General features: G+C 55.4%; 2 protein-coding genes and 1 long non-coding RNA gene across 9 annotated transcripts; 2 read left to right on the plus strand and 1 right to left on the minus strand.

Moving 5' to 3' along the window:
• Positions 1–533: 533 nt before the first annotated feature.
• AGPAT2 (1-acylglycerol-3-phosphate O-acyltransferase 2) lies at positions 534–8,923 on the plus strand. Its single transcript, XM_071453988.1, has 6 exons — positions 534–795; positions 4,269–4,402; positions 4,834–5,009; positions 5,150–5,245; positions 6,717–6,789; positions 7,246–8,923. The coding sequence occupies exons 1-6, from the start codon at positions 608–610 to the stop codon at positions 7,395–7,397; spliced, it is 819 nt and encodes a 272-aa protein (XP_071310089.1). The 5' UTR covers positions 534–607; the 3' UTR covers positions 7,398–8,923.
• Positions 8,924–9,400: 477 nt separating this feature from the next.
• EGFL7 (EGF like domain multiple 7) lies at positions 9,401–25,127 on the minus strand. 7 transcript variants are annotated; one of them, XM_071453986.1, is made up of 10 exons: positions 24,997–25,127; positions 21,973–22,041; positions 16,971–17,141; positions 15,335–15,451; positions 14,656–14,768; positions 13,942–14,037; positions 12,600–12,764; positions 11,761–11,825; positions 11,324–11,480; positions 9,401–9,688 (listed from the first exon to the last, which is right to left on the minus strand). In XM_071453986.1, exons 3-10 carry the CDS (start codon positions 17,048–17,050, stop codon positions 9,666–9,668), a joined length of 816 nt encoding a protein of 271 aa, XP_071310087.1. In that variant the 5' UTR covers positions 17,051–17,141; positions 21,973–22,041; positions 24,997–25,127; the 3' UTR covers positions 9,401–9,665. The 7 variants fall into 7 exon arrangements, with proteins under 7 accessions (XP_071310087.1, XP_071310088.1, XP_071310081.1 ...); XM_071453980.1 differs by lacking the exon at positions 9,401–9,688 and adding an exon at positions 21,415–21,574 and having other exon boundaries at positions 9,703–11,480; XM_071453987.1 differs by lacking the exon at positions 15,335–15,451.
• On the plus strand, positions 19,383–25,003 carry LOC139603293 (uncharacterized). The gene is made up of 3 exons (XR_011683642.1): positions 19,383–19,503; positions 23,278–23,415; positions 24,686–25,003. It is a non-coding gene; the product is annotated as an uncharacterized lncRNA (long non-coding RNA).
• Positions 25,128–68,805: the final 43,678 nt, after the last annotated feature.

The raw sequence follows: 68,805 nt of genomic DNA on the forward strand, positions 1-68,805 counted from the left end.
GCATCAAGCACCAGCAGAGAAGGTGGGCAAGGGTCTAGGAGGTTTGTGACTCTCACATACTGGCCTGAGGGACATAAACTCCCTCACAGTATGGAGGACCCCAAAGCCTTTCCATGGCACCACGCAGGCAGTGAAAATCCCTCACAGGACTCCAAGAGAGTCCCAAAGGCCCACAGGGCTCCATGAGAGTCCCAAACTTCCACAACCGTCAATGCGAGGATCAAACCCCCCACAGGGCTGCATGAGGAGAGCAAACCCCCCACAGGGCTTCATGAGGGAACAAAACACCCCCAGAAATCCATGGGGAGGTCTCAAAACTCCCCATGGTTCCATGAGGATCCCAAACTTCCTCCATGCGGGGACCAAACCCCCCACAGGGGTCCGTGAGGGAACCAAGCGCCCTCCTCCCCTCGCCATGGCCACGGCGGCCCGCCCAGCAGCCTGAGGAATGCCCGCTCCACAGAGAACATTCCCCGCTCGCTCGCCCGTCCCGCCCCGCCGAGGGAGCGGCGGGGCGGGCAGGGCCGCCCACATAAGGCGGGCTCAGCGCGGGCTGCCCGGGGAGGAGGAGGCGGCAGCAGTAGCGGCTGGTCCGGGTGGAGCCGTCATGGAGATGGGGTGGCTGCTATGGGGCACGGCCGTGCTGCTGCTGCTCCACGTCCTCATGGAGCTCAGCCCCACCGTCAACTTCACGCTGCGCATCGGCTTCTACTGCGTGCTGTGCCTGCTGGCCTCGGCGCTGGCGGCCGTAGCCTGCCTGCTGGTCAACGGCGGCCGCACCGTCAAGAACATGAGGTGAGGGGGGAACGCGGGAACAGGGGCTGGGGACAGCGGTGTCACCGCCCCGCCGCTGCCCGGAGCCCCTGGGGTGGCGGCGGCCCCTGTCACATCGGTGGCAGCGCAGCCTCGGGAGTCCCCTCTAGGCTCAGGGCGGCTGTCCTGGCCTGTGGCAGAGCCCTCGGCAAGGAGCGTTTGGGGATGAAGCGCCTGGAAGGTGGCGGTGGTGGCTTTTTTAGGGAAAGCTGCAGGAGAGCAGTGTTTGTTGAGAGTGGCAGAGCACTGGGGCAGGCTGTCCGGGGAGTGTGAGGAATCTACCTGTCTGGAGACATTCCAAACACACCCGTGTCACTGGGTGACCCTGCCGTGGCAGATGGAGCCAGTCTCTAGAAGGTTCCTTTTGATCCTGACAGCTGGGTGGTTGTGTTTGGGGTGCTTCCTGCCCCAGCAGCAGAGGCTGGCAGGCTGTGTGCCATGTGCTGCCGGGGCACAGCTCTCCTGCAGCTGTTGTCTGGCCCTGTGTCCCCTGACAGGACACCTGTGACAAGGGCCCAGGGGCTGCTGTCATCCAGCGCCTCCTCTCCATGCCAAGGTGCATCATACGGGCAGAGCTGGCACTTCTGCTGGCAGCACAGGACATCTCATTTCCTGGTTTTGCTCTCCCCTAGGCAGCTTTTTACCTCTGCTGAGCATGTCATGTGGATGCAGTGGAAAGGAGAGCCTTAACATCCTTTAGGATCAAAGGTTGGCAGCATCTGAGCAGGTGGAGCTGGACTTTGCTTTGCAGTGTGGCTTTCACACGTAGGACTCAGGGCAGAGGGAGCTGATGTGCTGCCTTGAGGGCTGTGCCCTGCCGGTCCCAGCTGGTGCCATGGCCCCAGGCAGTCTGCTCTGTGATCTCCAGCCTGGCTCTCTCTCCAGCTTTGGTTGCCTTGGCTCACTCAGGAGCAGCTTTCCAATGCTCAGCTAGCTCTGCAGCTGGGAGAATTTATGATGTCAGTGATGGAGATGCTATCCTTTTATTTCCCCCCAAAAATAAACCCTCTAAACTTTATGTAAACTTCAATGAATTATTTGGGAACAAGAACTTGCATTGGATAACTCCTCCTGTTGAAACCCAGGGCTGAATTTTGGCCAGAGCCACCCTTTTCCTGTAACTTAAGCCTGTTGTTTCCTTGTAGTGGCACTGGCTGAAGAACCTGGTGATGTATTTCAGCCCCTGGGAGGTCCGTGGCTGAGGTGAACCAGTGAGTTCCTTATTTCTCCAACATCCCAGGCTATTTATTCCAGCTTGGGAGAGGGGGCTGGAGCAGACCGTGTGCTGGTGGACAGACAGTGATAATGGTGTTGTTGCCTGGTGCAGAACACCCCGTTCTTGCTGTGCTGCTGGCTCCAGTGTTGAGCTGGTGTGACTTGGAAGAGGTTACCCAGGGTGTGTGATAGAGATAGAACTGTTTATCTGTGGTAAAACATCTTGCACGAGCTTCCAATCTGGTAAGCAGATTTCAGTAGTCCTTGAAAATCAGAGTATCCCAAACAAGCCTCTGTGACTGGCTGTGGAGCAGAGCACGTGAATCTGGGGGCTGCTGGCTTTCATACTCAGACTGTTAGGGATGCACTGAAAAGTCCCATTCCCTGTCATTTTTATGCTCCTTGTCTCTGGCAATAAGTGCACTGGTTTTACAGCTCTCTGCAGCTGTGGCTGCAACATGTCTGAGTCGATGATTCCGGCAGAGAAGTCACTTGTGGGGTTGTGGGGGCTCAGATCCATCCTTTAACCCTGTGGGTCATGTGGCCAGCCCAGCAGGTCACCCCTGCTCTTTTCCTGCTCTGAGCTCTGCCCCTTTGCCTCTTTCAGTGGCTCACACCACATCTTGTGCAAGGAAAGTCTGTCCCCGGGCTGGCAGGAGGAAGCTGGATGGTTGCTCTTGAGTAATGTGTAACCAGCCTCTCCCAGCAGCCAGTGAGCTCTGTGACTTCCAGAGCGGTGACCTCTTTTTTGGTTGGCAGTCAGAAGGGAGGAGAAGTGTGATTTAGGTCACCCTGGTGGCCTGGCATCCCCCCTGACCTCTCTGGTTCGTGTCACCCTGCCTCGTCTCACCTGTAACCCCATCTCTTCACCTGGACTGCACCCCTGTGACCTTGGAGCAGACTGCACCCTGTAACCTTGGAGCGGGCTGTGGAGCTCTGCATTCCTCCCTGTGTCCTTTCCCTGGGTGTGGCTCTTTGCACCGAGCTGACATGAGGACTGATAGCAGTGTGTCACCTCGGGCCATTGGCCTGGCCTGAACCCCAGTGTTACAGCCAGCTCGGGTGGTCTGCATGGGGGCACACCCACGGAGATGTGAGCCCTGCTGTGAGTAGGAGCAAGCTGGGAAAAGTGCTGTGGCTCAAGAGTTTATGGAGACTTTTGGAGAGCAGATGTTGGGAGCTGCTGTCGAGCCAGGATGAGATGCTGTCCAGGTGCTCACCTCCCACCTGAGTGACAAGGATGCTTCTCAGCACAATGGTGCTGCACAGTTCCCAAACTGGACCCTGTGGTGGGGACAAAGCTGGCTGTTCCTCAATTTCCTGCTGCAGGAAGTAAAGCTCCATCCCCTGTCTGCCAGGGAGAAGGTGGCTCTGAGGCAGGACATCCAGGTGCTTGGTGGAGGTCAGGTCAGCTTGAATCAGCTCTAGGGGAGAGCAGAGCCGTGCTGGTGGCTGTTCTTGGGAGCCTTGTTCACGTGCAGGCTCCTCTGCCACCTGTCCTGAAAAATGGCTGTTCCCTTGCCCAAAATAGCCCCTGTGTTCTGCCAGCTTCTGCCTGTGTCCTTTGGCCTAGCTGGAGAGTCCCCAAGTGTCCCTGGTCAGGGGGTGGCAGAGATGGGCCCTGCTCCTGTGGGCTGACAAGGAAACGTGCTCCAGTGCTGGCATGGCTGGAGTGTTCCAGCTGGGAAAAGCTGGGAGCTCTGTCAGACCTGTAGATCCACTGGGGAAGGGCAAAAGCTTCAGCATGGGTTTGCTTGAGGGCACCCAGCCTCTGCCAAGCCACGTGGGGAGCATCCTGTTTGCTGCCTGCTTCCTTGCCTGGTGCAGGGAAGGGTTTCTCACCTTCATTCCCCTCCTTCCTCGGGCACCCCGGGTTTGTTTCTATCACTGAGCCCCATCTTCCAGCACTGCAAGGAGCAGACCTGGCAGAGCCTTCCTTGGGTGTCGTGTGTGCTGGGGAGTGGGAGAATTGTTTGACAACTTGTGGGGCCCTGCTGCTTGCAGGAGGGAGAGCCTGGTAGCACCAGGGCAGCCCAGAACCATGGCACTGAACAGAGCAAGTGAACAGCACTTCTGCAGCATGTGGGACCATGCAGGACAGACACCTGGGTGGACCACAGCACAAATAAGACTGGAGGTTCTCTGTCCTAGAGCTCTTCTTGTCTCCTTCCACCCCCACTGGGTATTGCAGCCCTTGGCCTCTCTGCTCTGCTGCTGACTGCTTTTTTTTCCTTCTGCAGGATCATCAAAGCTGTTGTCAAGACCTTCAAGTATTTCTTTGGCGTGAGGTTTGAGGTGAAGGGACTGGAGAACTTCAAGGTAGAGGGCCCTGCTGTCATTTTGTCCAACCATCAGAGCGTCCTCGACATGATGGGTGAGGAGCTGGTGGGAGGGAAGAGAACCTTACTCCTGCTCACCTCTGGGAGAAGTCCTGCTTGTACCCCCTGGACAAACAGCCCCTGGTGCAGCTTCCCCATCAGTGCTGGTTGTGGGAAGGGTCTCCTGTCACTCTGAGCAATCCCACACCTGTGCAGCCCCCCTGGTTCTGCTGTCCTTGAGGTGCTGGCCCAGCACATGTGCCAGTGGCCCTGCTGGACTCCCTGCTGCTGGGGAATCAGCTGCCTCTGGGGGTGTCCTGCTGTCACCTGCAGCCACCCTGCCTCACTAACTCTGCTGTGTGCCAAGCCTCCTGCTCTCAGAGGCTGGGAGAGAAGCAAGGCACCAGCCTGTCCCTGGTGCCCCTGTCCTTGTCCTGTCCTTGTCCCAGGGGTGACTGCTGGGTCTTGCCCTCTGCCATCCCACTAGGGCTGATGGAGGTCCTGCCCGACAACTGTGTCCAGGTGGGCAAGAAGGAGCTGATGTACATGGGCAGCGTGGGGCTCATCATGTACCTCGGTGGCGTCATCTTCATCAACAGGAAGAGCACCAGCAGTGCCAAGATGGTCATGTCAGAGGTGGCCAAGACTATGGTGGCTGAGAATGTGAGTGTCACTGTGGAGCTGGGTGGGGTGGCACAGGGGCATTGTGGCTGGTGCTCCTGGCTCAGCTTGGCAGAACTGGTTGGTGTCTCCCACCAGAGCAAGTGGATTTCTGGAGCAGAGCCTTCTCTCTCCATGTGCAGGTGAAGGTGTGGGTATATCCAGAGGGCACGAGGAACTGCACTGGGGATTTGCTGCCATTCAAGAAAGGAGCATTTCACCTCGCTGTCCAGGCACAGGTAACAGTGCTTTGGCCCTGCATGGGAACCCTGAGTGCTTTTGCAGTGGCACTGCACACTGATCATGCAGTGTGTGGTTTGTTTGCTCTCAGATGAGCTGGTAACACCTACTCAGGAAAACCACTGGTGTCAGAAGTGCTGCCCTGCAGCAGCCAGAAAAGGGCCTTTTCTGTCCCCTCTGGGAACGAGCGTGAGTGGCTGTAGACAGTGGAGAACTGCCCTGTCCTCTCTCCTGCCTGCCTCAGTCCTGGTGTCCCCTCTGGAGGGAGGAGTGTGAGGGGCAGCACACTTGATCCCTGTTTCCAGGCTTTCCTGGCAGCATGGCAGGGCAGTGCCAGTGCCCAGGGGTTCCTGGGGGCATGGCTGCAGCCCAGAGCTCGCTGCTGGCAGGGAGCCCAGTGGGTTCTTTCCTGGGGGAGCCCAAAGCTGACGATTCATTTCTCAATCCCCCAGGTCACAGTCATATAGTGATGATTCAGGATTGTTAATTCTTGTGCTTTAGAGCAACATCTGGGCTCGCTCTGTGTGAAAATAGCTGCTGCCTCCCTGGCAGCCATATGGCAGTTCTTGATATGTCTTTTCTCTCCAAAATGACAGCATCCATGAGCAGTTAGTGGGGGATCAGGCCAGAGCTGTCTCAGGAGCAGGGTGTTTGCCTGGGCACAGTGCTGGGGCAGTGTGCCAGAGACTGGGATGACTCGAGGCCTCAGGGGAAACTGGTTTCCCCCAGGAAAGGTGTTACAGCAGGGATTTTGGGAAAGGGAAGAGATGCCAGCTCTCTGGCTGGGTTCTTTTGGCCAAGCCCAGGGTGTAGCCTGTGTTGTACCGTCCCCATTCCTGCCTGGGTGATGCAGCCAAGGCAGAGCCTGGCAGCTGCTGGAGGAAAGGATGACATGGAACTGGTTCCTGCCTCTGCTACACCCCCCTGAGTCACCAACTGTAGATCCTGGCTGTGTTACCAGCACTGGAGCAACAGCTCTGCCTGCCCTCCTGGCCCTGTGTCTGTCTGAAGCTTCCCCAAGAGCAATTGATAACAACTGGTGACTCCTTTCCTTAGAAACTGAGAGCAGAGCAGCCACCCTGCCCCAGACACATGCCTGTACAGCAGGCAAGGCCTGTCAGAACAGGCAGCCTGCAGTGTTTGATTGCAGGACAGAAAATACCTGGGGTTTGGAGCCTCACTTGGGTCGAGGAGCCCTAAAAGCCAGTGCTGAGCTGAGGCTGGAGTGGAACTTGGCCCTGGTTCCTTGAGTATCCCTGTGCCTTGAGTCTTTGGGGAGTGGTTTTGATTCCATTTGACTGCTGATTGTTCTACCCTTTGGAAGTGGGTGTTGCTTGTGGGGCTGTGTGTGCCCTGTGTGTCTGAGAGCCAGGCCAGGTCAGCTCTGCAGCGTGGGGTTTGCTGCCTGTCTCTGGCCTGCCTTGAGCTACTGAAGTGCCAGTAACTCCTCTTTTTCTTCCCTTCCCCAAGGTCCCAGTGATCCCTGTGGTGTATTCCTCCTTCACCAGCTTCTATAACCCAAAGACAAAACTGTTTACATCAGGTAACAAAGAGTCACTTGGAGACAGGGTTGCTGTTGTCCTGTGTGGAGATCTGGCTCACAGGGGTGTGGGAGGGAAGCAGAGCTGGGGTGAACAGGAGGAACCCTGCTGGGAGATGTTTGGAGGCAGTTCAAAGCACTTGGCACCAGAGCCTGGGCTGGGTTAACTCAGGAAGGGCTGTAATTAAATACACTGAGGGATGTTTTCATTAAAAATTGGTTGCTACCTCCTGCTCTGGGCAGGGTCTGGCTGGGATGGCAGTTTGGGGCACAGGGGGATTATTCTGGGTGGCACAGCTCTTGGAGCTGGCATCTAACTCTGCCTGTGCTCCAGGGGTGGATGCCTGAAGCCCTGGGAGGGTTGAGGACTGTGCTGGGGCTGTCCAGGGTGGGGAACAGGGCAGAGAACAGAGCTCCTGTGGTGTGTGGGTTTCTCACAGGCTCCTCTCTTGTCCCCAGGCAAAATCAAGGTTGAGGTTCTGCCTCCAATAGAGACCAAAGGGCTGACGTCAGACGATGTCACCGAGCTCTCTGACAGATGCTTCAGCACCATGAGGGAGACCCTCTTCAGGCTGTCAGGCCATCCAGGCCAGGCAAAGGACTCATCCTAGAGCCTTCTCCAGTGGTGTCACCGTGCAGTGGTGGCTGAAGGGACTTGTCTGTTCTTGCCAAATACTGAAGGATCTTCTTCTCCTCTGCAGTGATTTCTAACTCTTGGGAGCACCACAGACTGGCACACACAGGGTGTCAAGCCAGCACTAAGGTTCCCCTCTGAGTGGATTTCTCTTATGGGTTCATTTTCTCACTTCACAATATCTCCTTTTTCTGAATTTCTCAGGCATCAAACTTGTGCTACCAAAGGGCTCAATGACTAGAGAGGTGAGTTCCCCCAGCTCTTGCAGCTAGCTTGGGGTGACAGCAAAAACCTGCCTGGAGCCTGAGCTCTGCCTCATGTGACTGTCCCTGCACCTGTGTTCCTGCAGGCTCAGCTGGTGAGGTGGCCCTGTGATGTCCCAGGTGGAAACCACCAGGCAGCAGTTTGTATCAGCACAACCTTGGTGCTCAAACAGGGCTGAGAACTGGGGTGAAAATCCAGATTTTGGCTTTTCAGCAGTGCTAGGAGTGTGGTGTCCTCCCTGGACAGCCCAGAGCACTCCCACCCACCAGTGGGACACACAGGCCTGTCCCCTTGAGGTGCGCTTGTGTCACAACAGCATCACGTTGGGAAACTGCTGCCAGCTCCCTGCCCTGGTGGTGGCTCAGCCTGGTCACATCCCTGCAATGCCCCTCATGGAGGCAAAGGGCTCTGTCGTGCTCGGTTTGTCACTTGTCATGGTCAGCGCTGGCCGAAAGATGGTGCCTGTCCCGCGTCTCTGCTGGGGGAGATGTGCGGGGCGGAGCTGCTGCTCTCCAGGGCCTGTAAAACCCCTGCAGAGCCGCGGGGTGGGTGAGCTGCAGCTGGCACGGGGCTGGGAAGGCTTCAGCTCCCCCTTTGGGGGATATAAACCGCTTTTCCAGTCAGATAAAACGGGTTCCCCTGTGCCTTAGGGTGATGTACCAACAGAGCTTCTGGATGCCTCACCGGGAGCTGTGGAATGTTGATGCCCCTGGAGGCTGGGTCAGGTCCATGGTTCTTTAGCTTTAGCTCTCCTGTTCATGGCACAGGGGACCTTGGGATAAACCAGCTGGGGCTACTCAGGTAAGCAGCACACCCAGCTCCTGCAACCTGCACTGGTGGAGCTGTGTTTATCTGGCCTCAGCTGGGAAAGGCAGGGAGCTCCATGGAAGGAGCCCTTGGGCCGAGCTGGTGCTGCCAGGGGCTTCATTGGAGGGGCCTTACAGTACAGACTCAGGGGATGGGAAGGGTCGGGGTGGGAGGATGGGAACCAAACCAGCACTTTGTGAGAGTGGCAGATAAAGGGCTGTCATGGAGGCTCAACCCAGGAGGGCCCTGGGAGGGCTCCTGGGGAGGGCAACCATGTCTGACTCCTCCTGGGAGGAGGGAGCAGTGCCTCTATGTGCAGTTGTCTGCTGTTCACTTTTAATTGGGCTGAGAATGTTATCTGCTTTACAAAAAATCAACAACAACAAAAAAAAAAAAAAAAAAAGAAATTACACCTTTGGTTATTTAAATAAAGGAGCCTCCTTGTCTTGTGTGGGGGCTGAGGGAGGGGTGCTGATCCCTGAGCTCTTGCAGGGGGTGGGTTTGGTGAGGGAGGGACGGGGGGGTCCTTGTCCCCACCCTGTGGGGGGACAAGGAGGAGCCCTCTCAGGCAGGAGGGCTGTGCTTCACCATCCAACTCCAGGGCTCCTGGAGAGCACAATGGGAGCTGCAGGGATGGGCATCCACTCCTGTACCCGGCCCTCAGGCACCTGGGCCATCTCTCCCTTGCTGTGACACCTGGCTTGGGGCTGCAGGGACTTGTCCCCACCTTCTCTCTGTGACAGCAAGCACAGGGAGTGTGGTTGCTGTGTGTCTGGGCCAGCTCTGTGCTCCACAGCCAGCCCTGTGCCCGTTGCTCCCTGGAGCTGTTATCCCAGGATAGTGCTGAGGAAAAGCCTGGGGCAGCTGCACACCCCCAGGTGACACACACAGCCAGTCTGGCACAGCCAGGCACTCATGGCACGAGGTAAGGCATTTATTTGCTGCCTCTCCAGCAGGGAGAGGCCTCAGAGTCCAGTTTGGAAGGAACTGTGTGGCCTCTGGTGAGGTGAGCTGGAAGAGAGAATGATGGAGATGCTGATGGAAGCCTTCTCCTGCCTTCTCCTGCCACCCTCTGCCTTCCTGTGATGGTGAGGCTTCATCCCCAGCCTAGGGCTGGAGAGGGAGATAAGAGCTGTGGATGCACTCAGCTTGCTCCAGGTCCCCAGGCACTCTGCTAGAGTTCATTCTTGCAGGAACCTGGGAAGATTGGAAAAAAAAAATAAATTCAGCCTGATAAATTCAATCATGAGCCTGGCAGAATGAGACTGACCTGAACCTCTGGGAATGTCACCCACACTTGCTGCTTTCCTTTTGGCAAACAAGCCCAGGCAGGCTTCATCTCCCCACATTCAGGAGTGTCACTGTCACCTCCCTGGCATGTCACAGTCCTTGCCTGGGCCCTGTGCACAATGTCCCCAAATCCAGTGGCAGGAACAGTCTGTGCTGGATCAGGGGCCAAACTTGTTATGGCTTACAGAGCTCTGACCTGGTGCCTCTGCTGGTGGTTTAAAGAAGGGAAAATGGGTTTTTTGGTCATTGCACACATCCCCACTGAGCAGTAAATAGGGGATGCAGTTGGAGGGTAGCATTTAGTTGGGAAATGCTCCTCCAGGCATGGAACAGGGATGGCTGAGTAACTCCATGGGATGCCCTGTGAGCCCCAGAGCTCACTGGGGTGTGACAGGACAGCTTTGTGTCCTACAGGGACCATGAAAAGAGACAAAAACAGGTTTTGCTTGCTGAGACAGACTTGGCAAAAATTAATTTCAGGACTTTGGAGTCATCCCTTGGAATGAATCCATGTTACCTTGTGATACTGCTGACATTCCTCTGTGCTGTCACTAATAATATGTGCAGGGCACTACTAGAAAACTCAGCCTGCTGGAACACTCAGTGGTTCTGGTAATTACCCCTTTCTGAGATGGTTTTTAAGTGTCTATTTGCAGCTACTTTGCCTTCAGAGAAGTTCTTTGAATTCTTTTTCTCTCTCAGCCATTACTGCAAGCACTGAACTGGGACTGAATATGCCCTGAACCAGTTTCTCCTGAGTCTTGGAAAGACTCAGCAAGCTGCTGTTGCACACCCCAACCGTGTCTAGTTTCTGGAATTATTTAATGGGAAAATGAGCTGCAAAGAGCTGTCTATCACAAGAAAAGAGTTCAGATGGTTGTGTTCTGCTTGGAGTCCAGGTGGGCACCACAGGGACCTGAGGGGACGCTGTTGTCCCTCTGCATGGTGGGGACGCCAGGCAGGAGCCTCCACCTCCAGCCATTTCACACATGACAGCTCTCACTGGGGGCCCTTCCTCACTTTGCTACTTCAGAGACCCTCTCTGGTGCCCTTACTGGTCTGTAAACTTCCAAAAGAAATGCCTAAAACTTCCCAGGCTCATAAATCTGCCAACTTCTGCACGCTCCCTAAACTTCCCTGATTGACTTTTTGGGCTGTTAATTTCCTAAGAGTTGGGGGTTCTTTCCTAAGGCCCGAGTTATCAGGAAGGGACAGGAGTTGTGAGGTGCTGCCTGCCACAGGTGCCCCACTGCTCCCAGTGCCTCCCTCAGCCCTGCCCCACAGCCACGTTTCCATGTGCCAATCCCACAACTTTTGGCTGCTACGTGGGCAGTCAGATGGTGCAGCCATAGAAACAGCTTTGAAATGAAGCTAATGGGCTGTTGGTGTTCATCCTTTATTAATTACAGGCTGCTGAGCTTGAGGCAGATCCAGATTAACAGTGGCGTATGTGTCACTGATCTCGCTGGCCCACATCTGCTCCCCGTGGCCAGCGTGGCTGCAGGGAGATCATCATCCCCCCCTGATTTTCCAGGCACTTACAGGTCTCCAGCCTCTCCTCCAGGAAAGAGATCTGCTCGCTCAGGGAGTCAATCCTGTCCAGCTGCTGGAGGGAGTGGGACAGGCGGCTGATGGGGTCTGCACCGACATCCTCTGGCGGCATCAGGTTGTGGAAGGGGGCCAGCACCAGCTGGAGCTTCTGCAGGGAGAAGGGGAGCTGTGAGTGCATCCCCCCGGCCAGCAGGACCACCCGGGGGGGATGCAGCACCCACCAGGGAGGGCTCAAGGGGCTGCAGTTGTGTTCAAAGGGCTGGAAAAGCCGTGGCGTGGGCGCTGCCGGCGGCTGCGGGGAGCACAGCTGGGATTGCTGCTGGGATTGTTAAAAACAGAGCCGGGGAGGAGGGAAACCCTGGCTGCAAACAGCCCCGGGTGGGAGCTGGCCCAGCAGGGACAGGGCACAGGGATGTGCTGCAACTCACCTGCTCCAGCGCCTCCACTCTGCTCCTCAGGTCCTTCATTTCTTCCTTCATTTCACTGGAGGGACCTGAAAAAGTGACCCAGGCAATGTCAGTGAGTAAAAGCCCACTGCTGAGTGAGGTGGAAGCTGCTGGGGAGAAAGACATGGCTGCAGGGCTCTGGCCAAGCCCTGTTGCTTTCCACCCCCAGGTCATCCCCCAGAGCATCAGCTGGACCTGCTGGCATCTGGCACAGGCTGCTCCTGCTGCTGCAGCACCTGCAACAAAGCGGGGAGGGTTTCAGGCAGTGGGGCGATGCTTAAAGGACAAGAGGTCTGGTGGATCCTGGCCTTTTGTGCCCGTGTTGCCAAAAAACACCCAGCTCTGCCCTGTGCTTGGTGGGCACAAGGGATTGTCCCTGTCAGGGCCCAGCACAGGGGCAGAGGCAGGTGGGGCACGTGCAGGCTGTCCCAGATGTTTGCTGTGTGGTGCCCATGCTGGCCACAGCGCATTATTACTCACGGTACGAGTTTGAAGTGTCACAGCGCGTACCAAAAGTAATAATGGGCCGTCACCAGCGCCGCTCCTCGTGGCTCCAGACCTGCCCTGCAGGAACGAGGATGATGAGGGAGAGAACAGACACATCCCAGACAGCTCCAGCCACAGCCAGGCCCTGCCGCCCTCACAGATGGATTTGTTCTCAGGGGAAGTTTTTTGGGTGGGAGAAGCACTCCTGGCTCAGAGAGAATAAAGCTGAGGGGCTCTGGCTGTTGTCCCCTCTCCCATCTCCTGCGATGCTGAGCGTTCCCTCAGCTCTCCCTGCAGGCTCCCAGCAGCTGGGGCTCAGTGTAGGGACAGGATACCTGCTTGGCTGGAGGCGTCTGTCCCAGGGGCTGGCACCAGGGGCTGGCAGCCCCTGGCATCGGCGGCCAGGCTGAAGCCATCCCGGCAGGCGCAGTGGAAGCTCCCGGCTGTGTTGATGCAGAGCTGGCTGCACCCGTGGCTCTGGCTGGCACATTCATCCACGTCTGGAACACAGGAGCAGCTCAGTGAGGAGGGGACAGGGTCAGGGACACAGGGGGGCTGCAATGGAACCCCAGGGAGTGCCCCCCAAGTGAGCTGGGGCTTGTGCTGGGCACAGTTCTGGGTGTCTCAGCGCCTGGGGCAGCCCTGGATAAACCTGGGCTAAGCTGGAGGGGGTCTGACCTCCTCCCCTCCTCCTGCTCCCCCCACAATACCACCAGAAGGAGAAGCTGTGGTCAGAAATGTCCCAGCTCTGGCCAGGCGGGTGCAGGCAGTGCTTGCTCTCATCCCGGATTTACGGCTGGGGTTTTGGTTCCAGCCAGCTGTGGCGAGCAGCTATCAGCCTTTCAAGTGTGTACAGAACCCAGTAACCTCTCCTCACACGGGGGAGTTATTAAAGCTGTTCCCACAAAGCAGAAAGAGCTGAAGCTCTTCCCACGCCCGGGCAAATCTGTTTTAGGCAGTGGGAAAATCCTTTCCCTCGGAGCTGGAGCTGTCAGCAATGGGTTCAGCCCTGCCTGGCCCAGCATGGGTCAATGCCACACGCTCCTCCTCTGCCTTACAGGAGGCTGGAAAGCTGGGAAAAGCTGGGAAATGCCGTGGCAGGGGTTTGCAGCACTGGTGTGCCCCACACTGCCTGATTTCTCCATGCTGTGAGGAGCACTGGCACTGTTCCCGTGCCTGGACATCACCAGACTTCTCCTCCACCCCCAGATATCTTTGGTTTATGGATTTTTAGTCTCTGCAGTAAAAGGGCATTTTAGTTTACAGCAAGAGTTTACAAAGCCTGGGAGGGATGATCACGACACATGATCCCAGGCTGGCCCCACAAGGGCTCTGTGCTGCAGAGAGGTTCACAGCTCTGCTCACCCTGACCCAGCACAGAGCAGCAGGCAGAGAAAATGGGGGTGCCAGAGCTGCCCAGGAGGGAGAACTGAGGCAGCCAAAGGGAGCCACACTCCCCATCCTTTCCTGGAGCAAGTGTCATGCGTGTGCAGAGGGACAGAATCAGACATGGCCCTGGTAAGGGACAAGGTCTGACAAGGTCCCTGTCCCCCCTGAGGGGTTGGTGTGGGGCAAAGGACACCCAGAGCCCCGTGGCAGCTGGCATGCTCCCAGAAGCTGTCCCAGCAGCAGGGCAGGTGTGACACAGGAGCAGGGACAGGGGGACATGGCCAGTACCTGTCTGGCAGGCTCTCCCTGTCCAGCCAGGGGGGCAGGAGCATCTCCCAGGGAAGGCACAGCTCCCTCCGTTCTGGCACGGCTCCCAGCACACAGCTGTGAGAGGGAACACAGCACAGCATCACCCAGTGCTCCAGGGGTCCCCAGCTCCCTCCCTCCCTCCTCCCTGGACTGTGCACACCCCAAAACACACCAGCAAACTCACACAAACTCACACAGCGGGGTTGAGCTGCCCAGAGGGAGCAGGGCTCAGCATGGATGGGAGGAAGAGGAGCTGGAAAGAAGCTGAAGGCCCTGCAGGCAGCAAAGGTGGGAAGGAGGAGGGCAGCAGGCAGCAGCAGCCCCTGGTGCCACACTCTGAGCCCACTGGGGACAGACTGGCTGCTGCTGTGGTTTGTGTTTGTTGCCTCCTGAAAGCGTTTCTCATCCATTTCTGCTGATTTAGATGGGAAGGAATTGTTTTATTGATCCTCTGGTAACTATAAAGGTAGTAAGTGATCCCAAAGGGAAAAGGCCCAAGAGGCAGCAGAGAAAAGCTGGGAATTAATCAGATATTGAACCACATTTGGCTGCCATGCTGAAAATTTAATTCAGGGAGAATCCACTGACAGGCAGAGGGTTGGTAAATGAGAGATGTGGTCCTGGGGCCCCCTCCAGGGACACGAGGGGTCTGGGGACGGGCAGTGGCACCGCGGTGACCCAGCAGCTCCTCACCTCTGTTACAGCCCAGCGTGTGGCCGCTTGCTCTGCTCCATCCAGGACAGCACGAGGCCGTGGGCTGGGGCAGCTGCCTGTACCTCTGCCTGTAGGCAACCCTGTAGATGGTCCTGCAAGGCAAGGCTGGGCTGAGCAGGGTGCCCCAAACCCCTGCCCTGCTCCCACAGTGGCTCAGGGCGCTCCCAGGGGCTGGGATCCCCATTCCAGTGGGGGGAACTGTCTCACACATCTTTTATGAAAAATCTTTTCTTTGGGATTTTTCTTCTTAAGAAGCTGAGAGGCTTCAAGAACAAAATGTAAACAATAGTTATCTGCTGCTGTGGAATGCAACAAGTAGATCTGTGATTAGCCCATGATGGTTGTTTTTAATTAACGGCCAATCACAGTCAGCTAGCTCAGACTCTCTGTCCAAGACAGAAGCTTTTGTTATCATTCTTTCTTTCCTATTCTATTCCTAGCTAGCTTTCTGATGAAATCCCTCTTTCTGTACTTTAATATAGTTTTAATGTAATATCTATCATAAAATAATAAATCAAGCCTTCTGAAACATAAAGCCAGATCCTCATCTCTTCCCTCAACCCGAGCCCCCCGTGAACGCGGTCACACAGGACAGAATCCCCAGGCCTGTGGGCGCAGCAGGCTCTGTGCTGCCCGTGGCACAGGCAGGAGGGCTCACCTGTAGGTGCTGCAGAGCCTCTGGCCCGGGCAGGTGGTGAGGTAGGGCTGGTACACGGGCTGCACGTGGGACTCGGCGTGGGCGCTCGGCGTCCCCGGGGCTGCGCACACCCTGCGCCTGGGCACACGGAGCCGGCTCAGTCCCACAGCCAGGACTCGGCCTGAGCTCCCCTCTCTGCACTGGGCTGCTGCGCTGGTTGCCCCAGTGACCTGGGAAGCCACTTCAAGCTGTTTGGGGTCAGTGACACAATTCTGGAGCGGCGCGGGCGCTTCCTCCCCCGTCCCGAGGGAGCAGCTGGGACCCAGATTTGGGGATGATTTACTCATTACATTCATTGTCTCCCTTCCCCTAAAATCACTCGCTTTCTGGGCGGATTTTTCCTTTCTGAGACTTTTGCATTCCTGAAACGGATGCCCCTGTGGTCACCAAGAAATTAATGATTTCACAGGAAGGGTCAGGCTCACCACAAAAAAATTAGAGTTTGGACAAAAGGCACTCCCCAGCCTTGCTAAGATGAGTGTTATCCAGGCAAAAACTCTCCCAAGGTTAACAGCCAAAGTGGTCTTGGTTAAACGTCCTTTTTTTCAACAATTTCCAGCCCAAGCAGGTCAGTCCCACTGAGGAACCCATCTACTTGTCTCAGCCTCCCAGTTCAATTAGAAACTAAAATAAAAAGCCTGGGAATTAGCATGGACATCAGATGGTTTCCATTAACTCCAGAAAACTCCTCTCAGCCTCATGATTAATGTTATAGAAGATGCAATTTTTAAATGGCAATTGTTTGCTTTGTAAAATTCAGAACAAAGTTTTAGCTGCAGCCCTGTGCGTGTGAGCGAGGAATTCAGCTGTGGTTTCAGTCCTGGACAGAATGTGAAAGGTTTGACACTGGAGGAGCATTTCAGTGTAAAAACAAACTTTGTAGAAAATGTGAGCCGTGTCTGGGGGAGGCTTTTGAGCTCCAGCTCCTCTCGGCTCAGGAAGAAACTGGGGCAGTGAGCTCTGGGCTTCCTCAGAGCCAGCAGGAGCTGAGCTGTGCCTGCCCAGGCTGTTCTGGGGGCCAGGGAGCTCTCCCAGACCCATTTCCCACAAAGGGAAGGGGAATTGCTGGAGCTGCCCCTGCTGGGCTGGCAGGACCATGGGCCCCAGCAGCATCCTGGGGAGCACAAAGCCCAGCCTGGGCTTCTCCACACCTGTGTCCCTGGGTGTCCATCAGAGCTGGGAGCTGCATCCTCTGATGGGAGCTGCATCCTTCAGTGACAGCTCGTTCACAGCGCTTGATTTCTGTGCTAGCAGCATTTCACACATATTTTCATGGAGGATGTGCTTGAAAGAGACTGTAATAATTCCTGAACAGCTCAGGGCCTGATCAGCTTTTGACTCTCCTGAACAAAAAGCCCAGAGTGTCTTTGTGTCCCTGCCTGGAGTTAAACAGAGCTGGGACATTTTCTCTGAGAGATGTTTTAGCTCCAGTGAGAAAACAAACAACCAGCAACAAGCTGCTGAGCCCTGGGAGAGCATTTTCCACCTCCTCAGCAGCCCAGAGAGCCACACAGGGCTGTTCCCCCCCAGAGAGGATGTGCCTCACCCTGATGGGTGGAGAACACACCTGAGAGCTGCAAACAAAACACAGCCTTACCCTGCCGGGGCAAAGCCCTCCGTGCTGGTGGTGCTGAGGATGAGGAGGAGTCCCCAGAGGAGGCAGCTGAGGCTCCACATGTCCCGTTCCTCCTGCAGCACTGGCTCCTGCTCTGCTCTTCCGTGGGATGTGCTGGCTCCTACTGCATGGCTCGTCCTTCAGTGGGGATCCCTGCGGGCAGGAGGGCACTGCTGTGAGTGGGAGGACATTTCAGGAGAAAATTCTGAACTGGAAGAGAGATTGGGCAGTGGCATGGGCTGCCCAGGGAGGCAGTGGAGTCGCTGTCCCTGGATGTGTTTAATAAAAGACTGGACGTGGCACCCAGTGCCATGGCTGATAAGGAGGTGTTAGGTCACAGGACTTCATCTCAAAGGTCTTCTCCAGCCTGGGTCACTCTGTGATTCTGTGAGGTGTCCCTGCCCAGCTGGTGACACCCAGCAGAGCCACGGGGACAAACCCTGGCAGGGTGGGGTTTGCTCCAGGCACAAACCCACCTTGCCCTGCTCGTCTCCTCACTGTGCTCAATATTAATTCAGGAATTACCCTTGATTTACCCCAGGGGAGGCCTGGAGATGCTCTCAGGGCACCAGGGGCTGCCCAGCTGTGTGTTGAGGGGCAGGGAAGGGATGTGTTTTGCCTCCAACTCGCTGCCAGTTCCAGGCAGAGAGGGCAAAACAATGGCCTGTCATTTCTTAATGCACACAGCATTGTAAAGCTGTGTTTTCCCACCACATGAAACACTGAAATCTGATCTTCTTCTCTTTAAAACACAAATTCGTGGCAGAGAAAAGGGCCATATGTACCATCTGCAGAGTCGGCTCTGAGGCACAAACCCAGAGGTTTTGATTTTCTAGCAGAGGACAAATACAAAACAAGGCTGAAGAGAGTCAGTAACTATATCCAATTGAAACAATATCTCGTTTAAACAAACCACTTGGCCTCCGGATGGCAGCAGCTGAAGGAGGAACAAATCAAGAAACCCACCTTAAATATGCACCAATTCAACAAAGAATCTTCTGATTAAACTGTCTGAAAGGGGAGACTACACAACAAGAAACCTCCTTCTGAGACATTTGCAGATTTGGGGAGCTGCAAATCAACTTTCTAAAATCCCCACATGCTGTGGGGCAGGACTGGACTGGAAAATTGCAGTTTGATCCCCAAACTCCACTGGGAAATCCCAACTCTGAGACGGGTTTTTACAAATAACCATGGCAAATCTGCAGACATGCAGGTCCCCAAGCCCTTCTCCAAGGCACTCAGGATTGTCCTTTCCTTGGTGCAGGAGAAGAATCTGAGGTGGGGAGAAATGGAGATTGACATCTGGAGAGAAACAGCCTGGTGCATTCCTGCCTCTTAATATCAAATGTCAAATATCAAATATCCCAGCAGATTTCCATGCAAACCCAGCCCAGAGGATGGAAGGAGGATTTTGGTACTTTAAAGCCTCTAGTCCTCAATTCTTCAAACACTGCAATTAGTTTAATTTCCTAATGAAGAATTTATGGTACCTCAGCCATCAGGAAAGCAAATCTCGCTTGTCCTGCAGGAAAGTTTGGTTTTTTTTTAAATAATGAAGGAGCTTTCCCTCTCCCCAGTCCTCCTGGAGACATTCCAAGGACACTGGTGTACAGACACACACCAGCTCCCCTTTGCTCCATCAGCCAGCTTTTCCCAGGGCTATACTGGGACACAAAACTTCCCTACAGCCCCAGATCCTGAAGTCTGGAAGTCAAACTCTGCCAACCATCTCCATCCTCCCACAGGATTCCTGTGGCTGCCATGGGAGCTTTCCTTGCGGGGATGGCAGGAAACACAGGGCACGAGCCTAAAATACAGAGTTTGTTTTTTCACTTTGAACTGGAGCTGCAGTGCCCTACCTCAAGGATCCCTCTGGGTCATAAAATTATGGTTGCTTTGTACCAGAAAAAGCTGTAAAAGTAGAAAATACGATAGTCTAGACTCGTCTTTTTTATGGGTTTACAAAAATCAACCTCTTTAAAGCTGCTGAGTATCCTCCAACCTGTTGCCACCATCTATCTATTCCATGCTCTTTTAAAGCACAGAACTTGAGGAAGAAAAAAATAATGCTCAAGAAAAAAATACATACTTTTTTGTCTCTGCCTTTTAAGCCTCTCAAATGATGAGGTGAAGCCCCGTGGTCTGACAAGTGAAATTATATCTTAGGGGTCAGCAAACCCTCCTGGGCTGACCACGTGCCCCTGTCCCACCAGCCAGAACCATTCCCAAAGTTCTCCTAAATTCCCAAAATTCTCCTAAATTCCCAAAATTCTGCTCTTGCCTCACCTGCCACAGCAACCGAGGGGACACCCAACCCACGGCGCAGGTGAGCAGCGCTTTCTGCAGCTCTGCCCACGGAACCGCGGCCAAAACTCCAGCTGAGGGCAGCAGGAGGAATCGCGCTCAGGCTGCAGAGGGATGAGACGAGAGAATCCAGCCCCGGGCGAGGATGCGACGGCTCTGCCGGGACCAGAAGCTGCAATTTTCCAGACAGCCCGGCCTGGTTCTGCAGGTGAACCCGGGATCCAGCCCTGGCTGTGCCCTCAGAGCCGAACCGTGCCGGGGAGGGTCAGCGCCAGCCGCAGGCGATGGATTCTCCCTCCCAGACCTCCCAGACCCCTCCCTGCGCTGGCTGGGATGCGGCACCGCGGGACGGAGCGGGACACGGGCACGGTGACACCGCCGAGGGGGCTGTGACACTGTCCGGAGGGGCACGGGGACAGCGTCACCATGCAGGGACCCGGTACCGCCCGGGACTGCGGGGCTGCGGATGCCGCGGGATGGCCGTAAGGACACGGGTGTCCCGGGATGGCTGTAAGGGCTGTAAGGACACGGGTGTCCAAGAGGGCTGAAGGGACACGGGTGCCCCAGCGGGCTGTAAGGGCACGGGTGTCCCGGGGGGCTGTAAGGACACGGGTGTCCAGAGGGGCTGTAGGGACACGGGTGTCCAGGGGGCTAAAGGGACACGGGTGTCCCGTGGGGACGCAGATATCCCGGGATGGCTGTAGGGACACGGGTGTCCCAGGGTGGCTGTAAGGACACGGGTGTCCTAGGGGGTTGTAGGGACACGGGAGTCCCGGGGGGACGCGGATGTCCCGGGGATGCTCCCGCGGCCGCAGCAGCCCGAGCCCCGATCCCCGAGCCCCGAGCCCCGATCCCCGATCCCCGAGCCCCGAGCCCCGAGCCCCGAGCCCCGAGCCCCGAGCCCTCCCGCCGGTCCATCCCCCCGGCCGCTCCCCACGCCGCGGTACCGAGCCCCGCTCCGCCGGCACCCCCGTGCCCCGTCCGTCCCCGCCGAGCCCCCCCGGCCGTGCCGGGCCCTCCCGCCCGGGACTCACCGGTGCCGGTGGCAGAGCCGCGGAGCCGCCGCCGGGCCGTGCCCCCCGCGCATTTCCTCCCCCGGCCCGAGCCGGTCCCTCCGCCCCGGCCCAATGAGCTCCCGGCGGGGAGGAAAGCGGAGCCTCCCGGCCGGGGGGAAGCGCCGGGGCCCGGGGATCTCCGCCTGCCCCCGGCTCCCCGGGACGCGGCAACGCCGCCGGAGGCAGCGGGACCCGCGGGGAGTCGTGCGGGGACACGGCAGGACCCGCAGCCGCCCCGCCCGGGTGAGGGGACACGCTGCTGTGGTGTCCCGAGTGTCGCTGATGGGGACGGGATTGCGGCGACCCCTGCCCCGGGTGGATGTGGAGCCTTACCTGCCTGCGAGCCCAGGGCAGGAGGAGCCCCCACGGTCCCTGAGCCCCCCAATGGCCCAGCCCGGCTGGGTGGGCTGGGGATTAACAGCGAGAGATCGCGGCTGAGCCCCGGCCCCGCAGACTCCCCGGGGGATGGTCCATCACCAGGGCCCAGGGCAAATTGAATTCTCTCGACTACAAATGACTGTCCCGCTCCGCACTCCCCACCACCAGAGAGGATTTTCGGAGACATCGCCTCTCCCTGGGTTAGAGACCTGCTCCGTGCCCCTAATCCCCCTGAGCTCATCCCAAAGTCCTGCGGGAGCCGGTGATGAACCACCAGCTTCCCAGCAAATCATAAAGGATGCTTAGGGAATTCCTCAGAAGCCCCCCAGCTGCAGAGGGACTCTCCAGGGTGACAGCCAGGGCTCAGCCCAACACCTGCCCCGGCACAGCCCCAGCCCAGCTGCCTACAGGCTTCTCCTCTTAAATGCCCAGTATTTTATCAAAGCAGCTCGTTCTGTGCCAAAATGCCACTTGTTTTGTCTACATTTTTGTCTGGAAAATTAAAGCACAGAGGGTTATTGTTTCTCAGATGACTTAGGCGCCTGCCCATGCACAGAACCATTCTTAAAGATAGCAGGGATCTGATGTGCAAATGAATGGCAGGATACAGCCCCCTGGGAATATTTGTTCCCATTAAGCCCTGTAAATTTTTTGAAAGCATGTAAGCATTTAAAGGAAATATTTACCAGTTCAACAATAATGGCTCCAAGAGAACAACTGAGATCACTGGCCCATCCCCTCTGTTTCCTCAGGGATACGCTGGGGCTGCTGATGGAACTGGAGCTCTGGGGAAGCTGATGGGTGCTTGGGGCTCTCCATGTAAAAGGAGCTTTGGTGGGATCCTCCCTGGGAAGGGAGCAGAGGGGAATCCTCTCTGGAAGTGCTGCTGGAGATGGAGATCCCTCCCAGCAGCAGGGAAAGGTTTGGTGGTGCTGGTGGAAGTGCAGCTCTGTGTTGTAAAGCATCTCACATGGCTTTGTTCACCCTCTGGAGCCATCCTACTCTGGGGAATGATTTCAGCTCCCTTAATTTCATCAGCACAGGCAACTACTCCCAAGAGATTTGGAAGCACAGCAATTATCTTGTTATGAGAGAGTATTATTGAGTTTTTTTCTGGTGTACGGGGGAGATGAACAGAGCCTGAATTATTGTCTAATAATTGCAAAATGCACGTGGATGCCAGAGCTTCTCTGTGTGGCCATGCTGAAAACACAGGATCTCATTTTGCAGCCGAGACAACTCACCTCACCCACGGTGCTCCATCAGGTGTGCTGGGCAGGGACCCTTTGCTTGTGGAGCATCTTGGTTTCTTTCTGTGAGGACAGAAAAAGCCCAGTGTTACACTGCCCTGGTCAGGCAGACAGAGAGCAGAGACCCAGCCCTCACCCACCACAGACCTGGTGTTCCCTGGACACTCCCAAAACCCCTGCAGGGTGGTGGCCACAGAGCCCCTGTGGCACTGAGCTGACACTGCTGGTGTGCCAGAGAGGCACAGACACTGTCACACCCATGGCAGGGCATGGGGAAATCCATCCCCATCCCACAGTGGGGGTTTAGGAGCATCCCATGGCCCTGATCCTCCCTCACCTTGCTGTGATCCCAGTGGGGATCCAGGCAGAGCCACGGTGCCTTTGCACCTTTCAGGGCTGAGCAGGCTGGGGGATGAGCAGGGGCTGATGAGCAGAAGGGATTTGCTGGGCAGGGTCCATCCCCTCCAGCAGCTCAAGGCTGGGATTTTCCAAGGACCCAGGAGAACAGGAGTGAACCTGGAACGCTCTCCCAGGTGTATCCAAGCTCACCCCCTGATCTGTGGTCCCATCTGCTGTTCCCCAACACTCTTATTTTACCATTACACTCTATTTTACCATTTACCCTCATTTAAGGACAAGCATCCCTCACATGCAAAGGAAACCTTTGCATGAATCCCTGGGATTCCACGTGTAAATTTGATGGTGAGGAAGAGGATGGGCTCATCCTTCAGCTCCTCACAGGACCCCACCACACAGCCCAGGACCCAGCACTCCCAGGACCCTGCTGGAGCCTTCTCAGCCACAGGCAGCCACTCTCTAAGTGCACTGAGCATTTTAAAATCCTGCCAGTATTTTAACTGCAGAAAGTTTCCTTTCCACTTCCATTTATTGGGTCAAATCTTTGCTCAAGCAAAGTGCCCGTGTCAGCTGCTAAAGAACTGCACACAGCCCATTAAAAGAGCATTTAATCCTCCGCTCTCGGGGAGGGTTCTGTGTCTTCTGTGCTAATATTCATTATGCTGGGAGGGAAATCCCCCAGGACAAGGCCTGGCAAAGTTCCCTTGGAAGCAGAGGAGTTATGCCAGTGCAGACTGGGGGAAGATCAGCTCTGTTGGCACTGTTAATGCCAGTGTGATGAGCTCCTGACAAAGGCAGCAGCGGATTCTGGCTCCTGCCTGCGTGGCCGCCCGAATTCAAAGTCCTCCCTTGCCCCATGTTTTACATTTTCCCCCCACAGCTTTCTCCCTTGCACACCACAAGTGTACTCCCACGACATCTAATATTAATGCTTGTCTCCAGGCCAGCAAAGAAATGTTTCTGCCCAGCCTCCCTCTTGGATTCAACAACGTGAAAACCTCCTTGTCTCCCACTGGATTTACCACCAGCGTGAGCTGGGAGGGACAGCAAGTGCTGAGCACATCTCAGGCTGGGCACCAGGTGAGATTTTCACCACCTCCCAATTTCCTAGGGCCTGCCAAGCCCCCTGCACCTGCCTGGGCATCCAGCATCCCCCTGAGAGCATCCATGGGGCACTGAGGGCTGGAGCTGAGGGCTGGAAGCGCTCCCCTCTTTGGTAGAAGGATGGGAGGCATCTGGGGCATGGAGAAGGAAGGATGAACAGTGGAGAATTAAAGTCCCACATCAGGAGCCTGCTCTTTAGAGAGGAGCACTTCCAGCCCCTGGCCTGGGACGTGCCCAGGCACATGAGCTCTGCCCAGACTGGAGTGACAGATGGATGGGGACACGGGCACAGAGTGACACACACACAGATGCAAAACCTTTCAGCCCCCACAAGCCGTGGCTGACCCCATACCTGCAGTGCACAATGGGCTCCCACTGGTCTCCACAGGGGTCTGGCACAGAGCTGGAGCCACTTGCTGAAGCAAAAGGGGATTTTTGGTGCTTCTCAAAAATAGAAAAAGGAGGAATGGCTTTTGCTGTTCTAGGACAAATTCTTCTGCCCAGGATTTCGTGAGGCTGTTTGTAAACTTTGCATTTCGGTTTAAGCTTTGGAGCAGCCCCTGTTCTGCAGGGCTCTGTGAGGAAAGTGACCTCCCACTGCTCTCTTCTGGCCCATATTGTTCTCAGCTGCGTCAGCTGCACTCCAGCTATCTCAGTGGAAATCGAGGAGTCCACTGATGGCAGTGGGATAAAACCAGGTCAAACCAAGAAAAGGACTTGACCCATAACTCTTGTCACCAGTGGCTCAGGACTCTGCACATTAAAACTGAGACCTGAGCCCCACAGAGTGATTTATTTTTTGGCCTGAGTAAGGATTCACAAGCATTAGTTGTCTCAGGACCAGTGTGTTATAACTTAAGGTGCCCATGGGGACAACCAGCAGCTGAGCTGGGGCTGTGCAAAAACAAATGCAGGAACAGGGCACCATCCCACAGCCAGCTTTATTCTCCCTCACATGCACACTTAAATTTTTATTTACATTTAGAGGAGAAGCAATGGCTGCGGTGTAAGAACTGGGAAATGATTCATCCCACCCAAGAATAAACTGAATTTTGTGGCTTTCTGTAAAATTTCCCCGTCAAAACCTGGCAGTGGTCTCCTGCCCCGCTTTCCCAGTGAATCAGCCCATGGGGAGTGTGGTGGGATAGCTGCAGGGTGGCTCAGCCCTTTCACCATCCCAGGGAACAGCTCAGCAGAGAGCCTTTCCCACAAGAAATTCCTGCTCTCATTAGCTTTTCTCTTCCAGGGGAAAGTTTCCAGCTGCAGGAACCTGCCCTGGGCAGGACGGGGATCCCGGAGCTCACTTTGGGACAGAGGAGAGAACAGTTCTGATCCCCCCTTCTGCTTGCAGAGACATTTTTGTTTCCCAGCCTGGTCTGGGACCTCTTCCCCCGTGTTCCTCCCAGCCCTCCTGCTGCTGCTGGGACAGCGGGACGGGCTCGTTTTCCCCAATTTGCTGCAGTTTGTAAATCTGCCTCCTCCCCGGGGCCAGCCCCATCTGCAGCAGCAGCAGAGCCTGGGAAAAGGCTCAGGCGGGATTCGATTTCTCGTCCTTACCTCCAGGGGAACAGCAGAGAGGGGGAGCAGCTCCATCGGCACATCCCGGGGAGGACAGGGAGAATCTGCCGGGGCAGATCCGTGTTCCCGCTGCTGCCCAGAGGTCAGGTGGATTTTTGAGGATGCTCCAGCCACAGCAGCTTTCCACAGCCTCCCAAGCACTGCCAGACCTTCCCAATCCGGCTTGAAATTTATTGGACCACAGGCAAAGCCTCGCTGTTTCTTTGTGTGTTTGATTCTCTGCTCGGGGAGTTGGTTCCACGAATGCTGGACCCTGGGGAAAAATATGCTGGGTTATTTCTACCAAGAGGCCTTCACTGGCGTGGTTCTGCTCCGTGTCCCTGCACAGCCAGACAGTGCCTGGCTATCCCAGCTGCTCCTTCATCCCAAAATACCCCGGGTGCCTCATGGAAGCCTCCTGCCTGCACTGTGCAATGTCCCAGACGAGGCCAGCAGGACCCACAGTAGCTGCAGACAGCATGAAAAGCACCCAGCACCGTGGTTATAAACCTGGGAGGCTTTGCTGAGCTCCTGGTGTGCACAGCCAGCACGATCCAGGCTCAGCTGCTCCTCAGGACGAGCCTTGGTGGGACAGCCAGGACAGCCCTGCCCACGTCCCTGCCCTGCCCCACATCCCAGAGGGTCTGGGGTGAACCCAGCAGCGCCCAGAGGAGAGCAGAGCAGGGAGGATGGACAGCCTGGGGATGTAGCAGAGGTATCCAGAGAGCGGGCAGAGGGAAAAGGGAGGGAGTCACAGAAAGAAAAGAGATTAGCTAAGAATTTCCAGCTATCTCATAGGAATTTGTGCAAGTGTTTGCAGCCTCTACATGCACAGGAGGCAAAATTTACCCACTGGCTTCCCCTCCCCGTGAAAACAGCCTGAATGCCACTGGGGTGACTTAAAAACAGCAATGCTGGAGGCTGTGCTCAGGGCAAAGCCCTGCTCAGCACGTGGCTGAGAGCAGACCCAGCCTCGCCAGGAGCAGGTGGAGGCTGCCTCAGACACATGGGTGCTGCAAGGGATGCTTTGCACACCTGCTCACTCCACGCTGGCTGTTCAACCATCCCCGAGGCTCCCAGCACCACAAGCAGGGCCAGAACCCGCTCAGAGCTCACAGGGACACACTCCCAAGGAGCTCACCCTCCTGCTGCCCACAGAGCTCACAGGGACACACTCCTGCTGCCCATATCAGTGCCAGCTCCCCGTGCCATGCCATGCCATGCCATCCCATCCCATCCCATCCCATCCCATCCCATCCCATCCCATCCCATCCCATCCCATCCCATCCCATCCCATCCCACCCCATCCCTCCATGCCTGCTGGGGCTCTGTGGTACCTTGGCTGCCCCCCTGTCCCCCGGTGGCTCCTGGTGGCTCCTGGTGGCCATCCCTGCCCTGGTGTCCAGCAGCCCTGGTGTCCCCGGTGTCCCCAGCATGGCTGGCTGCTGGCTGTGCACAGGCAGGAGGTGGCTGCCGAGGTGGAAGGGCGGCTTTTTATGCTTTTCTTCCTGTATAAATCAGGCCGGGGATGGACAATCCCAGACAGGACTTCCTGTGTGTGTTGTGAGCTGATAACGGCGCCGCGAGGAGAACAAACACGGCCGCCCCGAGGGGGAGAGGGGCACGGGGCGGGACCCCCACGCCGAGCCCACCTCGCAGGGGAGGCAGCCACGAGTCCCTGGGGACAGGGGAGGGACAGGGCTGCTGGCCCAGGCGCCTCCAGAGCCTCACACCAGGCCTGAGATGGGTGGGACCCATCCCACCCCACCCCTCTAGGGCACATTTTGGCAGCTCCCACTCCCATTCCCCCTTAAAAGGGGACACTGGGGACCCCCAGAGCACCAGGGATCTGTGCCAGGCATGGCAGGGTTGGTGGCCACCTCCTCGAGAGGGGCCATGTCAGTGTTGACTGCCATTGGAGCACCTTCTGGGGTGTTTGTGACCCCCCAAAGTTTGGGAAGCAAGGCTGTGCTGGGGTTATTGTCACCCTGTCACACTGTGCCTGGGCTGGGAAAGAGAGAGATGTGTGGCTTGGGCCACTGAACCTGCAGGACATCACCTGACAGAGGGCCAGGCAGCAGAGAAGTGTGGAAACAGCTGCCCTGATGCCCTAATTTTCAAGCCCATCCGTGTGCAAAACTGATTGTATTCCAAATTTAATTCCTCTGTGTGTGTGTGGGTGTGTGTGACCTCAGTTCTGGGCAGCCAAAGCAGCAACAATTCAGTTTGTAACAGGGTTTTGGAACTTCCATCCAGACTGAAACCAGAGGCGTTTTGGAGCGTGAGGGCTGTGGCAGTGGCAATTCTTTCTATAACCTGCAGCCCCCCACAGCAGCCTGTGGGCTCTGCTGCCGTCCCAGCAGAGTGCCTGGCATGGATTTGGGGCCAGCCACGCGGCACCTGGGGTCCCCTGTGTCCCCAGCTCGTGCCGGCAGCTCCTGCGCAGGCTCAGGGGAGCACGGAGCTGCTCCCACCCTGATTCAGCAGAACTGAGCTCTGGGCAAATCCCCCGGGGAGCTGCAAAATATCCCTGTGTTTGTTTATAGAAATGCATGGCTAAAGAAAGCCCCCTCTTGTTTTCCTTGGCAGAAAGGGCTTTAGAGGCTGCCCAGCACCAGGTGATTGTGTGCCCCGGGTGTGAATGCAGCACTCCCAGCTGAGGGAATCTTGGGCAGCACAGATACCCAGGGAATCTCACAAATGTGTCCCTGAGGGCTCACATGAACTGCAGGGAGGCTCAGTCTCCCTCCTTTCCTCTCAGTGATGGGTTTTAAGCAGCAGCTCCCCATGGAAAGGCTCAGGGCTCACATGGATGGCCCGTGCCACCTGTGGGATGAGGGATCTCAGATGCAGGGCTGAGACCTCTGCCCACCACCAGCACACACACACAGGCTCAGCCTTGCAATGCTGAACACCTCCAGAGCTCTCCCTAAAACTCTACAGCCCAATTCTATCATCTGAGCAGCCCTGCCTGGCCCTGTGCCCTCTGTCCTGGGATGAGTGCAGGGGACACCATGGGGACACCATCACCCACCCCCCTGAGCCCACACCGACTGCAGGAGTGAAATGGGACGTGTGGAAAACCCTTCCTGTTCACCCAGGCTGTGGAGCCCTGAGCAGTCACAGGGGCCACATGGATGGAGGGGATTAAAGCTGAGATTGGGACACTTCATCCTGTCCTGCCAGGGGAATCAGTGCTGGGGAAAAGCCACACACAGCCTTTGGGATGCTCCATCTGCACTCTGAGACTCAGCCACCCCTCCCTCCTGACAGACAGCTCAAGGGAAGCCTGGTAAGAGGAGAGGAGAGAGTGAGGGAGCAGAAATTTAACACTGTGCAAGTCTTGAACACGGGCAGCAAAGGCGGGGGCAGAAACTCCAGCTCAGGGCTGGAGGTGTGATCAGAGGATATCAGATTTGTCGTTTGTTTTGCTTTCTGGAGGTTTATTCACAGAATCACAGAATGGTCTGGATTGGAAGGGACCTTAAAGATTTCCAACCCCCTGCCTTGGGCAGAGACACTTCCACTGTCCCAGGCTGCTCAGAGCCCCTTCCAGCCTGGACTTGGACACTTCCAGGGATGGGACATCCACAGCTTCTCTGGCAACCTGTGCCAGAGCCTCACCAGAAACACCCCTGGGGATGCACTAACAACCATTAATTCATTTTTGCTATTATTTGACAACAGAGTCCAAATCCTAAATGCAGAGCCTTGCTTTCAGCAAAGATCCAAAGCACACATTTTGAATTCTCTGCCAAAAGTAACACCAAATTATGGGTCAGGTAAGGACTCCCACAGACCTGGCATTTATTTTGTGGAAGCCCAGACTGATCTGGGTTGGAAAGGAAATTAAAACTCATCCCATTCCATCCCTGCAGGGTGTCCTTCCCCTATCCCAGGCTGATCCAAGCCCTGTCCAACCTGACATTGGACACTTTCAGAGATCCAGGGGCAGCCACAGCTGCTCTGGGCACTCTCACAGGGAAGAATTTCTTCCTAATATCTAATATCTAATAAAAATCCTGCATTCCTTCAGTTTAAAGCTATGCCTCCTTATCCTATCCCTCCCTGTCCTTGCAAAGGTGACTTCTGGGCTATTCCATCCTCAGCAGAGTCCTGAAGGCTGAGCCCTCCTCTTCCTCTTCCCTGCCTGCAGCCAACCATCTCTTTCCCAGCAACTCTCACTGGTCACTCCAGACGGCAAAAATTGACATTTTAAACCTTCCTAGTCACAGAACAAAACACCTGCAACTGATTAAAAAGTTTTCTACCTCAAAAAAAAAAAAAAACCAAAAAAACCTCTGTGCATGGGAAAAATGCACTCCAGGGGCTGGTTCTGGTCTGGTTGTGGGGGACAAAGCCCAGAGGAGCTCTCCATGGAGAGGACCTGAAGAATGGACAGGACATTACATTAATGGTGTTGCACAGAAATGATCCAGCCAAGTAACCCCCAGCTGAATAGAGCTCCACAGCCTTTTTACAAAATTAATAATGCGTGTAAGAGATAAGTGTGTCCCTTTGGTGGATTTAATACCTTGGCTTAAAAGTCCTACCCAGGAAACTTCCACGGCTTTTCTGCTGACTCCTCAGGATTTCAGAGCATAAGAGAGAAGTGGAATCCAGCCTAAAAGGCAGACAGTGAATGCAGAAGTCAGGACTTAGGAAAAAGATTTAAAAAAAAAAAAAAAGAGCTGTTGATATTTCTCCTCTCTGACACGTCCCAGTCCGTCAAAATGGCCACTGCCTTTATTTTGTTTAATCACTTATCTCCATGGAGGGAAGAGGAAATTCCCAAGAACGCACGGTCGTTAAAAATATTAGCCAGGCACTGGTGATTATTTTTGGTAGCTAAAAACTTCCTGGCTGAGGGGTCTGGGTTTGCATTGGACTGGAGTAAATGTTTTAGGATAACTTTCATAAATACCCATTATGCTCAAACCAGTGGGCAGTTTACAATTCAGCTGGGAAGGGCGGGGACATGTTTCTCTTTCTTTTGTTCTGCCTGGCCGCATGCTAAAGTGCATAGATCCACACTGAATTAGCATTTAGCTATTTTCTTGTATCCTTAAATAAAGGACCAGTTCACACAGTCAGAAATCTCTGTTTCCTTTCGGGCAGGAAAAAGGAAGTGAATGCAAGGGGCAGATTTGGAGTTTGCTTGCAAGAACAATTGAACTCCCATCCAGAGGGGAAGGGGATCTGCGTCAAGAGGAATTCACTTTTTTTTCTCTTTTTTTTTTTTCTCCCCCCCCCCCCAACTCTGGAAGGGAAGAGAAAAATGACCTTTAGTTTAAAAAGCCTGAAAGAATAAAGGTCTGAGCCTGCACAAACAGAGCCATGAAGGGTTTTTCCTGAGCAAAGGCTCCCGGGGCCGCTCGCGCCGTCCTCCAGCGACTGCGCCGCGGCTCCGGCTGCTCCCCTCTTCTTATCCCAGGTGAAGGGCAACACCCAGACCTGTCAGCAGCTCCTGCCCACCAGGGACAGGCCCTGGGTGGTTCTGAGGAATATCTGCCATTTTCCTCGCTGTCCCTGCCCAGTGCTGCCCGTGCTGCTGGGGCAGATGGGACCCGGTGGATGAAATTGAGAGGATCCCCTTGCCTTGCTCCCCCAAAATCTTATTTACAGATGTGTGTGCAAGCAGGCAGGGCATTGATTCAGCACCTCACACTGGACCCATTTTGGTCCTTTTACCGTACACCACAAAGCCTCTCCCAGCTTCTCTGGGCAGGGGATGTGCACTGAGCTCTCAGGGGCTTGACCAAGTGTCAAACCATTTTCTGTGTGTCCTCATCTCCATGGTCTCACCCAAACCATTTCAGTCCTCAGCACTACTCTCCATTTAGTGGGCCTTAAATACCCACAGAGTGTTTTGCTCTGTATTTTTCTCCCCCCTGCAAGCCAGATTTCCAAGTCAAGCTTCCAAGTAAGCCCCAGAGCTGGAGAACACAGAGGCTGAACCTTGTTAGGATGCTTGAGCATCCCCAAGGGCTTTAAGGACTTTGGGATGAAGGCGAGTGCCACAGGCTGAGGTGCCCCATGGTTCCCAGCTCTTGCCAGAGCAATCCTGGCAGAAGAGGGACCCATCACCCTTCCCTCCTCTCCACACATCAGCCAGACCTGTTCCAAACCCCAGGCTCAGGGGTTTCTGCCCCCGAGCAGAGGCAGCCCAGCAGCTCCCACCCTGCATCCCGCAGAGCATCGCTTCCCCAGGCCTGCATCCCTGCAGGTGATCCCGAGGGAGCACAGGGGAGCCAGCTCCACTCTGCGTTCCCACACGCTCACAGAAGCTCCTCGGAGCAGTTCCCCTCCCATCCAAGGAAAATATTTGCTGGGAGTGTGGAGCTGTGGCTGGGCAGTGTCAGCAGCAAATGTCAGTGAGCGCCGGCAGGAGAGGAACTCGTCAGGCAAAATGGGCAAATCCCCCAGGAGGAGCTGCTCTGTGATCTCTGCAGCGAGGATGGATCTGCCCAATTGTCACTGACATATTTTCTGAAAAATACCTTTGCCAGGATCTTTCCTTTCTCCTGAGAAGCTGGGAAGCCTCAGCTTCTCCATGTTTTGCTGCTTTGGAATGTGATTTGGAGAATTGTTTACCCAGCATGTGAAATTGTTTTTAATTAATGGCCAATCACAGCCCAGCTGTGTCAGACTCTCTGAGTCAGTCATAAGATTTTATTATTCATTCTTGTCTAACCTTCTAACGTCTCCTTTCTCCTTCTTAAGTACAGTTTTAGTATATCGTTTTCTTTTAATATAATACATATCATAATGTCGTGAACGGCGGGAGAAATGCGACACACTATATGCGATGAATAGCAAATCTCGAAGTTTATTGAAACTCCACACATATTTATATTGGTGTTAATGAAGTTTATACATATTGCAAAAGCTGAACTCATTATTGGTTAAAGCACACTTAGATCAACTACACCTACTTGTATCTTCTAACAATTATTTTGCTTTTATGTTTGTATTCTTCTAACTTTTCTACTTAAGATAACTACATTTTCTGGCAAGCAATTTTCTCTCTCGTTTTCTCGTTTCAGGGAAGGTCACTGTGACTTTTGTCAGTAATTGAGTACTAGTTAGTTCTCAACTTGTTTCTCTTATCTTTATCTATTAGTATCACATCGAAATGTCTTTTCTCAGCTAACTAATTATCTAAAAAACTCTCTACAATAATATAATAAATCAACCTTCTGAAACATGGAGTCAGGATTCTCATCTGTTCCCTCATCCTGGGGACCCTCAAACAGCAGCACACCTGGTGGTTCCATGGATCATTCTGTGCTCTCTCTTTGCCCCTCTCCTGGTTCTATCCCAGCCCAGGGGCTCAGGGAGCTGGTGACCCTCCTGACAGCACATCACAGACACCTCCCAGCTGGGCTGGGCTGAAATCACCTCTCCGTGCTGAGGCTGTGGGTCTCCAAGTATGTTTTGGCAGGTTTCCACTTTTCTTCTCTGGGTTGTCCATCCTCAGTGAGTGCAGCTGCAGGGATGCCCCCAGCAGCACTGGGAGGGACAAACCAGAGCCAGCAGAGACCCAGAGGGACAAACACAGCCGGTCCCAACGCAGTCAGGCATCACCTCTGCTGAGGTCAGATGTCTGCAGAGCCTGGCACCAGGCAAAGGTGCATCTGGGAATGCTGGGATGAGTCAGTCCTTGAGGAAATGGTGTCACCTCCATGCAGCAGCCCCCCTCCCTCACTCTGTTTCCAGCTCCACACACGGTTTCACCCTTTACTACCAAAACTTCCTGACCAAACCCGCCCAGCTGGAGCCTGAGTGAGGTTTCAGGTCCTGCTTATGGGTCTGTTACACGGAGGGAGCCCAGCTGGGAGCTCATCCCCACACCCAGCCCAGGATGGGAGCAGAGCAGCAGTGGGAGAAAGGCAGGATCCCACTGAACACTGGGAATCTGCCAGCCCCGTGGGTTTCTAATCTCATTCCTGTTCCCCTTGAGCTCCCAGTGTGCAGGGGCTGCGCCTCCCACCTTGGTGCACGAAGGTAATTCATTAACCTGCAGGAATGAGCAGCCTCAACTTTCCCCCAGTGCCTGTGACAGCAGCAGCTCCCCGTGGTGCTGCCAGGTTGGGGACAGTCCCCCGGGCTGGGGACAGGCTCCTGGGCCGTGCCAGGCAGGCAGGACATGTGTGCCCAGCTCCTCGGGAGTGCAGGAGCTGCAGGGAAGGCACCGAGGCCAGGAGAGCCCAGCTGGGTGTGAGGGGCTGGGAGCAGCAGGGGTTTTGTTGCCCTCATGGAAAGGTTGGGTTTAGCAGGGTCACAGCACCGGGTTTGGGATTCCAGGGCTCTGCAGTGGCTCCAGGCAGGTTCTTCCCAAGGCAGGGCAGATTGTGACAGGGTTCTGAGTGCTTGTGCAAGGCCAGGGACAGGGGCAGAGCTGGAGCTGTGACCCCACAGCACCTGCAGGGCTGCCAAGTCCCCCTGTGGGGCTGGAATAAGCTCATTGCCTCCCCAGCCCTTGATTTACCCACCAGAAGCAGCAGAACCAGTTCCAGAAAGGGCTGAGCAGACATTGGGATTACTGCCCCAAATGCCACCTGAGCACCCCAACAAAGAGGATAGACCTGGCCAGAAAAAACACTGGAATGACCCAGCTTGAATTTACAGCACAAGAACATTTTCCTTCTGCTCCTGGAGGACCCCCAGGGCTCAGGGCTGCTGCTGGAGGCTGTGCCAGCCCAGTGGGGAGCCTTCAGCTGTTTTATTCATAGAAATCCAGAGCAGCCCTGGAGCTGGCAGCAGCCCAGGGAGGGTCTGTGCTCTGTGGAAATGGGCAGGGCAGCCCAGGGCCAGTGTCCCAGCAGGGGAGATAACATCTGGATCAGCCAGGCCAGTGTCCCAGCAGAGGAGATAACATCTGGATCAGCCAGGCCAGTGTCCCAGCAGAGGAGAGATAACATCTGGAGCCATTGGAGCAGGGCCCCTGACGTGCCCTGCTCCTCCTGCTGCACACATGAAGGGTTCAGGCTGGATCATCCTATTTTCCATAAACACACGCAGGTTTTTAATCCTGGATTTGCAGGACAGCGCTGCTGGCACGGCTCTTTGAGCTCAAGTGTCAGCCTTAAACCCGGGCTTTGCTGAGATTAGTCCCAGGTACAAAGCCAGCAGCACTCAGCAGGTTCTGTGTGAGCACAAAAATTGGTTGGATCAGGATTCCTGTGGCACACAGAGAGTGAAATCACTGGCCTGTTTTTTCTGAATTCCTTTTCTTTCCTTTTCTTCTTTGCTCTGTTTTGATTTTGATTTATTTTTCTCCCGTAGGAAGCAGCTCAGAGATTGGTTGTGACACAGCCCAGGTCACAAAAACCTGTTTTTCAAAGGAAACATTTGCCATCTCACTCCCAGCTTGGATTTGCCTGTCCCTGCTCACTTGCCAGAGTTTGTTCTGCAGTGTTAATAGGGAAGTTTCTTTGCACAGAGCCAATTGTGCCCGAGTGATTTTGTTTAAGGGATAAAAAAACCACATTCACTTGGTGTTTGAGATGACATTTATTTGGTGGGCGAGCTGGAGAGCTTGGTGGGCAGAAAGAGAAAAAAAAAAACCCACCCTTGTCAGGAGCTCTTTCAAAAGCAAAGAAACAAGAGCTCAGGAGAGATAAGAAAATGAACATTTGCAGAATCTGGGAAAGCCTCGTGCAGAGGGACAGAGACAAAGCACGAGAATGCACTTCATTTGTGACAAGCTTTCCATCCTGGGCAGCCAAACAGGACATCCTGCCTCAGTTCTCCTTCCTCTCTTTAATTAGAGCTGCGTTCAGGACACTGCCATTAATGTCATCTCAGCATTTCCATGCCAAAGCCCTGTTTTTGCTGGGCTTTAGGAACTTGGCCCTAGAAAAGGCTGTTATTGGTGCAGAGCTGTTCAGCACAGAGGCTGGAGCAGCTGCTGTGACATTTCCATCACAGGGAGCTGCCACCAGCCCGGAGAGAGGCGTTTCCATGCAGGATGTGGGGGCAGTGAGGGAAATCAGAGCCCCTCTCTGGCCACAGAGGGATTTAGGGCTGTTTGTGCTCCAGGAATGTGTCTCCGTTTCAGGTCGGAACTGTGGCACCTCTCTGACATCGAAGAGTCACTGAAAACACACCACCCACATTTTCCAAAACCGTGAGTCACTGTGGAAGCCTCCGTGGCTGCAAATAATTAAAGAAGAATCTGAAAAGTGGATTCTCGAGCAAAAGTGGATTCTCTCAGGTGTTTTCAGTGCCTGAGAACAGGGCCTGGCTGCAGCCCCCCAAAAAGGAGCCCCTGAAACCCCTGTCAGCTGTAAAACCCCCCATGTTTGAAAGAAGCTGAAATGCACCTCAAACACCAGCACAACCTGGCAGAGCTCAGCCAGCTCTGCTGATAAACCAGATTCCTGTCATGCCTGTATAAACTCCTTCCTTTGGGTCTCCAGGGCAGGACCTGGGCTTTGTGCACAGCTCTGAGCACATGGGCAGCAGAAATCCCCATTCCCACCCCACTGAGAGCCCTGTTACACCACACTGGGCAGGAGAAGCCAGAGCTCAGTCCAGCCAACTCCTCTGGGGCTGGTTTTGGCTCGAGAAGTGCTAAATATTATTAGCAAAAAGAAAGCCACTTTTATTTTTTTTCCACGCTGGAAAAACGAGTCCTTCCAACCCAAAATATTCGTGAGATTCCAAAATATGAGTGGGATTCTTCCACTCCTGAAGGGAGGGCAGACAGATCCCTTTGTTCCTGCTGCAGCCCCAGGTGCAATGCTGGCATCCAGAGCAGGGCAGGCTCTGGAAGAAGCTGTAAAGCAACATTTCATCACAGGATACTCCAAAGCACACAGGGTTAAGCCAAACATCCTTTTACTGCTCCTCTTTCACTTCCCATTCGAGGGGGAGAGCACACAATGGCCCTGCACCCTGAGCTAGGGCTGTGCTGGGGGATCCCCAGCTGCATTTTCTCCTGGCTTCCTGCATGGCCAGGCTGCTGTGTCCCCTGGCCCAGGAATTCCCACCAGGAGTTCCCACCAGGAATTCCCTGCCTTTCCCAGCCCTGCTGCCACCCCACAGCTTCCCTCCCTCGCTGGGGAGCGAAATCAGAGAATTCAAACAGACTAACAGAGTGAGGAAACAGTGGAAAGGGGCTGTTTTGGGGCTCCCCAAGCTGTTTGGAGCTGTTTTCCCAGTTTCCCACCTGCTGGAGCAACCTCTTTTGGGTACGAGGCACCAGTGCTCCAATGCCACCGCAGGGCACAATCCCAGTGACTCTGGGGTTTTGGCTGAGGGGATTTAGGATGTGCTGGCCCAGGGTTCCTCAGCAGTGCCCCCCGATGCTGGGCACCCCCGGGGGGGGCTCAGGGCTCTGTCCCCCCGCAGCAGAGCAGGGCAGGGCAGGAAGGGAGCAGGGGAGATGAGGAGATGAGTGTTTCCTGCCCCTCGGCAGCGCTGTCACTCAGCGGCCCCCGCAAGTGCAGCAGCAAGATAACTCCAGACACAGCCACCAGCACTTCCCCCCTTTGTCCCTGGCTTTTTTCAGGCCTTCCTGAGCACAAACGTCCCATCTCCACAGGAATGTCCCTGCTGCTGCTGCTGCTGCTGGCTGCCCCCGGGGATGTGGGTGCTGCAGCAGCCCTGAGCTGGGCACCGCCATGGGAGGGTGTGGAAGGTGTCCTGGCATGGAAGATGTCCTGGCATGGAAGATGTCCTGGCATGGAAGGTGTCCTGGCATGGAAGATGTCCTGGCATGGACGGTGTCCTGGCATGGATCTGCAGCTGGCAGCCTGAGCTGGGCACTGCCATGGGAGGGCATGGAAGGTGTCCTGGCATGGAACTGAACAGCCACATGCCCCAGTCCCCTGGCCTGAGGCGCTCCCCAGTGCAGGAGATGAAGGAGCTCACTGAAAACAGCTCAGGAGCTCAGGGCAGGGGAGAGGCAGCAGAGCAGTGTGCCACACGTTCCTCAGGCTCCTGGGGTGGCACAATTCCCCACCAGATGCTCCAGGAAGGTGCCCACTGGACGTTTCATGGCAGTCCCTGCTCCTTGCTTGTCCCTGTGTGGTGCCCACTGAGCCAGCCTGGGGTAACACCCAGGCACTGCTGGCACAAACCCGTCTGATCTGCAGGCAGGGAGCACTCCCAGCCCTTCAATTCGGCTGTATTTCCCCCCAGATTCCTTCCCAAAAGAGGGCTCTGGGTCTGGCTTTTGGGATGCTGTCACCCTGTGACTCTGCCCAGCACAGACCTGCTCAGTGCCCACAGCTGCCAAGATCAGCCCCGCAGGAGATTCCTCACTCCCACAGCACTGTGGGGCAACGGGAGGGCTCAACAGGAACAAGGGGGACATGTGGCACCCCCAGAGAGGGCCCGTGGCCAGCACAGCACCAGCGTCCCCAGAAAGCCAAGGCTGGAATGCAGCGAGGCTGTTTCCTTATCTCCTCCCCTGCCTCTCAAGGACAAAATAATCTAACGGTTGTAGAAACACATTTTTCACCACGGGATTCTTCATTAGCGCTCGTTTCCTCCCCCGGCCGTTTCCTGGAAGCAGTTTGTGCTGCAGGAGCTGCAGGGGCGCGTGAGGGAGCACACGCATTGGCCAGGTTACACCTGGGCACTCTGCAATGCCACTGCCACCAGCTCTGCCTGCCCGGGGACACAGGCAGGCAGGGACAGGGCACGGGGTGGTGTTAGACTGAAACAGGAGAGATTCAGTTCAGTAGCAGGGAGAAATTCTTCCCTGGGAGGGTGGGGATGCACAGAGCAGCTGTGGCTGCCCCTGGATCCCAGGCCAGGCTGGACAGGGCTTGGAGCAGCCTGGGATGGTGGAAGGTGTCCCTGCCTGTGGCAGGGCTGGAATGGATGATCTTTAAGATCCTTCCAAGCCAAACCAGTCCATGATTCTGTAACTGTAAGCACCTCACAGACAGGTCCTGGTGCTCCCAGCCCCACGGATGGCCCACGGCTCCTGCACGGCTGTTTGTGGATCAACCATAAATATTTGCTCTTGGCTGCAGATTTCAATCCACGAGCTGTTCCTCCATTCTTCCCTGGCTGTTTACTCCTGGAGTTCCTCTGAGTTAAACACAGCTTTATTTCTAGAACAGCTGGGATGGGATATCCATCATCTCCATCGATTACAACAAAGCGATTACAGATCGTGCAGCAGCCAAACAACGAAAAAAAAAAGAAAGAAAGAAAGAAAAAAAGAAAAAAAAGGAAAAAAGATCAGCCACCAAAGTGCAGCCCCAGGGAGGGAGGGAGGGAGGGAGGAAAAGGATATGGTGCTTCTGGGAGCCGTGGCCGTTTGAAGGCTGGAAGGGAAGCAGGCCAGGGGTTATCCAATCTCTCGGAGCAGACATTTCCGCCTGGCACGCCCAGCAGCGCCGTGCTGGGGCAGCCATCCATCATCAATCACCCACCCTGCCCGGGCAGGAAACAGCAGCAGGGCCTCCCCGTGCCCGTGTGGGCACTGCAGAGGGGGCACCTCACAGCCAGCAGCCCCCAAAGGTCCTGCACAGCCTTTGAGGCTCACCTGGCAAAAGGAGCTGCAGTGCCCGTGAGCCAGCACGAGCTGGAGATGTGTCACTGGGATATTTTCTGATATTTTTCTCCTGAGAAGCCTCAGAAAAGAAATGTGAGCAATAATGATCTGATTGCTTAGAATGTGGTCTGGAGGTTGCTTACCAACAGGTGCATCTTTAATTAGTTTCATGTGAATTGTTTTTAATTAATGGCCAATCCCAGTCCAGCTGTGTCTGACTCTCTGGTCAGTCACAGGTTTTTATTGTCATTCTTGTCTAGCCTTCTAATGTCTCCTTTCTCTTTCTTTTTATTACATAATTTTCTTTTAATATAACTTAATATCATAATATAATAAATCAGCCTTCTGAGAACTTAGAGTCAATTCTCATCTCTCACCTCATCATGGGGACCCTCAACAACTGGTGACCACAGAGATGGACAGAATTCCTCCTTCTACCAAGTGTCCATTCCCCCTTCCCAGCCACAGACAGCAGCAGATAACTTTCCCAGGGAACAGATGAGTTTCCCTTTCCGTCATTCTTGAAAAGGCTCTGAGAAGATCAGAGAAAAGAATGAGAAACAATCCTTGTCTTCACTTGCTGCACCTGGTATTGTGAACATGTGCACTGTGCTGTGGAGATTGGTTTACCAAAGGGTGGTTTCTTAATTAACCAATGGTGATGGTGTTTGGATTCAAGGATCAGTTAGGTCCACCTGTATTGTAACTGTCTACAAAAGAGCAATTGGTTTCTTAAGAAAGATTATTATTGCTCAGCCTTCTGTGAATTATAGAGCCAATGCTAATTATTACCCAGCCAGGGGCTCATTCCAGCTGTCTGTCTGTATTTGTAGCAATCCTGAGCTTTCCAAGGGCTCCCAGGCTCTCTTTCAGCCCCAAACCATGCAAGCAGTGTTGTTTCCCTGGGAGCACAGGCATGGTTTATACCTGGCATTTTTGGAAGAAGACTTTGAGCAGGTTTTGGCAGCTGTTTGAGCACAGCTAACACGGGCTGTCCTGCTGGACCCAGCCACGAGCTGCTCCCCATCACAGCAGCATCCTAACCCATTCCCTGGTGGCCCCCACAGTGCCCTGATGCCCTGGGATGGATGCAGGGATGCCAGGGGGGATGGCACACCTCATGTCACCCTGTCCTTGCAAGGACACCCTGGCTAAAGCGGGAGGGACAGGGACACCCAGCGCATGGCGATGCAGCCACCCCCGGCCCCACGCCTCCCTGGGGCTGCTCAGTGACACAAATCCCTGCCACCAGAGCTTCCTGTTTTCCTACTGCAGCAGCTCACGCTTCCCTGCAGTCCTTGACCCCCGGGGCTGTGCTAGGAAGGATGTGAAATGCCTCTCCTGCAGCCCGAGGCTGGGCTTGGGGCTGCCCCTGGAGCCCTGAGCCTGCGGCTGCTCCGTCTGTGTGTGTGTCTGTGTGTCTGTCAGTGTGTGTCTGTGTGTCTGTGTGTGTGTCTGTGTGTGTGTCTGCGTGTCTGTGTGTCTGTGTGTGTGAGTGTGTCTGTGTGTGTGTCTGTGTGTGTGTCTGTGTGTGTCTGTGTGTCTGTCTGTGTGTCTGTGTGTCAGTGTGTCTGTCGGTGTGTCTGTGTGTCTGTGTGTGTGTCTGTGTGTGTGTCAGTGTGTCTGTCAGTGTGTCTGTGTGTCTGTGTGCATGTCAGTGTGTCCATCTGTGCAGACACAATGGTCACACCGTGCCTCCCCAGCTGGCACAGCTGCCAGCAGCCTCGGGGGACAGGATCTGATATCTTGGAGGGAAAGCAGAGCCACGGGACAAAGCAAAGCCCAGCAGAGCTGAGTCTTTGGTTACAAACCCTTTTCTTCCCCTCTCTGAGCAAGGAAATACAGACTGCAGTTGTTTTCTCACTTGCACTTCCCCAGATTTCAGGTTGATCAAAGCTCAAGGGTTTTGTTTTCCCTGCACAGCTGGAGAGAAATTCTCAAAATCCCTTCCTGGCACAATGGCACAGGCTGGGCTTCCCAAAAGGCCAACCAGGGGAAGGTGGGGTGTCTGTGAGAGCAGAATCTGCTGCCCCAGGCTGTGCAGAGCACCACAGACACACGTTCAAGGAAATGGCCCAGCCTGGGCCATTGTTGCCTTTCAGAGCCACCACCTCTCATCCCTGCTGGGAAGTGATGCTGCTCATTTCCCAGCATTTCAAGATTTCAAGATTTCGAAGTGTAAAGTAAATGTGGATCAAGGCAGGCTGATGGGTGTTTCACTCTGCCTTTCTTGGGGTGACAAGATACTTCAGCTCTTGTTTGGTTTCATTTTTCTGTTGCAGGAGTGCCAAAAGTCAGCAATCCCTCCAGAAACAAACCCAGGTCTCCCCCAGCAGCTGCAGCACAGGGAGCTCCACACACATTATTGCAGTGGGGACAAAAACATGAGCAGAGCTTTGAGCGTGGGCAAGGACAAGGGCAGTGGGTACCAGTTCAGCCAATATCAGTCAGATCCAACTTTCTTTGGAAAGATCCAACATTTGTGATCTTTCTTGCCAGAAGGAGCTGTGATAACCATTTATTTCGAGGATTTCCCAGTGGAGATCTTCTCACCTAGCAGTGCTAGGCCAGACCACCCAGCAGCACCTCGGGCACATCATCAAAAGCTCTGCAGAAGGGCTCAGCTCCCAGAAAAGAGGGGCGAGGACACGGTGCCACCCGCGGCTGAGCCCTGTGCACAGGTCAGGGAGCTCAGTGCAATCACAGCCAGACAAATCTCCCCCTCCCAGCCCAGGGCTCCAGTTACACCACACTTAATCCTGGAGCCGGTTTGGCACTGCAGCTCAGGGCTGACCCACTTGCGAGGCAGCGAGGCCCCCCGAGCTCAGAAATGTTAAATACATTGTAATTGGAGCCACGGTGCCTCCGCTTTCCTTCCCATGCAGAGGCCCTGGGAAGTGAATTTTCCAGAGCATTCCTGGTGTGGCAGCCCCAGAGAGGAGCTGATTCTCAGCCCAGCATGGACACATTGGGATCTTCCCCATCTGTGGGGTGGCCACACCAATGGCAAAGCAAAGGAAAACCCAATCCACCCATTCCTGGTTTATCCCAGAAGGAAAAGGGAGTGGGGCTAGATAAGGACTGAGCTCCCTGGGGAAGGGAGGGGAGAGCTGTGCACTCCCTGTTCCAACTTTTGCTCCTTTCATATCAAATCTCGCCCCTGATGCTGCCACCTCCCTGCTGAAGGGACGTGTCACCTGTCCCCTCTCCTTGTACATCCCAGGGCACTGGGGACAGCATAAATTGGTAACAAATCAGCCCTGATGTGCTGAGGGGCAGCACAGACGCTTGTCCCCACTGTCACCTCTCTTGGCCATTGCCAGGTGAGGCTGGAGGCTCCTTGGGGCAGGGCATGGCCACGGGGCAATGCTCCCAGGTGCTATTTTGACATAAAAAACAGCATTTCCCCCAGCTTTAAAGCACTTTTCCTGCCTTCCAGTGCAGGTGAGTGCTCCTCTCGCAGCTGCTGTCCTCTCCAGAGGGAGTTTGAAGGCCATGGTCACAAAATCAGCAAACTGGGGCAAAAGGCTCTGCCAGACACACAGGCAAAGGAAACAGATGCAAGGGGAGCTCTGGAACAGCCTCACTTTGCTACCAAACACTCCAAACCCTCATGAGGACAAACCCAGCAGGAGTGCGAAACTTCTTCTGGGGACTTCAGAAAAAGCCACTTTGTCCTCCTGGGGTTTCCAGACTCACAAGTCACAGCCAGGGGAGAAGGTGGCAGCCAGAAGCTGCTCCCTGGGGTGTTGGGGCAGAGCTGGGGGCACAGAAAGCCCCGTGGGCAATGGGGAGCACCCACAGGGGAGGCAGGCAGGCTCCAGTCCTGTTCCCATTGCTGCTGTGGGCTCGGATTTGGAAGTGGGAAGGGTTTGGATGCTCCCAGAAACCCCTGACATGGCTCCAGAGGCATTTCAGCAGGGAGATGCTCTCAGGGTTTGCCTCCCTTTGAAGTGAAAGCCCTGGGAAAGGCAGGAACGCCTCCAAACACACTTAATTAATCCAGCTTGTCACATTAATGACATCAAACCACAGCAACTGCAGCAGAGTCTGGGCCCCATCTCACACCCAGCTACAGTAAACAAGGCAACCCCCATGGCAGGGAGAAATGATGAGGAGGATTCATTCCATGGGTATCAGATGGCTAATTAATTACTTTATTATATATTATTTATTTTATAATAATATATAATAATAAATACACACTATTATATGTTTTATAATTATTATAATAAACATATAATATTTATTAAAAGAACAAATAATTAATATATAATATGATATGGATAATTATAATAATAAATTTATACATTATAATAATGTTACAATAATATTATAATATAGAATATTATATATAATTATATAATATATACTATATATAATATAGTATAATATATATGATATAATATATATTATGTATAATAATATAATATAATATGATGTAATATAATATTATATTATATTATATTATATTATATTATATTATATTATATTAATATTATAAATAATATTAATATAATATATTATATAGTGTTTCTGTGTCCCCAGGGGTGTGTGTGCCCTTTCCCAGGCTGGGATGAGGGTGTCTCTCATGGTAGCTGTCCCCACAGCCCCATGGAGCTGTCCCTGAGTGGGGCTGAGCCCCCTTGCCCCAGCACCCCAGCCCCCAGCCCTCACTGCCTTCCCCAGGTGATAACCTTGGGAAGCTTCCTCTGACCTGCAGGAGCTGGGAAAGGGAAAGATGCTGACTTTTAACCTCCTGCTGTGCTTCATCCTCTCCTCAATGGGCTGAGCTCCCCCCTGCTGCCCCCTGCACCCTGAGCCCATCCATCTCCCTGCTGCCACAGCCTCCAGCTCTTCCCACGATCCCATCTGGAATGGGAGGAAGGAGCTTCACCCCCAGCCTCCGCCTCACCTGGAGCCACAGCTCCCGGCTGTGTCCCCCTCACCGCAGGGCAGCAGCTCCCAGGCCAGGCTCAGGGAGGCCTGAGGGGCACAGAAACCTTGGCAGGGCTGCTCAGCGCCCAGATTTTGGCCAGGTCCCCGAGTGAGGCAGAGCTGACCCCGTCCCCTCCCAGCCTGGCTGAAAGGAGCCCCACACCAGGCAGGACCTGCTGATAAACCGAACCCGGGGCTTTGATGTGCAGGGGACAGGGAGACATCCCTTATCTCCCTTTCCTTCTGTGCTGAAACCCTTCCCCAAAGGCATCCCTGGCATGGAGGGGCCGGGCAGAGCCTGGGCTGTGAGGATGCGACACCAGAGCCACCCCCTGTCCCCGCAGGCCAGGCAGGGCTCAGACACAGGGCTGGGACACTGGGCTGAGCACAGGAGCCACGCTCTGTCCCTCTGCCTCCTTCTGCCCTCCTCTGGCGTCCCTGGGAGCTTTTCCTTGCATCCTTCTCATCCACGGCTCCGGCTCAATCCCCTCTGGAGGCAGAGCTGTAAGGAAGCCCTCAGGGTGGCAGGGAAAATTATCATTATTGTCTGTTAATTCCCTGCCCCAAAGACAACCCAGCCCTGAGCCTGCCAGGGCTGGCACTGCTCGGGAGTTGTGCAAAAGGGTTTGGGATAAATATAGACCGTGAGGCGAGGAGGAGGAGGAGGAAGCAAAGCCAAGAGTCGGGAAAGGGAGAAACAGCCGAGTGGAGGAGCAGGAGCTGCCTGTCCTGGCTTAGGAAGGGGAAGCACACCCCACTGTGGCTGCTCCTGCTCTCAGAAAGGCACCCACGCTCTCCCTGCTGGGCATCTCCCAGCTCCAGCCCCGGGCGCCTTCCCCCGAGGGGTCTCCAGGGTTTTCCAGCCGGGAAAGGCTCCACTCCAAGGAGAGGGAATGCTGGGGCTGGAGGCTGCACCTCACACCAAAGGGGGAGGAAAGGGACAGCTTTTCCCTCCTTCACCCCTGTCTGCTCCAGAGAGGTGAAAATTCCGGAAAGGGGGAGTGCTCTTGTGCAAAAAAAATCCGTGTATTCCACTGCTGGATAGCACAGGCTCTCCAGGGAATGTGCCCACCTCGGGGGGACACACCACAACATCTGGGACACAGCAGGGACAGCACTGGAGGGGCAGGGGCTTTTAAAAAAAAAAAAAATTATTATTATTATTATTATTATTATTATTATTATTATTATTGTTATTACTACCACTACTGCTACTACTACTACTATTATTACTATAATTATTATTGTTTACATTTTTTTAAGCCTCCAAAGCACATTTCAGGAAACCTTTAGATGAGAAAATACATCGAGCACGGAGTAGCAGCAGCTGCAGGCGACAGGAAGGTGGAGTGGGAGAGCCACGCTAGCAGGAGCCGAGCTCTGCAAGAGCAGAGGTTTCTTCGGTTTCACAAATAAGAGGTTCAAAGTTGGAAAAACGTGTGAAGCTGTCTGCTGGCGTGGCTCAAATTGAGGCAGCAGCTTCACAGGGAAGGAGGAGGAAGGACGGATGCAATAAAAACATTGAAGTACTTTGCACCAAGGCTTGCCAGCAACAAGTTTCATTCTTGAGCTGCTAAATGTTTTTTGTCTCATCGTTGTCAGATATGAAACGTGCTTCTGGTGAGCGGGATTTTCCCTGAGAAATTGCTCCCAGCCTCAAAAGAAAGAGAAAAAGCCTTTAAAGGATATTGAACGGCCCCCAAGAAAGAAAGGAAGGTTTTAATTTTGTGCGGAACACAGCATTTGCACGATGAACCAGAAAAGGAAACATGGCAGAGATTCTCCCTTTGGGTCTGAGCCTGCCTGGCTTTGCCCTTGTGGTTTTCGGTTCAGCTGCAGAGCAGAAACCTCTGGTTCCCCCCAGATTTTCTCTCTGGGCCCTCAAGAGCAGCCTGGCCATGGACAGAGGCGTGGGAACTGAGCCTGGCAGTGCCCCTGGAGCTGCAGTGGATGTGGCTCACCCCCTTTGGGTGCTGCTGGTTAAAATCCCTGCCCAAATGGGGTTAAAATCCCTCCCCAAAGCTCCCAGCCCAGGCTGCTTCAGGCTCAGCCATGTGTTTCTGTTTACTCTCTGTGTGTGCCAGCAGAGCCTCGGCCTCCACCACATCATGTTTGCATATAAGCTGCAAATTTGAGTTTGATTTGGTGGGCTGGAGCCCCCGGGGCCTCTTGGATGCCTTTGAAAGAGCTGCTGGGTCTGAAAGGTCTCCAGTGCATGGGGATGTGTGGTCCAGGAGAGGGGCTGAGAGGGGGAGTGTGGGAAGAAGAGCGGGAGGAAAGAGAAAGGAAAAGGAGATGAAAAGGATGGGGATAATGGAGGAATTGCAGGGAGGAGAGGGATGGCAGGGACAGCACTGGAGGGGCAGAGGCTTCATTATTATTATGGTTGTTATTGTTATTATTGTTATCATTAATAATATTAACATTAACATTAACATTAACATTAACATTAACATTAACATTAATAGTAACAACATTATTATATTAATATTAATAATATTATTATATTAATATTATTATATTAATAATATTATTATTATTATACCTAGCACCCAGCCAAAGATAAAGGAAAAGGAGATGAAAAGGACGGGGATAAAGGAGGAATTGCAAGGAGGAGAGGGATGGCAGGGACAGCACTGGAGGGGCAGAGGCTTCATTATTATTATTAATATTATTAATTATTACAATATATAACTAATAATCTAATTCATAATATAATATAATTAAATATAATATAATAATTAATAATTTGGTAATTAATAGCACAATATAATTAATAAATTAGATTAATATATAATTTATTATCTATTAAGATAATAAAATTATATCATAGTATAATAGTTAATTAGATATAATATAATTAATAATAACATTATTGATATTAGTATTAATATTAATATTATACCTAGCACCCAGCCAAAGAGAAAGGAGAAGGAGGTGAAAAGGATGGGGATGATGGAGGAACTGCAGGGAGGAGAGGGATGGCGCCCAGCACCCAGCCCGTGCCCACACCCAGCCCCATCTCCCCACATCCTGTCCCAGGGCATGTCTGGGATCTCAGCAGCCCCAGCCCACGGCCAAACTCCCTCCCCTGAGGGGAGCCAGAGCCGTCTCTGGCCACCCAAGCCCTGCAGTGCCCTCCTGGCCCGGTGTCCCCCTGCAGTCTGGGGGTGGCTGTGCAGAGCCCATCCCTGTCCCCCACGCTCCCCCCACGCCTGGGGCTGCCCTCCATCCTCAGCACTCCCGTCTGAAACACCCAGCAGGAGGCTGGGAATGTTTGGCTGCTCTCCCAAGGAGATTTTCCTTCATAAAACACGAGGCAGGCGGGGGCTTTTCACAAGCATGGGCACGGCTGAATCCCTTTTCTCGGCAGCCAGCGGGAGGAAAATGGGAGAGGGACAAGAGACGGGACGGCCACTGCCTTTGTTTGGGTTCTGAGGCAGAAAGAGGATGGTGGGGGGGGTTTACAGACATGATGATGGGCCTGGATGTGCTGAAGGAGCAGCTTGAGGTGGGGAGGCTTCAGACTGCCATGGGAGGGGGCAGGAAAGGTTTGGGTGTCACTGCTCACAGGACTGGGGGGAGCCCCACATGGTGGGCACCCAAAGGGTTGGGATCTCCCTGCTGCAATCCCTGCTGTTCCAAGGAGGGGACAGGAAAGGTTTGGGTGTCACTGCTCACATGGTGGGCACCCAAAGGGTTGGGATCTCCCTGCTGCAATCCCTGCTGTTCCAAGGGGGAACAGGCTGCTTGGGAAGGGTCCAAAAGGCGTGTGGGATGTTGGGGACGCGGTGAACAGGTCGGTGTTGTGCTACCCATGATCCTTGAGGCCTTTCCAACCTTAATGGTTCTATTATTAAATAAATTAAAAACCCAACACTGTTTTGCACTTTGGGGCTTATGCACTGCCTCACCCTGAAAGAGTGAGGAGAAGGGACCCCAATCCAGCTTCTTCAGCTGGCTCTGGCTTTGTCCCCCCATGCCTGAGGAGCTGGGGATGGTGGGGACAGGAGGCCAGGGCCACCACTGCCCTGGGGACATGCGGGGGGAGCCCATCCCTGTGTCACTAGATGGCGGCTCCACCTCAGGAATGGCTGCAGGGGCACGCTGGGGGCCAGCCCGGGGTGTCCTGTCCCCCCATGGGGGCTCAGCAGAGCCCCCCATGTCCCCCTGCCACCCGAGTCCCCACTGCCGCCACAACCATGCAGGAGGGTTTTCTCTCTCTCTCTCTCCTTACTGCAGGAGGGTTTTCTTCCCCCCCCTTACAGCACCATTCCTGCTGGCAGGACCTCAAGTTGCACCCGAGGAGGTTCAGGTTGGATATTAGGAATCATTTCCTCACTGGATGTGGGATTCCCTGTATCCAGCTCCTTCCCACGGGGCTGCTCCAGAGCCAGAGCTCAGCCCGAGTGTGGTGAGGTCAAAGAACTCTGTCCCTCTCTTCCCCCTCAAGGAAACGCAGATGGAGACATGGAAAAGATCTCATCTCGTGCCTGGACCACCCCAGGCTGAGGGTATGAACCTCCCGTGGTGGTCTAAAACCCCCTGCAGCACAGAGAGAGAGCCCCTGGAGCCCCAGGGCTGGCAGATGCAGGCAGGGAGGGTGGGTGTGCATCCCACCGGGACCACCAACCCTGAAAAACCACCAGGGGTTCCCTGGCAGGTACAAAAGCCTCAGCAATGGAAAGGGAACCCCTCTGCCCCCAGCTGGCGTGCTGGCCTCGGGCAGCCCATGCCTGGTGCTCACACTCCCAGTATGAGCAGCTCCCTCCGGCCCCGGGGCTGGCTCTGCACAGAGCTGCAGCTTTAAGGCCCAGCCAGGTTCCTCCTCCCGGCCTCCAGCGCCCTGCCAGAGTCAACCTAGCTGAGAGTAATTAGTGTGGTTATCAAGGGACGAGGTGGATTAATGTGGGAAAGTCATTGATGAAGGCAGAGAAGGGCAGATGCTTTCCTGGAGTCCCCAATCAATACAGACCTTGGAGGATGAATGAGGGCTTCAAAGAAAAGCATCGGCCAACAATTGAGCGCTTTTAGCTCCCGGACGGCTGCTGTGCCTGCAGCAAGGAGTGAAGCAGGGCCCAGGGCAGCCTCACACCCTGACAATTATCGCTTCTTGTGCCCGGCAGGAGCCTCTGCCCAGCGCGGGGAGGAGGGTGATGCTGCTGGGGTGGAGATGGGCACCGAGCATGTGGAGGGTGTTGGCAAGGATGAAAGTTTGACAAGAAAGTCTCACAGATGTGTGTGCTTAGCAGAAAGATTTTTGAACGTAGAGTCTGACGAAGGAACAGAGATGGAAGCAAGTTTTGATATAGAAGGAAAGAATTGCACCCAGCGCTTTACTCGAAAGCCAGGCAGGGCGGGACACCTCTGCAGAGAGGAGGGAGGAAAAAAAACCAAAACAAATCGGAGCACGTTTTTTTTTTTTTTGCTCTCCCGGCCCGGCTCGCAGCCCCTCCTCTGTCATTCCCGCTGGAATGTGTCTCCGAATTCCTCGCTGGCTCTCTGCGTGCTGCTGCCGGCTCTGCCCGCGATTGTTCGCAGCGATTGCGCTTTTCCCACACTCCGGATCGCGGCTCGGCTCCGTGCCGGCTCCGCATCACCCCCAGCGCCAGCGGCGAGCGCAGGCTGGGGCGAAGCTCCGGGAGCTGCGTGGCTGTGCCCTGAGTCACACCTGAGTCACCTGGGCCCCTCCGAGCCCTTCAGCACCTGCAGCAGCCTCTGCCCCCCTGTCTCAGCTCACTCGGGGCTGGCAGGGAGGGAGAAGTGGCTGCTGCCCTTTGGTGGGTTCCCCATGGGATGGTTCCTGCAGCCTCCATCGCCCTTTCAGCACAGTCACAATAATTCTGTGGCTCTTCCCTGCTGTGCAGGCTGCAAACTTTGGGATTTCTTCACTTTGGGAGCAGTTTCCCAGCTGGGCTTTGCTGTGTGCAGCCCTTGGGCCCTCCGAGCCCTTCAGCACCTGCAGCAGCCTCTGCCCCCCTGTCTCAGCTCACTCAGGGCTGGCAGGGAGGGAGAAGTGGCTGCTGCCCTTTGGTGGGTTGGTTCCCCATGGGATGGTTCTTGCAGTCTCCGTCATCATTTCAACACAGTCACTATAATTTTGTGGCTCTTCCCCGCTGTGCAGGCTGCAAACTTTGGGATTCCTTCACTTTGGGAGCAGTTTCCCAGCTGGGCTTTGCTGTGTGCAGCCCTTGGAGAGGCGGGTGGGTGGCTGCAGGGATGTGTTTGTGTCCTGCTCTTTGTTTTTCCTGGCTGGGGCCGCGTCTCCCTGCCCGGTGTCACTTCCCTGTTCCCTGTGCTCGGGGCAGCTGCCATTTCCATCAGTCTGGAGGCTCTCAGGAGATCCCCAGGCTCCAGTGCTGGGACATCACAGCAGCAGGATGGCCCCAGAACTGGCTGGGAGCAGCTGTGCTCACACAGATCCCGTGTCCATCCCAAGTCTGAGCCACCTACTCTCAGCACGGCATCCCCTGGCAGCCACTTCTCCTTGAACACCCCAAAACTCCCTTATCTATAAAACTCCCTTCATCATAAACCAGGGAAGAAGCCCTAAGGAGAGGTGTTATCTCCTGCAGACACACAGGAGGAGGTCAGGAAACACCTGGCAGTCCATGGCCTGGCCTGGCAGGCTGAATCCAGGGCTCCAAAGCCCAGGCAACCTCAGTTCACTCCCATTAATGGACTGTGTTTTACAGGGACTCCATAAAGCAGTTAATCCTTATCTGCAATTTATAAAAGGATCAACTGCACGTGATTAAAACCATATTGTGTGAGGCAGGCAGCTCCAACAGAGCAGCACCACAGCCCCTCTGAGGATCCAGCACACGATCCCAGGGCCCTCGAGCCCCTCCTGGGACTTGCCAGGGGTCACCCACAGCCCTGAGCACCCTCCAGCTCCTGTCTCCCAGCTCTAATCTCAGGGCTCAGGGCTCTGAGGATGAATAAACTCAGCTGTTATTTGCAAACAATTCACCCACAAGTACTCGACAAACAAAAACCTGTAATTAAGCAAATAAGGAGAACCTTCTTCCCCATTAAACAGCGCTGCAGACCGGCTTCTGTTTGAATTGTTTTATTGCAAAGGGTTTTAAATCACTCTTTTTTTATTTGAGATGAGGTAAAAGCTAAACATAAATTTAAAAAAAAATCAGGGGAAGGAGCTGGATGGGTGCCTGCCAGGGCTCTATCACTGCTTTTCCCATAGGAAACCCCCCTAAATCTGCTGAGAACGGGACAACCACAGCATCGCCTCCTGCTCTGCTGCTATCACAAACCAAACCCAGGGGAAGGTGAATGTAAACAGTTCCTTCAGCCCCATCAAATTAACACGGTTAAAGGTTGCCCCAAATTGCTCCTGGAGCAGGGGTGGCACAGCACATCACCCCCAGCCCTGGGGGGACAAGGACTCCTGTCCCCCCACCCCCTGCCCCGCCAAAGCAGCTCTGCCTCCCATGGATGTGGGTGAGGCAGGAGCCCAGGTGAGGGAAACCCCCAGGGAGAGATTTCCCACCAAAGAGAAGAGAAGAGCCCCTGCAGACTTTCCCTGAGCAGCTCCCTGTCACAGACATATTTTATGAAAAATCCTTTTGCCAGGATTTTTTTCTCCAGAGAGTCCGAGACAGCTGGACTTTAATTAAAAACAACTTCATGGACCAATCAAAGATGCACTTGTTGCATTCTACAGCAGCAGGTAATTATTGTTTTTTTTTTTTTTCTTCTGAGGCTTTTCAGCTTCTCAGGAGAAAAGATCCTAATGAAAGGATTTTTCATAAAATATGTCTGTGACAGATCCCCGAGCATCCTCTTCCCCCTCAGTTCTCCCAGTCCTGACTCTTCTTGTTTTCCTTGGGGACCGTGATTCCTTCTGGCTCCTGGCCAGCCAGAGCCCCTCTCCTCCAGCCCCTGAGCAATCCCAACCCACCAGAACTCCACATTGCCCTGCTGCTGGGCAGGGACACACTCGCTGCATGTGCTGGCACGTGTGGCCGCTGTCACCCCCGGGCAATCCTTATCTCGTTTTCCCAGTCGCTCTCTCCTTCCCCACACAATGAAGGTCAGGGTGCAGAGGGACATTTGGGTTCTTGCCATCAAAACAGCCCGGTTCGGCTTGGTTTGGTTTATTTTTATTTTTTTTTTTTCCTTCTTCCTGCCCATCAAAGCCCAGCTCTCCATATCCGAGGCTGAGGTGGCTGACACGAGGATGTTGGGATGGGGCAGCCCTGAGCCAGCTCTGGTGGAATCTCACTCATTTCCACCAGGGAGAGCTGGGAAATGACCAAACTGGGAAATCAATGGAATCAACATGCATTTGCAGTTTTGCCTATTTTTTTTTTAATTTAATTTTTTGTTTTGTTTTTAAAGGCTCGGTTTTTTCCAAGGCTGGGAAAACCTGCCCCAGAGCGAACCCGCTGGGATAGCCAAGCCCGGGGGAGCAAGAGAGTTTTGGCAATTTTGAAATAAAACCATCTTTTTACTGTCAGAAAAACAAGTCCTTGGCTGGCCAAAAACAAATACTCTGAGTGTTTGCTTTTAACACTTTCAGTGCCAGCCAGCTGGGGCTTCTCATTTTACAGCAGCTCCTCACCTTGCAACACTCCCTGAAGCAGGGGGGTGCCAGGTTTTTGATTCATAAAATAACGCATTTTAATGTTTGGCTTTGGGAGGAGAAGCTTCCTCTGGCCGTGTGGGTTCTGCAGAAGCCAAAGCAGCTTCCTCCTGCCCTCGGGGCCCCCCCAGCAGCCCCCAAACCACCCCCCTTCCCCTGCCCAAACTGCTGTGTCTGTGCAGGGGAGTGAGGGCCCAAACGCAGGCTCCTGTGACCCTGCAGTGACATCTCAGAGCTGTTTGCTGCCAGCCTCGTGCACGTGGGCAATGGAATGTGAGGTCAGAGAGGCACCCTGGGTGTCACTGCTGGTGTCACCTCAGAGACACCGCGTGGGGAGCTCAGCCTTGCTCGACAGCAGAGCGCCCACGCAGCAGAAACCTCTGAGAAACCAGAAACCTCCTCCTGCAGAGGAGAGCAGCAGGGCTTCCTGCCTGGCTCGGCTGCTCCTGGGGCTGCCCCATGCCCTGAGCCCCCTGAGCCCCCATGTGCAGCATGGCATCCCCATCCCATGGGCTCAGGGCAGCTCTGCCATCCCCTCACGGTGCCCGTGGCCCTGCAGCTCTGTCAGGAATTGCTGCAGTGTGATACAAAGCTTTGCTGAGCTCTTTTTGCTCCCTGTTGATAAAAGAATGTTTCTGGCCATGCTCTCTGTGAAAAGGGGGATCCATCTGGCCTGATCTGACTCCAGGGTGGAGTCACAAACTCCCTTGGAAGTTGAGGATGGGGGCATCTCCTTGGCTTGGGCATAACCAGAGGTGGGCAGGGTCAGAATTCTCCTCACACTGACCACCATGGTGTCCTCCCCAAAATGCTGGTGCTACGTGGCCCTGGCAGGGGACAGCTGCTGGCACACAGCACTTGGCAGGGCTCAGAGGAGGATCTCAGGAGTTTGTGTTGGAAGCCACGGGTACCTGGGGCTGGGGGGTGTGAGAAGGGTGGCTGGGTTTTCAAATCCATTGGTTCACTGAGGAGCCAGCAAGGGAGGGGCAAGGAGCAGCCTGCCTCGTAATTGTAATTGTGTTAATTACTGGGCTGGCTCCGAGCAGGATCCCACACTGAGGCAGGTGCCTCGTCATCCCCTACCCAGCATCCCAGCCACCATTCCCTCCTGTCCCCACCATCCCAGCAGAGCATCCAACCACGCTCTGCTCCACAGGTGGCTCCCAACCAGCGTCCCCATCCCTGTCCCACATCAGGGTCACACCTGGGGCCACCCCGAGCACGCAGCTTGTGACACGATGACTTTTGAGAGGCACACCACTGCTCCTTGTTGGGAGGGCAGGGCAGGGATCCCAGTGATGCTGCTCAGGGGTGTCCCCAGGGTCCCTGCCTGCTGCCCATCACTCAGGCTGTGCTCTGCAGGAGCAGGCAGGGTGGTGTGTGTGGGATCTGGCCCCGGGGCTCTGGCTCAGCCTGGCCAAGTGACGCAATGGAAAGCGGCAAGCAGGAGCGTGCCTTGCCCCTACTTGCAGCTCTTCCAGCTCTAGGGCTCGATGCTGCAGATAAAGGGCCTTGATGGGACGGCAGGACAAGTTCCAACACTGCTTCCCAGTGGCTGCTGCCAGCTCCAGAGCGTGAGAAAATACCAGGCAGGGAGGGAAGGATCAGCATCGCACGGATGTTTGGAGATGATTGATATTTTTATGGTGAAGTCGGGATTTTTGGGTTCCTCCATCCCCTCCACGTGGCAGGTTCCTGGGCTCGGGCTTGCACGCACGTGTTGGGCACCGTGCTGCCCACAGGCACCCAGGGACATGCCAAGGGCTGGGCTGCACCCCAGCTCCTCAGCTGGGCACCCACAGCTGGGTGCAGGCACCCTCTGAGGCCCTGCACAGCAGCCCTGACCCTGTGCCCTCTTCACACCAGGCTGGTTAGGATGGACCCTCAAAACCTGTGAGTTTGAAAGTAAATCAAGCAAAACACTGAAAGTACAAGTGCCCCATGAGTGTCTGTCCATCTCCAAGGGATTCCCTGGGTGTCTGTCATGGGTGTCTGTCATTGCTGTACATCCATCCCCAAGGACAGGGATTCCCTGGGTGTCTGTCACTGCTGTCCATCCATCCCCAAGGACAGGGATTCCCTGGGTGTCTGTCACTGCTGTCCATCCATCTCCATTTACAGGCATTCCCTGGGTGTCTGTCACTGCTGTCCATCCATCCCCAAGGACAGGCATTCCCAGGAGTTGCCACCTCCCTGCCCACGGTGCAGCTGGCTCCAGGGTCTGGCTGTGGAAGAGGGCTCTGGTTAAAGGAGAGGCAGAGAACACTTGTTGCTTCTCAAGCAGGCAGAGAAAAACCCTCTCCCCTCAGCTCCCAAAGCTCTGGGGCTCAGAGGGTCTCACTCCCCCACCTTATTTTGGCTGTTTGCATTTACAGCAGCTCCAGCACTGACTGAGAATGAATTCTCCTGGCCAGCTGGGAAAAGACCAGACTCTTCTCAAGATGTTTTAGGACACGGCCTCCCTCTCCTGCCACCAGTGTTCTCTTTGTAGCACTGGGAAGAAGGAAAGCAGTGCAGGGAACACTCTCTCCTGGCTCTCTCCTAGCAGGTTGTGGGACATGTCTGGGCATAAACCACCTCCTGCTGCAGACACCGTGTGCTCCAGGGATGCTCCCTCCATGCAGGGGGGTCTGATGTGGGCAGGAGCTTCGGGACACGTCCCCAGGAGGGCCCTGTGCCCATCTGGATCCCGCTGGAGAGGGGAAACCACAGAAAGCAAGCTCAGCTCTCTGGGAAAGCTCCCTGCCTGCATCCCTTGGGGTCGAGCAGAGGAATTCAGCCTGATTATCATTAGAATAAAGGCCAAAGGAGCTCGGCTCACCCTGGCTCTCTTCTCTCAGGTTCCCACCATGGATCCAGCTCAGGACCTGCTCTGGGATGCAGCTGGGAGTCCTGCCTTGTGCAGGAGCTCGCTGTGGGGCAGGGAGGGCTGCTGTGAAACAGCAGGAGATGGGCCACGCTCCCAGCAATGCCATTTTATCAGCTCCCAGGCCCTCCAAAATCAGCCACACTCCTGCTCTGTTACCTGCCTGATCACCAGCACATGAAATTCAGGAAGGGGGAGATGTTCAAAGGATGCACTCCTGACCCTCCTGCAGCACCTTGTCAGTGCTTCCTTCCACTAGGACGTGGGTCAGGAGCAGGTGAAGCTGGAAGGGGGAGCCTGCTCCCTCCCAGACCTACGTGCCTCCCCGAGGTGAGGCTGCAATCGCTAAAAGGGAGTTTTTTCCTGAATAAAGATGAGCCTCAGCCACAGAATTGAACTAAAAAGACACGATCTGCTTCAAAATGAACGTCCAGAGCCGCTGCTCGGGGCAAGGAGAGCGTTTGCAAAGGCACTCCCCACCCAGCAGCGCCCCCGGCAATCCTCCCGCGCCACCAGAAGAGAGGGAGGCAAATCTACCCGAGTAACCGGGTGTTCTATCAATTAATTTATGTCTGAGTGTGCAAAAACAACCACCACGCACCTTTGGAAGCCGGGCACGGGCTTTTTTTCTTTTTTTTTTTTTTTTTTGCCTGGGGCTCTCCCAGTAAACGCCGCGTTTCCGACGGCACCCGGGGCTTCGCTCTCGCCTCCTTATCGGAGCCGGGACGCGTGTGGGTTTGTGATGCGGAATTGTGGCCCCGGGCTCTCCACCTGCCCGCTCCCCGCGGAGGAGGAGGAGGAGGAGGCTCCGCACCGTGGGATCCTCGTGCTCCGGAGCAGCAGCAGCCGGGGAAGCGGCCGTGCCCGGGCAGGTCCCGCAGCCGGCAGAGCCGGGCTCCCGCAGGCGCTGGGATCTGCTGCTGCTGCTGCCTGGCCAGGAGCTCAGCACAGCCACACAGCACAGCTCAGCTCGCTGCTCCTCTCCCCCGGGGAATGCCGGCTCCTCTGTGCAGCCGCGAGGGGCTTTGAACCCCCTCACACACCTGCACGGCTGTTGTCTCATACAGCAAGAGTTCTATTATCCTTAAGGTGCAAGGATTCTATATTGCCAGAGAGTCACACCTCCCCTAAGCACTGACCCTGGGCCTTGTAGTACTTATCTGACTCCAAATCCCACCAATCCATTATTTTATAATACCATTCTTATTTGCTACAGGTGTGGCCTGTTATCATCAGGCCTGCTCCAAATCTTTCGTAATTGGTTCAGCTGCAACTCTTTAGGGGATAAGATTACATTCTATACCACCTTCATTTGCCCATACTGTATCCCCCTACACATGGCCATGCTTTAACCCTGCTCTGGTCCCTCTCCAGCCCTCGGGCTGTTTCCTTGCAGGTCCAAAATGTTTCTATGAGGATTATGATCCTGCAAATTCCTGCAGTGGGTCTGGAGCACAGGAAGTGTTGATATCCAACCTCTAAGCCAGTGATTTTCAGGGAATTGATCTGCATGAGCAGGATTGTAGCAGATCCACATCCCTGTGTCAGTGATGCTGTCAGGGCTGGTGGGCTTGGAATGTCCCCCCTGTCCCCCCCTGTCCCTGTCACTGCTGCACTGGCCCAGGCTGGGGACACCCATCAGGCAGCACCTGATATGGGCACACCTGGAAAGTCCCAACCAGCTGTGCCAGGACAAGCAGAGGGGACACTGAGAGCTGCCCTCATTTCCCTGTCCCTGCCCTGCTCCCTGAACAGGGCTCAGTGCTGCCCCAGCTGAAGTGGGGCTGGGGCTGAGGTGCCAATGCCTTGGAACAAAAGGTTGGGAGTTTAATATTACACCAGGAAAACAACTGGCTGGAAAGCTGCCACAGTTCCTAAATAAACAAGGGGCCAGCCCTGACAGGTCCAGCTCACAGCTCTGATGACACAACCGTTCTTCCCTGTGCCCTTTGAAAAGCTGGAGTGTGGACAGGGAGCATCCTCCCCCTGCACACTCCAGCCAGGGATTGTGCCAGGCAGCTGCTGCACTGGCCAGGCTTTTCCCAGTGGCTTTTTCCCTGTCACTGGCCATGGCTCATCCTGGCAAAGCCACAGATCTTGGCCCATCCCACGTTGCCCATGCTGGACACTGCGAGGTGGTGCCTGGGCATGGTGATCCTTACCTGAGGAATTCCTGCCCTAACAGCACCAGGGAAGCCCAGGACAGGAGGAAATCTGTTCCCCAGAGCATGATTAACCCCTGGAAAGCAGAGGTGACTGAGTGGTGACTGACAGCTGTCAATCTACACATAACACAAAGCAGGAATGGAAATTTGGGTGCATCTGGCCTCCAGTGGGGGCCCAGGCCAAGCATCTGCCTGCCAGGCTACTGATAAAAAATGGTGTTTTCATAAAACTGAGATTTGGGGGGAGGATGCGTGGGGGGGTGACATTTCCAACAAAACTCTTCTCTAGTGCAGAACAGCAATCATTTTTATCACTTTTTGGCAGCCAACCAGATTTACAACGGCCTTTCACTGAAGAAACAGAGCTTCTGTTTGTTTTCGGGGCACCCACATTCCCAGGGTTTGACAGAAATGATTATTTCCCCCCCTTTTCTTCCAAATGTTGACACAAGAGTGAAACACTGCTGCCAGGCTGAGAAAGGGAAATGAGCTTGGCCAGAGGAGAGGCCAGGCCATGGCCCTGGGATGCTCCACCCAGCCAAGGTTGCTCTGAGCTCAGAGCAGCTGCTCTGGACCCGCTGTACCAGAATTCATCTCTTGGACCCTGGGAGCCACTGGGGGCTCATCTGACACTGTCCCCTCAGCAAGGGGTGTCCCACGGGCTGGCCAGATGTGTCCCTGCACATCTGCCTGTGTCTGTGTCTCCTTCTGCAGGAATTGGGAGCTGCAGCAGCCTCCCCATCTCCTGTGCTGGGTGTTTGCATCCCCAGGGAGGGGGGAAGCAAATCCCCCTGGCCCTGGCTTTCCCTGCTGCTGCCAGTGCTGGGTGTGCAGATCCCAGAGCCCTGCAAGGGTAAATCTGGGGGTGCAGGGCTGATGGCTGGGCCCCATGGGATTGTGGGTTTGCATCTCAGCTCTTGGGGATGGTGTTTGCAGACCAGGCCAGAGCAGAGGGGAGCTCCCAGCTCTCTGCCCACCGTGGCAAAGCCCTGGTGCTTGGGAAGCTGGAGGCACCCTTCCTCTGGAAAACACCAGTGCCAGATTCCCAGGGAACTTGAAACAAAGCAAATCCAGTCCAAGACATGCATCTCCAAGCTCTGTAGCTGGAGGGCACCGGGGGAAGCTCAGGGGGGAACAGGCTGAGGGGAATCAAAACTCCCTTTTGCAGCCAAGTGCTGGTTTTCCCAAATCCTGTGCAGCGCTTGCATCAGAGGCTGCAATTACCCTCTCTTACCCAGACTTGCCCTCTCTGTCTGCACCAGCACCATGCTGGGTGCTGCCCCACACTTTGAAGCGGCTCCTCACAGCAGGGTGAAGGTTCATTGACTCTTTGGGGATGAGCAGAGAGACCTCCAGCAGGGAGAGCACCCCCAGCACCAAGCTCAGCGCTCGGCCTGCATTGCCGTGGCCTGGAGCTGATGTGCCAAGCACCTGCTGCTGCCACAGCTGTGCCTGGCAGGGCCATCCTGCCGTGCTCCTGCCCTGCTGCCAGATGGGGACATCAGCCCGGGCAGGGCTCAGCCCACATCCTGCAGAGCTGATGCTTCCTGCATCCCCTGCGAGCGCTGACCGGCGGCACGGCCCGGCGTGTCAGCAGATGGCAATGTTTCTGTGCTCTGCTTATCTCTGCTGCTGGCTCCTTTTCAGCCCACAGCCCACCACCAAACCCCAGCAGGACCCTCCCGTGGGTTCCAGCCATCACCCAACGCAGAAAACCCAGAGCAGCGAGGCCCCATGGTGCAAACACCTCCAGCACCCTGCTAGCAGGATCCCCCAGCCCTTCTCCTCTGCCCATGCCCTGGATGTGGTCATCTCATCCTCTCTACCGTGGTGTTGCTGTTTCTGGTCTCAGCCCCGGCCAGGAAGGGCAGAGGCACTGACAAAAATAGCCAACAAACTGTTCAATGAAGCTTTTTCAGATGCTTGGGTGTGGTGTGACTTTTGGGCAAGAGATCAGGGGTTGGCTTTTCCCATCCAGCACTGCTCCCGTGCACTGGCTTGGCTCAGCTCAGCTTGGAGTTTGGGAGCACTAAGGGAAGCAGGGAGAGGCTGGGAACAGCAGAGGAGGTGGAAGAAGCCTGTTCCGGTGGTTAAATGTCAGCCAAAACCTCCCTGTGGGGAGCTCTGCAGTGCGAGGTGTGAAGGGCAGCAGGTCACAGGTGGGGGCTCTCTGTCCTCAGTCTTCTCCAGCCACAGCACCCCCTGAGCTGTGCCTGCCCAGCCCAGCCCAGCCCAGCCCAGCCCGCCTCGCTGATTTCGATTTCCCAGACTTCCTCTTTCGGGTGAGATTTATGGAGGTCTGATCACAGCAATTAGGAACCGGGAATGACCCAGCGAGGCTGCCCCGGGGGGTAAAAATAGCCCTGGCTGGTGACTCACTGGGGACACACAGCCCTGTGTCACCCTGTGTGCCCTCCTCCTGTCCTGCCCATGCGTGTCCCACAGTGATGAGCAGGATGGGGACCTTCCCAAGGCCTCCAGGTGTGCACAGTGGGGACAGTTTTGCATGGTGGGGGCTCCAGGTGTGACCCAGCTCCCTGGAGATGATGTCCACATCCTGGCAGAGCCTGGCCAGCCGTGCCCATGGATGGGGGCTGCCTTCCCAGGGGCCTCACACTCCACCTGGGAAAGCACCAAAGATCTGCAAGAAGCTAGGATGGATTTTGGGACCGTTTGGGGATTACACTTCACCTCCTGATGCAAACACCTGCAGCCAGCAGCTCTGTCCCTCCCTGCCCACAGGCTGGGACTGGAGAGGGGCCAGGCCCTTGGTGTGAGCACTGCATGTCCCTGCCACATCCTCGTGCTGTTCCCTTTCCCTGTCTGATCCCATCAGGCACCAAACTCCGCTGAAGCACAGCCCGGGCACACTCAGCCAAGCAGAAGTGACTGCTGAGGGTGAGTGTAATTGTGCTTCCTCCCTGCCAGCTAAAAATAGGTGTCAGAGCTCAAAGAACAAGGTGCTGGGTGCACCTCAGCAGTGGGAAGCAGGATCTGGGGAGATGTTGCAAGAACAGCTCAGTTCAATGCCCCCCCTACGCTCCAGTTTCGGGACTGCCTTTTGTTTTCACGGGACATTTGCACTTGAAAAGCCACTGTCAAATTTGCATGCACAAACATGTAGGCAGGCCAGGAGCAGGAATGGTGCCCTGTGCTTTCCAGAGCCATGGCAGTGCCTGTTGCACACCCAGGGAGCAGCACCAGGCTGCCCAGCAGTGGAGGCTCCATGGCACATCCACTGTGTGCTGAACCCACATCCCATCACAAGCCAGGCAGAGCTGCCCTGCCCGGTGATTAATGCCCCTCTGCTGAGATTTCCCAGAAGGAAACAAGCGTCTTCCCATTGGAAGGGGCTCATTTCTAACGGCACGGCCCTGACAGCTCCCGCCATCCATCTCCAAAGGGGCTTTGACCGTGAACTCCACCCCGCAGGCTGACGGTGCATTCCCGGCTGGGGAACAGCAGCGGTGCCAGTCCCTCCAGCCCTGCAGTGCCCCGGGGCACTCGGGAATCCCGCACGCATCGCCCTGGAGCGGAGCAGAGCTGATCCCTGGCTCAGCCCTGCTCTCCTTTGACAGCGAGCTGTTCCCTCGCGTGGCGACACGTCCCCAGCCGAGCCACCCAGCGCAGGCAGTGCCAGCTCCTCTCTAAAGCTGAATTCCCGGCAGCTGAAGGGAGCTGTGTGCTCCAAGCATCACGGCCAGGCTGCCCCAGCACACCAGGCTGCGCCGTGCCAGGGGCTGCGGGGAGCGGGGCTGCTGGGGCTGGAAACGCTGCAAGGAGCCAGTTTTGGTGGCCCCACATGCATGGTTTGCACTCTCCTGGGCTGGAAATGCTGCAAGGAGCCACTTTTAGGGCCAGGGTGTTCCCACATGCATGGTTTGCACTCTCCTGGGCTGGAAATGCTGCAAGGAGCCACTTTTAGGGCCACCACATCCATGGTTTGCACTCCTGGGCTGGAAATGCTGCAAGGAGCCACTTTTAGGGCCAGGGTGTTCCCACATGCATGGTTTGCACTCTCCTGGGCTGGAAATGCTGCAAGGAGCCACTTTTAGGGCCAGGGTGTCCTCACATGCATGGTTTGCACTCCTGCAGATGGTTTTGCATCATCCCAACACCATGCCAGAGGGGAAATGGGGGAAACCACAATCCTGGCCAGCCTCAAAGCATCCCACTGCCTCAGCTGGCACCCCTGGGGCTGGCCACAAACAGGCAGAGTTTGCTCCAAGTGCTTTTGGTCAAGCACAGAGAGCTGGAGAGGGTTGGTGCCAAGAGCTGGTGCTCTCCCACTCGCCTCTGGAAGGGTTATCAGGACAGGAGTGAAATCTGGAGCACGGCCGAGGCGGGAGAGGTGTGGGAACGCAGACAAGGCAGGGTTATTTCCCCTGCTCTGCAGAGAAGCCAGGCAGGAAAGACACACAAATAGACATAATTGAGGCTAAATGTCTTAGGTTTTTGAATCAACATGCACCACTGAGAGCACAATCAAAGGCTCTTTAGTAATTTATTGACTTACCATGAAGTAAAATTATCTGCGTGTATTTATCACACCCACACCCACCCCCACCCCTTCCTATTAGGTAACTGAGTCCTTCCAGAGCACTCAGCTCCCCGGTGCCACACGCCAGGGGGAGGAGGATGGGATGTGGGACAGGGAATTCTGTGCAGGACCCAGCCCCACACCAGCCAGGTGCACAGCAGCACCCACAAGGTGCAGGTTTGCTGCAGGTCAGGAGACACAGCCGGATCCTGCTGCTCTGAAATTCAGATTATATCCAAAAACACAGCTCCAGACACATCCCCAGTGGGCTCAGAGCTTCTCCAGACACATCCCCAGTGGGCTCAGTGGGAATGGGGCACAGGAAGATTTTCCTGGCTCAGCAGCACCATGGCATCCATCACACCTCCCTGCCCAGCTCAGCAGCACAGAGGCTCCCTCAGGGTGCCAGGAGATGCCTCAAAGGTGATTTTGGATTCCCCACCATGTCCCAGCTCCCTGTGCTGATGCTCCTTGTGGGAGTGATTCACCTCCCTGCCCACGCCCAGACAAACCAGGGCAGGGCTGTCCCTTCCTGCCTCCAGGCCAGCCCCGGTGACATCCCTTGCAGGCAGGAAGGGGAAGGTGGCAGTGACAGGAGCAGCCAGCAGGCCCCGAGGTCAGGCTTTGTTTCAAGAGGCACGTGCAGGTTCCCTGTGCTTGCAAAACTTCCCCAGCCCTCCTCTTACGAAAGACCCTCGGCTTGCAAAAGAGCAGGGCCCGGGGAGCACGCAGGAAAGTAAACAAATGGGAAAGAAAAACCACACTTGAGGTGTCTGGCTCTGACTTCCCCCGCACGCCAGCTCGTGCCTCAGTTTCCCCTTCAGCCGGGGGAGCAGCCAGCGCCACGAGGCTCAGGCTGTGGCCGTGCTCCCGGTCCTGCTCCCATTCTGGCACCCAGCCCTGGCCCAGGGGCTCGGAAAAACCTTCCCTCCCCAGCCCACAGTGCAGACCCAGAGCCCTGATGTTGATTAGTGACAAATGAGGCAGCAGACAATGGAGGAGGAGGCCGATCCTGACCCCACAGCCCTGGAAAGCACCAAGTGCAGCTGTGGGCAGCTGGGATGCACGCTCCCAAAAGGGCTCCAGCTCCCACAGAAGGGGAGATGAATCACCAGGAGATGAATCTGCTCCAGTGGGGAACCCCAGCACCAGGCACAGCCCTCCCACAGGGCATCACCACACCCTGGCGTGATTATAGGGGGGCAAAACACAACTGGAGGGGGCAGAAGCAGTTTTATATCCCAAGGATTCATCCCTGGGCACCAGTGTGGGGTAGAGCCAAGCCAGAGGGCTGCTCCAAAGGAACAGAGGCCGTGCAGGCTCCAGCTGGAGAGGTGCAGGGTCCAGCCTGACTCATAAATGAGGGGGGACCATGCACACCAAAGCCCCCAGGCTGGGATTTGGGGTGTTTTCCCTCTGCTTTGCTCCAGCCCTATCATCCAAACCAGCATGGGAAACTGTGAGTGTGACAAAGATAGTGCCAAGGGCAGATCAGCCACACTTCCTGCAGCACACTCAGCCCTCCACCCACCCACAGCCCCTCCGGCTCCCAGCTCATCCACCCTGGCATCAATTAGCCTGATTAACACCAGAACCTGTGTAGTGATTAGACAGAGAGCCCCAGCCTGGTCTGTGCATGGATCGGGGGATGCTTCTTCCCAGGATGGTGTTTCCCCTAAAAAGGAGGAGAGATGATGGCCCTGCTACATTTTGGTTGGACACTGTCCCAAGACACAGCTGGGAAGAGCCTCAGCCTTCCCTCCAAACCATCTTTGGCTGTGCCCATAACCACACTTCCCACGCAGGCCCAAACCTCTGCCAGACACCCCCTGCAGGTGCCTGATCTCCTGATGGGGAAAATTTGACCCCAAAAAACCAAAATCTCATGTTTCTGAGCAGAGTCATGCCTGAATCCCACTGCTGTGCCCAAACCACTGAGAGGGAAGAGCTGTGTCATGGGTGTGAGTGTGCCAGGACAGGTGAGTGTGCCAGGACAGGTGAGTGTGCAAGGACAGCTGAGTGTGCAAGGACAGCTGAGTGTGCACACCTCAGGATGTCACTGGCAGCAGGCAGGAGGTCAGAGGCCAGTTCAAGCCCTTCCCCGTGCAGGCTGTGAAGGGGCAGGGATGGATGCTGGCCTGGTCCCCAGTGACAAAGCCAGCCCTGGGAACAATCTCCAGCAGCTCGGCTGGGGCTGCCCTGAGTGATGGGCTCCTCTCCCCGTGGCAGAAGGCACTGCTTGGGTTCAGCCCTCCCAGCTGCCTCCCCAGGGCTCCCCGGGGATGGCAGCCCTGGGAACGGGCACAGGGGGAGCTCAGCCATCCCAGGATGGGACCTGCAGCCTCTGCTCTGCCCTGGCAGCACCACTGCTGTGCCCTGAGGTGAGGCAGAGCACCCAGCATGCTGCAGAGCCACCCTGGAGCTGCCCATGGGGGTCCTGCAGCTGGGAAAGGGAAATCCAGCCCATGAATCCATCAGTTTTTAGCTGAAAAAAATGTCTGGGAACATCACACAATCACAGAATCACTGGGTTGGAGGAGACCTTCAAGATCATCAAGTCTAACCCAGCCCCAAGACCTCAACTAAACCCTGGCACCCAGTGCCACATCCAGGCTTTGTTAAACGCACCCAGGGATGGGGACTCCACCACCTCCCCAGGCAGAACATTCCAGAACTTCATCACTCTTTCCATAGATGTCATGGTTAAAGTCACCAGAGTGCTGTGCTCAGCTGGGGGAGGTGTGGGGTGAGATGACAACAGAGCTGCAGCAACTCTGGCAGCAACCCCATCCCCACATGTAGGATTGATCCATAGTGAAGGATTCATCCCTATCCCAGGGCCAAGGTGTCCCATTGGGGTTTTTTCACCCAGTCCCACAGGTCTGAGTGTGTCTGGAGTCCCTGTGCTGGCTCACAGCAGGATAAATCCTGGCCCTGGAGCAGTGAGGAGCCCTGCTTGAGGCAGCTGGGGACAATCCCTGGGTGAGGAAGATGTGTGGGGGCAGGAAAACACAAGGCAGGGAAATGTGGCAGCACTGGGAAAAGTCAGCGCTTTTTTTTTTCTTTTATTATTGTTGAGGTTTTTTTGTTCTTCTTTTTTTTTTTTTTTTTTGGAAGGTGCCTGGGAAAGGAAGCGATTGTTTGGAGCAGATCTTGATGGCTCCAGGCCCCTCATTGGGGAGATAACCAGGCACAGCCCCTCAGCCGTGCCTGGCCCCGGTGGGAAATGTCCCTCTGCAGCTGGACAGCTGCAGGGGGGGCTCAGACACCAAAACCCACCCCCCTCAGAGGGGAATGACTCGGGGAGGGGGTTCTTGGGGTCCCCCAGCAGTGCCACCCCCACAGCCACAGCTCCAGGCCGTGTCCCCACCTTGCTGCTGTCTGTTTGAGGCTATTTTGGGGCTAAGCAGGAATTAGGCAGCTTTAACTCCTTTCTGATGTTGCTGCCAAAAATCTTGGCTAAGCATACGTAATTAGGGACTCTGTCATTCCTGGAGCTGTTACCCCCCTGCCCGGCGCTGATTTGCAATATCCACATTTTAAACACCGCCGGCCTGGCCTTCTCCTCTGCTTCCCACCACCTCTCACAGCTCGAGCTGGAGATTAGGAAACAAGAGAGGGGCTTGGGGCCTCGCTGTCAGCCAGGAGATAGAGCCGGGTTTGCTCTGAGGAGGGAATTATTCTGGGTATGAATTATGTCATTTTCCTCTCCGGAAGCAGCGCATGCTCCCGGGTGTCACAGCTGCCGGGGCCGAGGGGGAGGCTCCTTCCCCGGCACGTCCCGGCTCCCCAAACCACGAGGAGAACAAGGGGAGCAGCCAGAGGGGGAAGGAAAATGAGGATGGCTCCTTTTGCCTGTCCCCCTCCACCCCTGCCATGCGGGGAGGATGAGGCCGCAGTTGTGCGGGGCCGTGCTGGGCCCCGCGGGCTCAGCTGTGCCAGGAGCAGGGGAGATTTGGGGTGGATCAAAGAGCCCGAGCCCCTCTCCCAGGCCCCCAGGGAGCCCCCACGGGCTCTGTGGCACGCCGAGCATCCCAAGAATCAGAGCAAATGGTGGGGGGCTCGTCCCCCTGTCCTTGGTGCCAGAAAGATAGAAATGAGGGGAAGCACTCTTGGATGGGACGGTGAGCGGAACCAGCTTGGGGTGCAGCACCCCACACCCTCAGAGCACCCCACGAACCCCTCTGGGAGCTGCTGAGGAGCAGCCCCCAGCCCCTCTCCCGATGGAGCTGTGGTGAAAGGGAGCATTTAGGGCCACGCTGGCACCCTTGGCAGGCGCCGGGGCGCGCGGCCGGCCCAGCTGCTGCCGCTGGCGCCGGAGCCGGCGGCGCGGGCCGGGGGCAGGTGGGCGGCTGGCTCGGCCGCCTCGCTCCCCACAAAGGCTCCCCTTTCTCCCAGGCACCATGGGAGCTGAATGAATCCGCCTGATTTATCTGGCCTCGTTTCCTCAAACGGTTTTTCCGCCCTGCAAGCGTGTCCATGCCGCCGCTCCCCCTCCGGCTGCTGGCACGGGCCTGGGGCTCTGCAGCAGCAGGTGAGGGTCTGGGGGATCCCCCTGCAGCAGCAGGTGAGGGTCAGAACTCTGGGGGATCCCCTGGAGCAGCAGGTGAGGGTCACAGCTCTGGGGGATCCCATGCAGCAGCAGCAGGGGAGGGTCTGGGTGCTGGAGGATCCCCTGCAGCAGCAGCAGGTGAGGGTCACAGCTCTGGGGGATCCCCCTGCAGCAGCAGCAGGTGAGGGTCACAGCTCTGGGGGATCCCCTGCAGCAGCAGCAGGTGAGGGTCTGGGTGCTGGAGGATCCCCTGCAGCAGCAGCAGGTGAGGGTCACAGCTCTGGGGGATCCCCCTGCAGCAGCAGCAGGTGAGGGTCACAGCTCTGGGGGATCCCCCTGCAGCAGCAGGTGAGGGTCACAGCTCTGGGGGATCCCGTGCAGCAGCAGGTGAGGGTCACAGCTCTGGGGGATCCCCCTGAAGATGCCCAGGGAAGGGGACACCTCAACATTTTTGGGGGAGAGGCCAAGTGGTTTGCCAGCGCCCAAGGAGGATGCTGGGGGTGTGTGTAAGGAGTGAAGTGCTGGTGGGACTTGCTGCAGAGGCTCACATTTACCCCAAATTGCTTCAAAAACGTGCTGTGACATCACCACATCCTCCCTGAGCACTGGACATGCAGAGGGAGAAGCCCAGCAAAGCCCTGCTCCATCTCTGGGGGGATCACACTGCCCACCCCAACCCTGACCCCAGCAGCACCCGGGGTTCTGCAGGAGAGCTGGGGCCCAGACATGAAAAGGGCTCTGTGCTTTCTTCTTCCTGCTGTTCTCCCAGCACAATATCAATTAAAACCCTCTCTGTGTGAGGATGCAAATGCTGCCTGGCGTGCTGGTGCAGACCCAGGGAGTCACCCCGTGTCTGAGCCCAGATCTGCTCATTTCACTATCTGAGCCCGTCGGAAACCTTAATTAAACACTGCCTTTGATTTGGGTGTGCTCCTGCATCCCGTGCAGCTCCTGCTGGGGCGTGCAGGCCTCCCCCAGCACCCACCCACTCCTCCTGCCCTACACCCACCGGTCCTGGGGTGGTGGGTGCAAAACCCCCCGAGTCAGGGGGTCCCTGTGCCTCCCTGAACACTGTGACATGGCACCACACATGGGGCAGGTGTGGTAAAACAGGACCTGAGATGGGAAAACCTTCATCACCTGTTGAAGGCTGGTTGGAGCTGCCTTTTCCTTCCAGGGTGTTCCACTTGAGTTGACACCCGCCCAGCCAGCCTCGCATGCATGGCTGTGTGTCGGTGCTTAAAAACTTTTTTAAAAAGAGAAGTATCAATGCCAAGAGGACGCCGGGGGTCGTGGCTGCTGTTTGCACACCCTGGTGACAGATAAAAGGCCATCCACGCTTATCAGAGACGCCTCCCCCCAGCATCCCCCCAGGCCTGGTGACTTTTGCCGGCACAGCCCCCTCCTCCTGCTTGGACACGCTGCCTGCGGGGGGGTTCCAGCCGGAGGGAGAAGCCCGGCGGGTGCCTGACAGCTCACAGATGGGGCAGGGCAGCAAAGTAGGACAGCTTGGGGAGGCAGCTCTGCCTGCCCGGCCCCATTGTCCCCTTTTCTTCGCGGGAGGACGCGCGGGGCTCAGCATCACGCCGGCGGGTTTCCATGGCATTTCCCTGCCAACCCCAGCCAGCGGCTGCCCCAATCCCGGCCCCTCCGTGCCTGCTGCTGCCTGAGCCTCCCTCCTTCCCTCCCTCCCTTCCTCCAGCCTCTCCTCCCGGCTGGACCATGAGCAGCCGTTGGGGATGGAAGCTGCGGGCAGGGATTCATTGACCTGATGGCAGCTGCTCCAAGGATGTGTTTCACCTGCCTGGTGAAATCTGGGACTTTCCTACCTGGCTAACTTGGACCAAGCACAGGATCAGCTCGTTTGCTGCTAATTTGCTATTTTGTTCCTGCTGCTACGGCAAATATTTGTGTGTGGTATGTGTGGAGAAGTTCCTCCTTTGTTCAGCAGCCTCTCCCTCTGCCAGTCCCTGCAGCAAAGGCAGTCTGGGCTGACTGTTGATGTAAAGTGGTTTGGCAAGGCAGATCCTGTCTCTCCCCAAAATCTCCATCAGTGATGGGCTCGGGATGGCACCAGGCTCCACTTCCCACCTCTCCCCCTCCCACAGGCCAAGGGAAGAGGGGCTGAGCAGGGAAGTGAAAAGTCTGTTCTGTAGGAATCCACAGCCAAGTTTGCAAAGATTTCAGGCATGCACTTCTGCAGACTCCTCTGTAGCAGAGCCAGAGGAGCTCCTGCTTCCCAAGGCATGGGAACAAACTGTTCAAAGACAGTGCTGGAAGTCTGATGACCCAAAAAACCCTCAAATCTCAGCTCAGGGCACCTGGGCTTGCTGGAAATACAGCCCTGTCCCAAGGACCTGTCCCTCCTGCAGCCAGTGTGCTGGAGCAGAACATTCCCTCATGGAAAATCAGGGGCTTGTATTGGATGCTGAGCTGCCCCACAGCTCCTGGGGTCACCCCCAGGCACAGACGGTGTCTGCTGCAGTGCACAGAGGGGTTGGAAGGATGGCAAGGATGGCTGGGAGCATTTACACACCCCAGTCCACCCTGTGCTCCTCACAGAGCTCCAAAATGAGGGCAAGCAACATGCCAAATCCAGCCCTGAAGACAGAAACCGAAATTCA

Source organism: Agelaius tricolor, unplaced genomic scaffold (assembly GCF_023055355.1).
Source record: "Agelaius tricolor isolate 1412-34295 unplaced genomic scaffold, bAgeTri1.0.p SCAF_38, whole genome shotgun sequence".
NCBI lineage: Eukaryota > Metazoa > Chordata > Aves > Passeriformes > Icteridae > Agelaius > Agelaius tricolor.

Bases quoted from the DNA above. Each gene is read 5' to 3' on its own strand.
- AGPAT2 (XM_071453988.1), top strand. From the start codon at position 608: ATGGAGATGGGGTGGCTGCTATGGGGCACGGCCGTGCTGCTGCTGCTC. The intron at 4,403-4,833 runs GTGAGGAGCTGG...CCATCCCACTAG, and splicing joins GAGCGTCCTCGACATGATGG to GGCTGATGGAGGTCCTGCCC. The intron at 5,246-6,716 runs GTAACAGTGCTT...CCCTTCCCCAAG, and splicing joins ACCTCGCTGTCCAGGCACAG to GTCCCAGTGATCCCTGTGGT.
- EGFL7 (XM_071453979.1), bottom strand. From the start codon at position 17,050: ATGTGGAGCCTCAGCTGCCTCCTCTGGGGACTCCTCCTCATCCTCAGC. The intron at 14,769-15,334 runs GTGAGCCCTCCT...CTTGCCTTGCAG, and splicing joins AGGCTCTGCAGCACCTACAG to GACCATCTACAGGGTTGCCT. The intron at 11,826-12,599 runs GTATCCTGTCCC...TCACTTTTTCAG, and splicing joins AGACGCCTCCAGCCAAGCAG to GTCCCTCCAGTGAAATGAAG.